Source organism: Anopheles cruzii, chromosome 3 (assembly GCF_943734635.1).
Source record: "Anopheles cruzii chromosome 3, idAnoCruzAS_RS32_06, whole genome shotgun sequence".
In the NCBI taxonomy this organism is placed as follows: domain Eukaryota; kingdom Metazoa; phylum Arthropoda; class Insecta; order Diptera; family Culicidae; genus Anopheles; species Anopheles cruzii.
Genome location: NC_069145.1, coordinates 34,452,358 through 34,522,467, shown reverse-complemented (window position 1 = coordinate 34,522,467; position 70,110 = coordinate 34,452,358). Strand labels below are relative to the sequence as shown.

Sequence of the window (70,110 nt, the reverse complement as noted above, 5' to 3'; positions counted from 1 at the left end):
CTCGGAACGCTCGGCAAGCGTATCGGGCCCGCGCAGCCCCTCAAACCTCCTCCTTTTCTGCTGCCCTCACCCGACTGGTCTCGTCCCCCGTTAGCTCACAACGTTCATTCGCCACGTTCGGCTAATTACTCTCGGTAGCAAAATTTAAATTCAATAAACAATTAATTGCACCGCTTCGGACTCGGCGCGCCTGGCGAGCCATGCGTTGGTTCCCTCCACTTTCCCATTTTTGGCGTGCCCCGACGGGACGGGCGGTGGACCCGGGCGGAGTGAAAGGACACGTCCGAGGACCTCGCGGCCGCACGAACCGCACGCAAACGGCGTAAGATAATGTCAATCGATAATAGAAACAGGACTTATTTGGGTATTAATGTTGACGATGATGATAATGATGGCGGAGGAGCAGCGACTACAATGGCAAAACGTGCCCCCCGACTCCCGCCGCCTCTCCCTCGCGTGCAATTATAGAAAACTGTTGTTCGCGGAACGGTCGGGCCGACGGTCGTCGACGACGACGACCAGAGGTTTAAAATGGTTATTGTGGAATAGTTTCACACTTTACACGCTCACGGTCGAAGGAGACTCCGGCTCCGACTGCGACCGTACCGCGGACGTAAGGCAGGAATGTTGTCGTATGCCGTGTTGCTGTCGTACTCCGGTGTGTGCCAAACGACTGCGCGGCAACTACGGAACCGGGAGTGCGGTGCGGTCCCAACGGTGCGATCGCTCGGTGCGTTCGGTGCGGAGCGCCCAAAAAAGGACACACCGAGATAATCTTCGGAGAGGCGCATTTATTTGCAACCGCCCCCAGTGTCTTCGCTGGCCCCCTTCCGTCACACACACACCCAAGTCGGTGCGGTGCGAGCCACCGAGGATCGGTTTATCGGCCACTTCCCAAATAAGGGGCCCCATCAATGATTTTACACATATTTGCGCCCATTTACAGCGCGTGTATTACAATGAGTCGTTTGCGTGGTTCGCAAAAATTATCCTCCGATCGCCGGCCGGCCGGTCGGCCGCACGCCGAGCATGGTAATATGAGGCGGACAAAATGAGTTTGAAAATTACTTACATTCCCTCGGGGGAGGGGGACCGGGACCGTGCGTGTGTGTGTGTGTGCGGGCTCCAGCCCAAGAAAGGCTTATCGCGGTTGCATTTATCGTCGCAGGAGTTACTGTTGAATGATTTATTACGGACCCGGCCGCAACTTCGTGACGAAACGGTGCCCGGTTTTGTTGCTTTTTATGCTAATCACTACGCCGCCGGACGCTGTGTGACATTCCCAGGAGGCAGTCCAACGGGCCGGATGGGCTGCGAGTTGCATGAACGTGTTCGGCATCACGGAAGGTTTCGGAATTACTTTGTCAGTTGCATCATTTGGTGCAACCGAGGCACCGAGGCTTGAAAAGGAGGACGATCCCGATTCGTGAGGCACACCCGTTGGTCTTAACGCCTCATGCAATGGTGGGATTTTCCGTCTTGATGGCGTCAATCGACTCGCATGAGCTCGCAAGTCAAACGTACCCCTTTGAATTGCACACCGAAGAGCCAAGAGTCTTCGCCTTCATGAACAAAACTGTATGGCTATTATAATGAATATTCTGCATATTACCGGTTTGACTGAATATCTTTTTGAGGGAAGACAAAACAAAACTTTTGGGTTAACTGATGAAAAATGAAAGAGCAACAATGAATTACTAGCATCAGATCCTTTAAAACAGTTCATACGAACGTTCGTATGACTGAAGCATCGCTGAATGAAAGAGGATGGGATGAATAAAAACAATCAAACATACGACTTCGATCTATGGCAAAAGAGTGAATATGAGGTAATGTCTCGACATAAGATTAAACTTGCATTAAACAGTTCAATTCAATTTTCCCTTGTACTTTAATAATCAAGCATTGTTGACAACCGTTAGTGTCTGATAACTGACCCCACAATGATCCGCCGGTGACTGACGCCTGTTAAACACACCGAATGAGCTTGCATTTGTTGCTAACACATCTCGGTCGGAAGTTTTTGCCGTCGCTACTTTTTCGTCGCTAAACCTTTCATTCTCTTAGAGCGCATGAAACATTAAGAAACTTCAAAGCAAATATTTTAGGCATTTAAGCTTTTGGAACTTACGTTTAGGAAATCGGAATAGTTACTAATCACTTTCAAGCACCTATTTCTGCTAAGCCGTTCGAGAAGCGCTTGTAGTATTGAAGACGACTATACAGAGCGAGATGTAGCAACTATAGCGTAATAACGGTGGTGCAGGAACGACGAGTTCCGGACGTTGGTGAGCTAGTTGGCAACTATCGGGGAGGATTCAGAAGAGGTAAGTCTAGCACTGATCAGATTTTCACTATGCGGCAGATCCTGGAAAAATGGACTGAGTACAGTCAGAACACCTATCACCTCTTCGTCGATTTCAATATGAGAGAGAATAGCCAGAGTAAAATTGTATGAGACCATGACTAGTTTCGCAATACCGGCCAAACTTACTAGACTTTTTAGAATAACCATGACCAACGTCACAATCCAGGTTTAAGAGGATGGAAAGCTCTCTAACCTCTAACTCCTTTGCTACCACCAAGGAATTGCTCCAAGGGGATGGCCTAGTCTGCCTCCTCTTTAACAAGCGATCCATCGGGGACTCGGGAGTGGAGACCTCAACGACCATCTGCTTCAAGTCCAGCCATATCCTGGCCTATGCTTACTACATAGACATTATAGGTCGAAGGCTCTTCGATGTAGCTCAAGCGTACATAGGGATCGAGCTAGTTTCGGGCGATCTCGGTCTGCACAAGTTCATTGTGGTGCAAAATCAACAAAGCATCAACATCGGTGAATATACGTAGGGGTGACGTACTAATAGGTTATAGGAGCTTCGAGTAGGATCAAAGATTAGCACATAACATAATGACATAACTGAGAAAAAGATAGGGTACTAGCAGCCAACAGATCATTCTACAGTCTGAGGAAACTATTTCGCTCCCATTTCGTGTCCAGACAGTCGATGCCGGGGTTATACAGAACGTGTTCAAAACTGACGAAACCCTCTTTGCTGGCGTGCAGTGAATGCGTCTCGCCAGGCTCTGGTTAGCAGGGCATGTCATGAGCACGGCAGACGACGAGCCAATCCGCGAAGTCTTCGTAGACCGTCCAGAAGTAACGAGAGGACTTTTTGAGCATAACAACAAAAACAGTTTGACACCAGATAATCCATCGTAAACACACAACGTTCAACGCAAACTCTCTCCCCAACAGTGCCACAAGAAAGAGCCAAAACTTATCCGAAACTGTTTAAACACGTCATTTCAGGCCTACATAGCCCCGACTGCCAGGTAATCGCGCGGGTCCCTTCAACGCATGCTCCACGATGTTCGCGCATTAAGCGAACTTTCGCGATCGCATTAAGCGAAACAAATCGCCATCGCCGGGGCTGGCGGGTAGTACCGAAAGGTGCTACTACAGGTCGCAGGTAAGGACCGTGTACTAAGGTCCCTCCCTGCTCCACCCTCGGCCCCGGGACGGCCGCATCCCGAAGAAGACAATTTATTATCCCAATTAGCAGCGATAAATCCGAATAACCTTTTTGCTGGTCCCCGTTCGACGTAGTGCCAATTCCACCTTGCCCGCGGCGGGGAGCAACATTTCTGGCGAGCTTCGGTGTTTCGCTGCCAGCGTGTCACCCACCGCCCGCCACCCACCGTCCACCAGCCGCACCTCTGCGCCCCGGGGAAATTGTCAACCGGCCCTGCTTCGTGAGGCCACCTCGCACACCTCGCAGGACCGAGCCGCGGTCTCCGCGGACTCCGCCGTATCACGATCGCGATCGTTAATCGATGCTTCACAACTTTCAACATATTTCAGTTTGCACTTCACTTTCAACTACCGCGGACGGCCGCGGTCAACACCAGCAGCGGCATTAATGGGAGCCGTCCGCACCAGGTCCAAGTCCATTCTTTCCCGAAAACCTTATCGACAGCCCAAGGAGTCGAAGCGGAGCGGGGCCGAGCCACCGGTAGGCAGGCGGCCTAATGATACCATCTTCATCTCGGCCGACCGATCCACCCTAACGAGCCCGGGGCCGAAGCCTGCAAGACGGCCGAAAGCCTAAAAATCAGTGAGTAAACGGGGCCCTACCTGCCGTAGGTGACGACCAGCCTCCGGTTGGTCCGGTGAGGTGCGTTTAAAATGGGCACCCTAGCTGCCGGACGGCGGAAGGGACCCCCAAAACAGAGATCTGTCTTTGCGGCGGCCCCTCTGGAGCCCCTCCATGGGACGTGAATGGTGGTAGCAATTGTTTTATTTTATTTTAATTGGATACCGCTACCAAGCGCTCGCGTACGACGCCTTCGATATCGCAAGATGCCCGCGGAATGGCGGGCCCCCCGAAGTCCGGCGGGCGCGGTGGCGCGATGGGTGTCGTGCGTGCCTCCGTTTTTAGGCGAAAGCCGGGCTTATCGAGCCAGCCAGTAGCCAAATAAAAGTCAAACGAGCGAGCAAAATTAATTGCCCCCATCTTGACTTCGCGCTCGATTCGGGCCCGTCTTCTCCGTCTCTCTGTCCTGCTTCATCCATCTCTCTCTTTCTCTTTTTCTTTTTCTATGTGGAGAGCGTAATCCTTTCGGATGATTTGTGCCGGTGGTGTTTGCGATCGTCTGAGGCTGTTAAGCTACTCTACCGGAAGCCTGATTTCAGAGCCGCGAACGGAAGCATGGTTTAATGTTAATTGACGCTCGTCCACTGTCTTTGCCGATGGCCGTTTTCTTTACTGAAGACGAGATTTATGTTCTAAGTAAAGCTAATGTCAGTACAATAATGCAATACAGTAATTGACAGGATACGCAATCGTATCTTGTTTATTTTTCGTTCATTTTCATTTTTCCAAGAAGTCGTTAAGTTAAGACCTTCGTTATTCTTTTCTTTCTTTACAAAGAAACTGATGCAAGTTTTTGAACTTAAGGCAAAGACTTCATCTGATGAAATATTATACTATGTGAAAAGTATTCATAGATTTTTGAGGTTCCTGATATTTGTTTAAATTTAGAAAATAATAAATGTTTTAATTGAACTGTTCGTTGTACAAGTATTTTGTTGATAAAAAACGCTTCTATTATTGTCGCTTATATTAACACTTATGTTGTTTTATATTGATATTATTTATATTTTCCTCCAGATCAATGGGCTGCCGTCCGTTTGTATAAATCGACGTTTTTCATTTCGGTTGACAGTTATTGACAGACGTGGACACATAGGTTCCATCAAGTTTCCTATACAGCGTCTATGTTGGTGATAAAGTTTAAAACGTTTCACATTATATTCATTTAAATAATTTCCCCATTTTTAGGCCCATCTACATTAGGCCATTATTTTCTGAACATTGGCTAATACCACACAATTTCACCGGGAAGTCACTTGCGTAAAATTCAGTGTCAGTGTAGAATTTTAGTTCTGAGCCAAGTTACAATTCAATTGACTTGGAATGCCATCAATTGTCCAAACAAAGCCAACGACGGTGGGACCGTAAATCACCCGGTTCCCGAAGTAGTCCGTAGCCAGACAATCGCAGAGCGGTCGTAACGCGGACTATCACGGACTATCTCGAGGTCCGGGATTCCGGGGCGATAGGAGCTCGGGCACCACCATCCACCACTGTCGGCTTTCGCTGCGCATCGAAGAAATATGTCGCCGACCGGTACAATGGTACCAATGGTCAAACTAGATTGCTACACGAATCCGAGGGCTGCGACACTTCTAGGTGTCCTCTATCTACACGTTTCACGCTTCGCTGAACGGCCATCACCGGCCCGGATCGGACGGGAAATTAATTGCGAATGAAAGCCCGCGGCCAATGTCATACTCACCGATGGACCTCATACGGACCATGGGAATGGCGGTCTCGCGCAGGACTCGCCCCGGTGATCGATGGATCGCGTCGTGCGCCGGGCACCGACGAAGGAACCGACCGGAGCGGCCTTCAAACGTCTTGCGACCGACCGAGACCAGCGCCCAATCGTTTTGTGGCTCAGTTACGAGCTGGTCGTAAATTTTTATGGACCACTCTTTTGGGATTTCGGGCCTCCGCAGGGTACGCGCAGTCCGCAAACTATCGCCCAGAATGATCCGATGACGCACGACCGATGGCGCACAAAGGACCGGATCGATTTCGGGCCTCGGACTCGCAGGATCGCAGGATTCTTTTTTTGCCCTTTTCGGGTGCCTAGGACAAAAGTGCATCCGATGGGCACCGAGTTCGAGTGGAACTATGAATGAATGTGATTATGAACCCGTCGATGAATGGGACCGATTAAAGTCCTCCGCCGGCCGGCCTTGGGAATATTCGATCGAACGTGTCGATTGGCCGTACAAATTTCGGTTGACCATTACTGGTCCTTTATTTGCCCGAGAGCGAGTTCCCATCAATGACGGAGGGCCTCCAAAGGTGGACACCTTTGGTTCTCCAGCAAGCAGCTCAATGGGCCGAAGGCATGACGATAATCGTCGTTAATCTTGGACCCCTCGATTGACTAGGATGAAAAGCTGCGTTTTATTCCTTTTTTGTTCTTGTTTAAATTTTATAACGTTTACTCTTTTTATCGAACTGAGCCGTTCATTGATTTCAGAAGGCCCACTTCGCATTCTGTAACGAGCCACCGATAAATCATTGGCGACAATAATTCGATCGTTTTATTTGTTCACTTTAGCGAGGCACTGGCTTCATCTGAAGGTGAGATCCTTGCGGAACAAAACATGAGGTCGCTCTATTTCACCCTAATATGCAATCCCAATTCCAGGTTTCCCGAGCACACACTGCACACTGGGCAAAGGGCATCGCATTCCGGCGAACCCTTAAGACCGATTGTTCTGGTGTTAAACGGTCTTGTTTTGCCCGGGGCGAGTAAGTAAGTTGTTACCGCATACCGAGGGTTATCGCGTCCCGTTTGAATATGACATGACAAACGATCGATACACTGGCCCGGGGCTGTGGAATTCATTTCTCGTGTTGCCGTTCTCGACGACGCCCCGACGCTCTCTAGCACGGACGCAAAGGAAAAGCGTAGCTCCCGAATTTTTCCCAATTAACGCATACCTTTAATAACAATTTTGTTAATCGTCCCGGAGGCTTCGCGCTAATCTCGTTCGATCGGAATCTTCGCTCGTTCGTCGAAGACGACGACGACGACGGCTGAAAACACGGATCGCGACAAAGCGAGCGCCGAAGGACGGTGGGGACCGACTCGAAATCGAACGCCTGGTCCGGAACGCTGCTCTGCTACTAGTGCTGCTAACTAATCACAAACATTCGGCCAGTTCGGGCAGTTCGGGAGCACGCATCCCCGGCCAGGCCATGCGACCGCCGTGGGAGGAATGCTACCGTTGCGCTGCGCGGTGCGGTGCGACTTATCAGATCATAAATTATCATAACAAGAACAATTTTTCGAAAATAAAGACTACCTGTGTTCCGAGAAATTGGATCGAACGGGGCCAACAGTCGAACAGTCATTAGAAAGGGGCAGGACAGGGGCAGGGACATCATCGAGAGGTGGTGATGAGCGGGACGAACACCGGGCACCATGTTATCAGTTTCCAGCCCGTTTCGGACCGACGTCGACATCGTGACCGAACGAACGGCTATCGACTGGCGCATGATTAATTAATCCCGCTACTTCCTAGGACGGCCTACGGAGCTAGGATCGCGCGTACCGTTCCGAAATGCCCGGTTCTGGGCCGGTTCTGGCCCGGTTCTGTCGGTTTGGGTTTTGCTCGCGTTTTTACTCTCTGTCGCTCTCTCTCTTTATCTGTTGCGCTCTTTCTGTCCCCATCATTAAAACCATCGTAGCCGAAAGGTCTCAATTCCGGCGAAACACTGGTTAACCGTCCAATCCCGGGGTTCCCGGGGAGGAAAAGCGACACCTTCGTTGCGTGCGGCGCGAGAGAAAAATGATCTAACCACGACGAGCATCCAATATTCATGAGGTACAAATAGGAATATAAATTTTATGTTACTATGTGCGGCCCGCTTGCGTTTCGCGCACGGAAACCCGTCCCGGGGGCCGCTGGTGACGCCGCCAACGGTTCGATCGCCCAAGGCGGTAGCACACACACACACACCGCAGATCGCAACCCCTTTCCGGACCGAACCGGGCAACGAACGAGACCATAAATTACATCAATCAAATCGGTTCAATCTATGCTCGGAAGATATGCTAACCCCCCAAACACCACCAGCGGTGGGGCCAGCGGCCACGGGGAACCAGCACGACCTCGCACAAACTCCTCGGCTCCTCAACTCATTAGCCGCCCACGGGGGTGGAGAGCTCCGAGGAATCGTGGCGGAGCGGGCTTCTCGGGCGGAATGGGAAATAAATTTCGGTAGCACCGAAATTCGTTATCGAAACGGACCGATACGGACCTGATTCGGCCCGGGAGCACCAACGGGGTGGCTAATCGCGGTCGGCCGATCTGTAGATGGCACTCCCGATCCCGTCAGGACCGTCAGGCTACCGTTTTTTCGTGAGCCCGCGCGATCACCGGGAACCCGGAGCCAACGGGAGCCCCACCGGGAGCCCTCGTTAATATATTAATTTAAATGCTATTGCAAAGCCTCCCGACGACGGCGACGGGGACGGTGAGCGTTGACGGGCTTCCCGTGGCCGGTGGCTGCGGCCCGCAGATTACCGAATTTATGTGGAGCAATATAAATAAAGTAGAATGTTGTATCACGGTGGCTCATTAGTTTTCCGAGAAATTGTCTAATTGGCAGCCTTCACGCAGGCAGACGCGCGGTCGGACGGCGCGTCCGGCGAAGGGACGCGGGCGGCCGTTATGGATTGTTGTGTGCCTCTGATTTGATAATTGGATCCTTTTTCGGGGCTACATTAACGACTGTTTTCTCCGCCAGCTCCGGTCAGGCCTGTTTGCTCTTCTTGTTTAGAACGCGCATTGGAATGTGTTAAAATCTGTGCCATACTTTAACCGAACGGAGCTGTTTTAGTAACTAGCAGCGCAGGAAACATATTTTAGCATATTTTATCGTATACTAAGATGGGGGAAAAGAAATCCATTATTTTGGCGTGAAATCCCCAACTTTATTTGAGATATTTTGGCAAGGACGAGCCGCGTCAAACATGTACCGTTTTATTGTATAATCGGTTGCAATTTTAAAGGTAACTTAGTAATGTTTCGTAGAAGTTATGGTCCTTATTGGTGAACGACTCTAGAAATCAATTTTCACATTCTTCTCTTGATCCTAATTTCTTATTACTCAGGAAGTTTTGCAATACGAGAAAAAAGTGGTAATCCTGGCTTAGTGCCAGGTCTGGATGATGGATGTTGTTGACAGTAGAGATCTGAATTTAGTGTTTGATCATACGGAAGCAACTCATAATAAACGATTCCTTTCAAGTCTCACCACACAGTAGAACTTTTCTGGCCGTTAGTTCTGGTATGCTCTGCTCTGCTCGCGATCGTTTTAGCACAATATTGTCGAATGTGACCCATTTCTCATTGCTAGTCACCACCCGTTTGACCAAGGAATCCCAAGTAGAAATTCGATCATATATTTTAGTGTTAATTAGTTTGAGACCAAAGCATCGAGCTTCTTTTTGAATGTAGCTTTGCGGTTTAAAATTGTTCTATGGATCGAGCTTTAGCCCCTGGACGATGCTGGGCGACTACCAACATGCTGATCAACTTCGATTAATTTTGTGATTTTATCGACACTTTTGACGATGACGACGTAAAATGTGCCGAATTTTCTCTTTGTAGACTTCCATTCTTATCACCCTGTAACTTACAACTGAATAGAATGTCTCCTTAACAACGAGCACAAACTTGAAGTTGTTTGATTGATACTTAATGACATATCGATCACTATAACCATCTTGCGACAAATTAATGGAATTGTTTTTCCCCAACCTAATACAAAAATAAACAAAATGAAAACACAAAAAAGAGAAGAGAAATTTGTTTCCGCCCGGGTTCGAACCGGGGACCTTCTGCGTGTGAAGCAGACGTGATAACCGCTACACTACGGAAACGTTGAGATCTACAGATGGCTTATAAGAAACCAGACTCAGCTATGGCATGTAAGCAATGTTAAGAAACAATAGATTCAGATATCGTAACCATTTCGATTAGTTTTCTCTCTATTCGAGGTGAGCCATCGCATTCCACAATTGTGCCAACGACACTTTGGCACTGTGGATTGCACACAATGTTGACAAAACTTTACCACAGACGCAGCACAAATTTATTACACATAATGCAACAACTTTACGTTGGGTCGTAAAAGAATCGGTAACAAAACATATCGCCATAAACTGGTACTGTGACACACACCGGCGCGGATCGCGGATTGGGCGGGGGGCAATAAAAACGAACGGATCAGGGCCCAGGGACCGCACAGATCCCCAGCAGCAACCCGATAAAGCCGTAAATTACCGGCCGGTCGTCAAAGCGCTTTCCGCTCACGCGGCATTAAAGGAGACTCTCGGAGGTCGGACACTGCGCCTAACCTGTAAGCTTGTTAAATCGTTATCGAATCTTTATGATTATTGGCATTTACACATTGTGCACCTTCCGCGCGCACGCACGCACCCGCACCCGCACCCGCAGCTATCTAATCGCCGGGAGACCACATTAACAATAAGGCCCCCAACGACACAAAATTAACTCCTTCTCATCAAGATATGGATCTACCGTGGCCCAGGGACTGGCTGCGGACCCAGACAGCACTGACCCGGGGAGCGGTGCTCTCCCTGCGTCTCTGTGCTGAGGTGCCAACACCAGAAGCGAAGCGCTGCAAATTAACTGAAATCACTTCAACCCACTCAATCCCATAAACATCCGATCGAACCGTGGCCGTGCACGCAACCTGTGCGCCTCGCCGATGTTGGAACTGTCCCCCGAGAGCCATTTCGACCCAGACCGCTTTCTCTTCCTTCCTCTCTCGCTCTTGGGCGCGTCTGTCGCGCGAGAAGTCGCGAGTTTCTCCAGCTCATTACTATCGGTCTATCGAATCCAATTAATTAATGAAACAGTGCCGTATAGGCTTCTAAACTGTTTACAATCCACCGTAAATTAAGCGCGAGTGGGACGCTCTGGACAGCGGCAGCCCAGGACGAGCGACGGGAACGGGGAATCAGGTCCTTTGCACACGGTTGCGTGCTTTCGGACGGACATCGAAATACTGTCTGGACTGGACCGGACCGGCTGCGCTGAGTTTCTCGATTGTTTCCCACCGCGCAATCAGTGAGTGCCAATGCGCGCGATCCAACGTCCAATCGGTGATCGGTGATAATTTCTTCATGTTTTGTCGTTTCTCTCGTCTGTCAAATGATCCATCGAGCCATTCCGGGCCGGAACCGTTGGATTGGACCGGCCGGCTCCGACGACGCTCCACCGACGAAGGAAAATCGCCGTTCAATCGCTGTCAGTCCAGGGCAGGAAAGCGGGCCGCCCGCCCAGATTTGTCCCGGATCCTGGCGGGCGGCGATCGATTACGATCGGTGACGCGCGCGCGGAAGGCACTCGCTCGCGAGCAAAAACTATTAGGAATAACAAATCTCTAGCCATTTGTAGCTCTAGCCCGACGGCCCTCAATAGTCCCGGGGCCAGGAGCCTCCGAACGCCGTTTCGCGCCATTACCGCGCGAACCGCGCCAAAACGTGCGCCAGATCCGGTGAAGATAAGCCCAAGGGCTGGCAGCGCAGCCCGAGGATCGGGCCTCCGGACCAACTCCGGAGTTGAGGTGAGATTTTTATCGCCAATATTGTGTGCTTGATTGCTCGTTTTGACGGGAATTTATTGTGAGCGATCGGGACCGGTCGGCTGCCGCCGCTTCTGGCGCGGATCGCGATCCGGCCTACGGTGGAGGTTCCAAAATGGCCATCGAAGCCACCGACCGACCGTGATGCAACGCACCGAATCTCTGAAACTTCATCAGAGGATGGCCACTGGTGCCTTGCCAATATGGTCGCCTTGTACCGTGTGGGTCGGTAGCATTCCTAGTCGAAGACGCCATATTTTCAAGACTGAAGTTTCTGAAGGTGCCATTCCATCTCGCTTCTTTTTGAGGATGTTGTTGTGAAGTAGCGAATTTTAAGGGAACATTGCCAGAAGCTACCAAAACAAGCGTAGTCTTTGGTGTAGCTCCCTCCTGAAAGGTACTCCGGCTCGATCGGAGCATGTCGCATAAAAATGGCCACCTTGCGCCGGCAATAATACGCCATGTTTTATGCATCATTTATCCTCGGCGGGTCCCCAGCCACCGAGCAAGCCACCAAGTGCACCACTTTGTAGGATCGCTACCTCGCGGAACGTGAGACTTTAGGAGGGCACCGCGATCGTATACCAACTGCCAATAAGCGACGGTCCGATTTTGATCTCTTTATAAGCCAGTGCCAGGGAACACGGAATATAGCATAAAAGGCCACCGGTTGGCGAGAGGCCATTGAGAGCAAACGCCACCACCGTAAGGCCAACCGATCCGGAACCCATGGGAACGGGAAAAATCAATTAAATTAATTTATATGCTCAATCTTAAGCGCGAATCCCGATGATTTCGCCCGCAGTCGCATGCAGCGCCTGCCCGACCGCGCCACATTTTGACAGATCGATCCAGCGAGATAGCTCCTGTTGCAGGCGACCAGAGTTGCAGGCGTGTTGCGCTCGCTGGTCGGCGCTGCCAATTTCTTCGACTCCGACCCGGACGACTTCCAGCCGGGGGCCCCGGGAATCGGGCACAAATAAATCAATTGCCAACGTGGCTCTTCTCTGGCGTTCGTGCGGCCAGATAATAATCGCGGCCCACAGTACTTAGCCTCACCGTTTGCCCGTATTTAGTGCGCAGGCACTCGGCGGCCATTGCCGTAAGTCCGCCGCCGGCGTCCCTGGGAGTCGTCGGACAAGAAGTGCGGAATCTTGAAGCGAACCATTGTTCGCACGGATCGCGACCGTGTTGGGCACGCGATATGACGACCGATCGATCGATGCTTTGACGTCTTTCGGCGGGGGCTCTCGAATTAGCCCGGCCCGGCTTGTCGCATGCTTTCATAACATGCGCTCTACCAATTGCGTCCCCCGGAACCCTTCCTGCTGCAGGTGCCATACCCCGTCAGGGACCTTATAAACTACTCTCTCTCACCCTCTCTTCGTGTGTCAAACGAGTGCAGACGATGCGTCAGATCGAAGCGGTCCGATTGCTTCCAAGACAACCTGCCAACCTGGGCTGTTGTTGGACCAGAATCGGGGTTTCTCGTACAGCGAAAAGTAAAATGAAAGGCATGTAGCGCATCCTAGCGATATTTGTAAAAGAAAAGTAGCCATTTCCTCCATTTCATTGAATTGTACCTCAAAAGTACATTACCTTATTGCTATTCGTTTTATACTATTTCAAGAAGTCGTGTTTCCTATAATTTATAACATACTGTTCCGATCGTTGCGAATGCTGAGCACATAACTGTGAGCCCAGGTTACTCTCCGTTCGCCTCCGGTCCGTCGGTTGACCTGATGTATGAGGATCGGTGCCGCTTATTTTTACTGTCATTGATATTGTTATCATTAACGATCGTGCGAAGGAAAAAACGTGACTTCTTGCGATCCGCACCTGCACCCGCGTGCGTCCCGACTTTACCCCGTTCACCAGCCAGCCTCCCGGGTCCGCCCGTCTCCAAGACACAGGCCGCTGGACAGACCGCGGTTTTGCAGTGGCTGCGCTCATTTTGATTTTCGCTTTCCTTCTCCAGTGACACACACGTGAATCGAATCGACCGACAACCGGCTCTCGGCGACGTACGATGTCGACCGATCCTGCGGGGCGAGCGAACCTGTCAGGCCATTCGGTTGAGAAATAATCAATTAATAAATCATGCTTGTCAACAATTTATTCAAACATTTATTAGCTCATTAGTATATTTTAATTACCAGCGAGCGGCCGGCGAAGCGGGGCCAATTGTGACTGCGCCCGGTGCCGACGGTCGTGTTCGGGAAGGAGTACCGGGTACGAAGGGCAAAAACAGCTCCCCCGGGGCCTCTGCTGTCCCTGGGAGGGTGTTCCAGCAGGGCCGGCAATGGAACGGTGGTCGCCTCCTGGTTTACGGGCTCCGTAACCGTTTTATAGCACCGCTTATGAGTTGGCCCAACGGTAGTAGCTGCGGCACCTGCGGCATGGGCCTCCATCGTTGGAATTGTTTCATAAGGGTGCCACATATGTGTTTGCATAGTCCGTATCAATGGTACGTAAAACATGTAAACCGGTCCATTCGAGCCAAAAGGGGGGCTTACGATGTGTTGATGCCAATAAATGGTAGGTCACTCTGAATTAAGTTGTTTAATCATTCAAATCAAACAGCTACCTTTAACACGAGAGGTGCAAGCATTTTGTGAGCATTAGGAATTAGGTTTGACATTTATTTCCATTCAATTAAAGTAATCTGACGTCGATGAAGGTTCGGTTTTCACCTTCAAAGAAAGCCCGGTTCGAGGTCTTAGCCACTATTTTCGAATTGTTTTTATTTAAAATCAACCCGAAACGTGTTCCTCAAAGTTGCAGCTTTAATTAACATAGTAAAACGGAACCATAGGAGACTTTACTTTACTTTTACTTTTAACTAAATCAGTTAGAAAATGGCTAGAAGTTCAGCCTAATTGGTAACTTTTTACAACTGTGTAAGAACCAACGTAGCTGCTGAGCGTTTCATAGCCAAACCGTCAGAACCAAACATAAAATTATTATCTCCTTTATTCCTTTATTTTTTCTAATCCAGTTTTCTAATTCAGAGTTTTCAGAGCATTTCCACGAGGCAAGTAAAAAGCGGTTTGATGACCATGTGTACTTATTCCATTTTATATTGAAATTTATTGTAACCTCTCTTCTCAACAATTACACAAATCTAAATACCTGCTAGAGGTGACACTACAAACTGAACCTTTTTGCATCAACTTAGACCCTTCATACTTGGCTTGATTACGTCCGTGAAAAGTAATTGAATCACAAAACCACGTCCGACCTTGGTATTCTTTAACTTAATAATTGTAGAAATTTTACCGTGCCCTCAATGATATTCAATATTAAACGAAACGTAGCACAGCGCCATTCTACGTTCTTCATAGGTAATGAATAAAACACCCATCTCTCAAACTGCACCAACCAGATGGGGTCCGGGAAAGCTTAACTTGCCCGTTGCAAGCCCGGCCCGGCGAAGGAACAGCAACGCAATGGCCAACCGGCATGAAGCCGTGGGCCGAAGTTTACACTCCGAAAATTAGATTATTATATTAACATAAAAGTGTAAATGTAAATTAAACTTATCGTGTATTTTAATTTATTGTTGCCCTCCGTTTTTTCCCACCCCGGCCGACCACATTTGTCGGCACTTCGGTAGGCCCCGGACTCCCCGCGCCGTCTTCGCACGATCCGTTACCTCCGTGCGCCTTTCGCGGGGGCCACGGTCCCGGGGCCATTTTCACCCGCCGGCTCAGCGAGTGGCCAACTTAATATACTTGTAAAACGAACGATTGCAATGCATTCGGAACGGTTTGCCCCAGCAGCAGCCACCTTCCAGGGACCACAGTCGCCGGCCGAAAGGATAGGACGGAGCGAAATCTGTCGCACGTACCCATGCTAGTAGTTAGTGTGCCTCTTGGTAAACCCACACGTCACACCTTGTACGAACGCGACGAGATCGATCGCTGCGAGGCCGATCGCGGACCCGAATGTGGGCATAATTTATTTACTCTATCGCTTAGACGACAACTCATTGGTCTCAATAACGTTAATGAATTCCAATTCTTTCACTGCTTCTCTGCGGTGTGTGCAGCAGGCAAATAATGAAGGAAACACCAGCACGCGATTACGGTGCGACCGCGCCATCGGAAACCGTTGGCCGAGTTGAGCTGGGGCCAATCGCAAGATCGCGGTTCGGCCGAAAGTTTTTATTGGTCCGTTAGGACCCTTGCCGTGAGTCGGTTGACAATATTGATCGGCGGCGATGCCGCGATATTATATGCTCAGCGGGTTGCTAAGATCGCGCGGCCCGTCACTCCATTTGTCGAGCGGCCGGATTTGGCCGGAAAACCGGCCGGACCACGGTCCCGTGACCGTGGAGCCGAAGAAAAGGGTTCGGGTCCGTAATACGGAAAATCGGCCAACCGACCCAGCTACCGAATTCCACGATCGTCTCGATCGACACACTCGATACGCGGGCCGGGCACACATTTCGAATTGATTTAACGTTTCAACACCGAGATTCGGTTGGCCAGATAATAAACGGTATCCCGTGGCCGGCGTGGTTCGGCGTTTTCAACAAAGAGTCCACAGGAGCGAGCAGAATGAGGCTGCCCTTTGCACGACGGACGGACAGGAAGGACTACTGGAGACCGCCGCCGGTTGTCTGGTGGAGACAGGCCGGCAACGCAAGGAACACACGCAGCCGCAGACGAAATGCGAACCACAGGGCGTAGTGCGAATGATTAAACTCAACTTGATTCGAAATTTATTTGATTTTGATTTGCCAAAACAGCCAATAAAGCGGAAAAGCGAAGTACAATTTAAAAAACAACCGAAAAAAAACCTGCCATCACCAGATGATGTCGAACAGGAAACGAACGGTTCGTCCGAGTGGCTGTCACCAACGCGATGAGCGCGGTGTGTTTGTAGGTCACAGAGGTGCACAGAAGACGTGGCCAAAAGCAAACCTGTTCCTGGCAGCTTCGCGGCCGCTGCTTCCCGCAGCTTTGCGGATCGAATTCTGCAAACGGAAGCGCAGCGCCCAACACGAGGGCCAATTGCGTCTGCTGTTGATCGCAGCAACGAGCAAAGCCGGCCAAGGAACCAATTTACGGCGCGTACCATACTCGAGCCGGCTCGGCTAATGAGATGTAATTGTTGACTGTTAATTAAGAATTAATAACAGAGCTCCGCAGCAGCCTAACAGCGTCGCCATCCGTCCGGATGTTCGTCAGAATGGACGGATCTTGCGTATCGCATAACTGATCACATTTCACCTACCGCGTCGCATTTTAATCTTGCTCAATCTCGAACCCGTCGGAGCTGTGTGGAAGATGTCACAGGAAGCTTAATGAGGATTTGCAGCTTTGCAGGCCGTGTTCCAACAACCTCGGCTCACAGGTTTGCACAATTAGGTTCCAGCCACAATCGTTTCTTCCCATACAGGGATCGGGATCGATGCATATCTTTCACACCTAGCTATCGGCCGTTTCGATGCAATCGACAGCTACCGCTATTCTCTTCAAATCGTGACAGAATGTCATCGTGCCTCCGTTGGACGCAATTAACGCTACCATTTCATTTTCAGCGAGGCGCACGTAGCGCTTTGCTTCGGTGAAGTGTTTTAGTTTTTAGTTACCTTTTTTAGATGTTTTAGATCATTGTAGTTTACTTTTCTATCAGCGCCACGCCGTATGTAGTGGTTCAATAGCACAGGATATGGAGACAACATAAATCCGCGTGAGTAATGATACTTGATTAGAACGTTCGCTATCCGAAGCATCGATACACGTTGCACAACACGGACCATGCTCCGAAATGTGGAACGTTCCCACGAATCGCCAAAGCGGTTCCAACGTTGCAGAGTTGGCAGCCACCCCGAAGTTGGCCCAATCAGCGGGGTCCATCACGTTAGTACACGCGTTTGCACGCACCTTGCAGCGATTAATGGAGATTTTCAGCCACCCGTCCAAATAGAGCTGTAACTAAGCGATCGTTTATTGATTGACTGACACGTACTGCCACAGGCGTTCGGACGGACGGGACAGACGGACGCCTTCCAAGGAATGGGGTCCCAGTGTTCTCGGTAATGTCCTCAGTCGGCCGGCATCTATCGATCGGCGTATCGACGAGCCCTGCGATAATTTAATATCACCTTACGGGACGGAATTATCGTTACCATTAATTGCCATTTCGGAATTCTGCCGAGCGCGCCATTTCGGGACGCACGTAAACGTACATGTGTTTCATTAAATGAGCGTGCAAAAATCTCAAGTAAGATATCATGCATCCTATTTCAGCTGAAAGTCTGACCATCTGCTGTCTCAAGGTAAGCCACCCGAGCGTAAAAGTAACGTTCTCCAAACGCTATACATTGTAACGGTGAGCCAGGCAGGATCGCTTATAATGCTAACAGATTGATAGGATCGATATCATTAAACGCAAGACACAAGAGCCTATAATAGCCGACGAAGGTGGTCTGAACAGTTTTCGACCCAACAAACATTTTCCAGATGAGGTAGATCTTCTGGGTAAGGCGGATGCCTGAATGTTGATTTTAACTCTGATAAATTTTGGTGATTTTAAATGTGAACTTTGGAGTTGTTTTCGTCGGTAGTTGCATTTTTTGGACGTACCAAACGATTGTTCTTCTTCCAAGCTCTTAAGACCACGTTTAAAATTAGCTGTCCAAAATTTCACAGTGATAAATGATGGTACAGAGTCTCCATACATACTCGTACATGGAACCCAATTCATCCCAACTCTACTCGACTTTGTCTATTTTTCACTAAACTCTACGCGTCCAAACTGCCTAATATTTTGGTGAATAAGTGTCAAAAAATTGAAATTTTATTTAATGATGCCACCATCTTTATGTTGATTTGAGAAACTTTTCATCCCACTCTCGTAATATCACTTATAATGCTAAAGGACCGATTGTTAGCTGCGACATCATTAAACACAAGACAGAAGAGTAAATAACAACTTAACATTCTACACTGAAATATACGCAAAATTTTAATGAACTGGAACTGAAATGGATCTAAACAACGAAAGGGATGCTAAACATGTTCAACTGTATCCAAGTTGTACATATTTTTTATAGGTTTTGGAGTGTTTCAAGCTGCTTTTCAATTTTCTCTTGCCTTTTCGTCAAAACTATTTCAATAGAACTCATTATTTTATGTAACAAAGCCTTTCTTTACATCGATTTGGTTACCACGTGTGTTATGTTCACTTCTATCGTATTGCGAATTATTATCTGTAAGTGAATTTACTGTGTCATACTTTTACTCACGGCCCAAACGCCACAATAAAATATCGACCTAAAGCTGGGACCACTGAGGAAAAAGGCTCGTAACATCAGCCGCGGCCAGCATCGCGCGAAGAGCGCGAAGACAAACTGTGCCAACTGAGCGTCGTTGTCAAGTGGATACATTTTCTTATTGTTCGAAATAAAAATAAACATCTTGTTAAAATTCCTCCCTTTTTTGGTGCTGGAACCCCATCGGGCTTGGAGCTGCAACAATCGCTTCCGACGGTCCCGTTCGTCCGGCGACCGGGACGATCGTCGTCGTCGTGCTGAGAGCTGCATAGAACCGTGCAGCAAATCAGGATGGTGAAATTGTGAAATAAAATAATATCACCCCGGGTCCGGTCCGTTTGGCTGGCCGGCCGGCAGCTTGCACAGCCTTATGCTGCAACGGGGCCGTGCAAAAACTGGCTTCCGATGATTGCGACCGCTGCGACCTGTGCGATGATGCACGTGGCCGCCATTTTGGCCGCTGAGACGCCCCGATTATGAACAACAACAATGTGTCAAGCGTGGACGAACCGCGAAGACCAAGGCAACCAAGAGTGATATGAAGCAATCGCGAAACAAAAACCGTTCGACTCATCGATAAGGTATGTGAACGGAACGGAACGGAGGCCGTTGCGCCAAACCGGCACCGCCTAGCGAACGGCAACGGAAGCTCACCGGCACGGCGAGGTGATCTTAAGCGGGTTGACAAATTACGACAAAAATGCAACAATCACTTTGACGAAGGAAACGCGCCTCGGATCGTGCTGGGCTTGGTTTGCTGCATTGCTTCATTTTCGAAACAAGTCATTAGTGATGTAAGGCGTCGCTTTTCCGCGTCCGCAGCTTGGGCCGGTCCTGGCCCCTTTTTTAGGGCGTCCTACGGTCGTTCGCCATTTCGGCCGGCCAGCGCGATATTTGCGATAAATTGTTTCGGTGTTTCAGCCACGCCGAGGCTCAAACGTGCCGTGCCTCTGGAGGGCCGCAAAAAGGCTGTTGGAATTAAAATATTTTGATTGGTTTCCTGGTTGATTTAATTTGTTTGCTGCGTGGCGAGCAAATGTTTGGGGAATGTTTTGCCTTACCCTCAGCGCAGTGTTCTGGTTCGCTTAGAAAGGGGCTTGTAGTCTGTTTGATAAGTGACTTCTCAACCAGAACACCAAGGACTTGGATTCGACAAATTTACCTTCAACCACCATTCCGGTGCATAAATAAACTGGATTTTTAAATGGCAAGAGATTGGTCTATTGGTCTGATCGCCGCTTTTTCCGTTTTATTTTTGTCGTTCTGATCATGTTTCTGATGCACATTTGTAATAACTGCTCAATGTGATTCAGCGTTCTGCGAATTTATGGCCAACTAGCCATCATTTCTGTGTATGCTACCCCCACGTTTGTGATCCCTTTTATTTTGTGTTATTGTGTGTTAGAAATCCTTCGTAGGAAGCGTTCAAAAAGTAACAATCGTTATGATAAAGAGCTGTACAGTTGGTCAACATTAAATCCCCCGCGATCATTGAAGATCTTGCCATCGTCGAACAACTCACATGATCGCAGACAGTTTCTTGGAAACCCTATCGCATTCATCAGAGTGAAATGAGCTGTTGCCGCGCGTGAGCCAAAACCTCATCATTCACGGAATGTTTTCAATTAAATCACATAAATTTACAACTCAATTGCGGACAGCCGCTTGTTATCCAGCGCATGTTCTGGCGAATATTCGCCCTTCGCAAAGCCGCGGCACCCGCAAGCCGAGACCAACGAAGGAGCGAGGGAGAGACGCATCGTACGCAACGATCACATTTGCGCGTTTAGCTAATTGCGCGCAATTGAAGGTTTATTACATTATCATAAATAAGTCACTTTAATTAATTGTGCGTTTTCTGCGCCGAACAACGGATGCGCTGTTTCGTACTCGTTGCACTCTATTTGCGTCGTTGCTCGCGTATTGCTGCTTGCTAGCATGTGGCAGTTAATCATAGCTTGCGGAAAGTAATATGACAGTTGAGAAGGTTAATTGGCGATCATTGTTTAACGTCTTCCAGCCACAATGCACCCGTTGAAGGCTGCTGGTGTGTTGATGATGATGAAACTGATGGTTTTATTATTCTCCGAAAGGCGATTTGCTTTCTCAACGTTCATCGTAGATTTAAGCTTTTTTTATTTATTATTTATACTAACATTATACCATTATTTTAGATCCTTTTAGATACCATTATTTAGCCAACCTTTTAGAAGGCATATGCACCTTCTATTTGACATTATACGCTCCCTCATTGGACTATTGCATTTCTTATCGCCTATAGAACCGTTTTGACGGATGCATTTTGTATTTTTTTTTTCAATGTAATCCGGAGCAATGTTTTGATTAAAATGGTTTTTTGTGTTACTCTCAAAGAGACAAAAAATATGCAAGGATGTTAATAAAATAAAGTCCTCTGAAAATTGTAACTGAGGTACGAGCATCCTATTTTGCCACGTTGGATCTATACATTGCGAGAATAAGGCGGCAAAAGATATCTTGGTGAACTAAACATCTATTCAAATCGTGGTCTCTCTAATAAATAGGTTCTACCGCATTTGCTCAAAGATGTTCCACAAACTCTAAGTTGTGAAACATCGTATAGGAACATCTTCATTACGTCGCTTTCCACAGAAGCTAAGATATACTCCAGCTAGCCAAGGTAGGAAATAAAAAATATAACATTTGGGAAATTGTGCTAACAACGGTGGTAAATAGCACAACCACCACGGGAGAATTTGATAGCAGACAGGGATTGTAGCAGACAATTATTGTACGCTACCAGTTCTCGGCTCTAAATGCCTTTTTCAATTCTTGTGTGCTCAAAGATCGATGCTATCTACTGATGCAGTTCGCTCGACTACCGAGAAGCGAAAGAAAGAACAAAACTGTATTTTTACAGGAGGTTTTTTCACAGAATTTTCGATCTCGATAAGCCCCAGCTCAGCTCTACATACACCGTGAAAGTCATCATTGTTTCCTTTGCAAACAGAACGGCAACATGTATAGTATTGTATTCCTGAAAACCATATACTTGATTGCGTATGGCACATTAGTTGCAATAAAGATAAATCAGAATAGAATTCTGAATAACGTATTTAAAAAGAGTCACTGTAAGCGAAAATTTGTAGTGTAATTGAATCAATGTGTGCTTCGTTTCACACACATGCACCGAAACGTCGATGAATGGCTCTGGCAGGACCAGAGCACACTTTCACCACTTTTCTTCCGCCGCCGGAATGTTTAAACTTCATGCCTTTGATGAAGCCTCTGCTAATGGCATTAAGAACTTCAATTGAAAATTAACCACCAGCACTTGCTCCTTTCGCACCGCGTCACCATTTATCACGCAGGATTAAAATTCCATAAGGTAACTCTTTCATTCACAAACGAAAAACCCTGTTTCATTCAGGGCCGTGTCCTGAAACGTTTTAAACGCTTAAGTTGTCCGGGGTTTCTTCATTCATAAAAATTATTTTTGAAGCCGAACGCCGAACAACGCACCGCTGTAAAAGTTTCGATTTTCCATCCCCTAATCCTATTCAGTGTCCTGGTCCTGGTCCGCTTTTCGGGAGTGCCGAAGCCGCTGCAGCGGCCACCACCACCGGTCAGTCCATTCTCCAAGTCATGTTTGGTCATAAATCTTCGCGCGTTCCGTCAGTGTTCGTTCGTCCATCATCAATCGGACATTATGATACGATTTCGGTCTGTTTTGGAGCTCATGAAACCATTCTTATAAATTATGGGCCCTTGTCGGGACACCGAGAGTTGCGGGCGCTGCGACCCCGCTACGGTTCCTGCTACGGTTCGGTGTCTCTTGTTGGCTTAATTGCCCGTGCTCTTCCGCTCGAGTGGCCACTACCAGTCTGAAGTGGCTAATCATTAACAAATAAACACCCAGGCCGAGACCCCAGGCCAGGAACTGGTGTCATGCTTGACCAAAATGCGCGCTGTGTCGGGCAGTAAGAAGTTATTTTCCTCGCTTCGGGCTTTCCATTTTTTCGGGTGCTCCTTGTGCTGAAAGCCCAAGTGCTGGCTGGTTGGCTGGCTGGCTGGCTGGCGGCCCAAGGTGGTCCCTTGTTCCGTGGCACACAAAAGGAAGTGATGATTTTCTCACCTTTCTGCCGCTTTCCGGCTTTCGGGCATAAGAAGGAGGAAGTGGCAAAGGTGGCAGAATTCATAATCCCATTTTCCAGATCAGAGATCGGAGTGTGGCGGACACCGCCGTCACCACCGCAAACGGGATGAATTCGATTTGCTTGAAGAGTTATCGTCCCGTGAAGAATGTCGTAAAACCCACAGGGAGTTGGTGGTCGCTCGGCACGTAGCCATGCGACGTAAATAGGACACGCGCTTCAAAAGCCATCCCAAGAGGCATGTTGAATGAGTTCTTGAGGGTTTCATTATGGGTGGTTTTGTCAATGATTTTCTTCATTTAAGTGAACAATGCGACCTTCATTTCATTGGCATTTGAAACCGGTTAGAGTGAGTTGCTTTGTAATTGATAGTTCGAAAACCTAATATTGGTTTACTGTAAGCAAGTATGTGTTGTTTGTTTTTCAACCTCGTATCAATAAAATATGTGATCCGATTGCCGTACTTGACTTAAAACTACGATTCTATTACACGTAAAACCAGGCTGTTCACTGGGAAACTGGAATTCTTTATGTTGCTGGCTGGTAGCATATACTTTGATACCCTAGTGCAGCTTTATCCAACACTGATCTATCCAATCAAAATTGACAAGATTGGCTACGGAATGATCTCGACTGGACTACGGCGGCGTTGACGACAGGAGCTTTTAAGTTGTAAATTGTTGACAAACTGTGTTGGACTTAGTTTATGCTCCAACTCGACACTTTTCAACATCACACTCAGAGCATGTGGGTTATCTGACCCTTCATAGGAAAGGAAACGCCGTTACTGCTTCGGGTAAGTTTGATTAGCTTTATGACCCTAGAAATTGTATTAAGTGTTAAATAAATGTAAGACATCTGCTGTAATACTTTACGTTTGTAAGATGGGTCCTAATCGATACTCAGAATAGGAATTTAACCTTTTCGGTCCAGTACATTGCCTAGAATGCTACAGTTCTTAAATTTAATGTTATGTAAATGTAATATAAAAATATGAAACACTGAGCACAAGTGTCCCAAGGCGTGTCACTAAATTTGTTGCCGATCAACACATCCAAGATGGGCCTCGACAACGATTCCCATGGTAGATGAATAGAGAGCACACACACACTCTCGCGATGGCATGGACTTCGTCATTGTCGCACAAGAGATTCGACGACTATTTTCCCACAAATTCGGTACCTTTCATCGTGGAAATGACGCTCCGATAAATAGCCATCCCTCCCCGAGATAGCACAAATCGCATCCTCAAATATCAATAAATCAACCGCTCGCGATGAACAAGCGAGGTCCTCCGGCTCCCTGATAAAGCCGATTATTCTGGCGAGCAGCGCCGAACGAACGGCCCGCAAATCGGGAAAACCCCTAAATCGACGTCCCGCGCGTGGGCCCCCCCCCCCCCCCTCCCGTGCCCGGGGCACTCCGCTTACAGCGCTACAAACGATGTGAGATACGGACGTACGAACGCTGTTGAACGATTGCCGAAATTGGTTGGAAATTGAATTAAACTGCCATTAGGAGCACATTTACGTCCTCATCGCACAGCGTCGTCGTCGCCCGGCGACCCTCTGTTGGCCATATTTTACGGTGGCAAGTTCTTACCCTCCGTTCCGAACCGCCAGAAGCATTGCCCAATCGGTTCGGGAGATGCCTCTGCGCCGAAACGGCTCAGCCCAAAACGCGTGCGGAGAAGAAGCCGGGAACCAGTAACACGGCGGCGGCGGCGGTGGTAATCGCACCAATAAGCATCGAGAGATTCGAATTTCCGCGTTTGCGGGTTGGGCTCACTTCCTGGCTTGGCGTGTTTCCTGCCGCGCTGGTCCATTTGCGCCATGGGCAGGCGTAGGGCCAGAGTGTCCGTTCGAAAAGTTGGAAGCTATTACAGGACATTTTCGTTGAGTTGGTGTTGATCGATGCAAATGGCACTCAGGAACGGTTTCCGGAACCGCGGTTCTGTAACGTGAGTGCACACGAACAATTGCATACATGAGTTTTGAATAAATATGGAAAAGTATTTCAAAGAGATTATTTAATGTTAAACTGTTCTGCCAAACTGTGGCACCTAATTTTTCGAGATGTTCATGTCCAAAACTAAAGCTCTTTTATCCGTCAAAGAGCTCAGCTAGCTTTGACTTTTGTTTATGAGACTATCAGCTTCTTCATTTCGTTATTAATTCTTCAATTTATTTATCTTGAGAACTTACTCTTTATCGAATTCATACATTTGATTAACTAGTCTAGTTGACTTTTATAGGAATATTAGTAGAAGATACAAGAAGGAAATAACTGTTGGATGAGCTAAACTTAAAAACAGAACGAAACGATAAAATGCTGTTATGCATCCACTTTCTGTGTCTAACCTCTGTCTTCCGTTTATCGAACGTAGGCTGCACTTTGACCATCAATCGCATTTCGATCAGACACGATCGAAGCTAACGGCCAACGACACCATCGCATCGCATTGGAATTGCTTCCGATTTGCATTAATACACACAGGGTGACACAGGGTGCACTAATCAAAAATGCAAAATTCGAATAACTTTCATATGTATAAGCACGAAATTCGAACCGCTCGAACTGGAGTGGTCTGAACGGCTGAACCCGGCGACCCCAGACCACTGCAGCTTTCCGGACACCGTGCGTCCACGCCACATATGCGAGTTGTCAATAAAAACATTTTAATGATCATCATAAAAATGTGTCTTCGTGGAACGCGCCCAGGCCGACGGCATTGCTTGACCTGCGGTGGCCGACAGGAACTCGCGAACCCGACCAAAAACACACATCCGCGCACTTTGGAACCGCCCGTGGGGGGTAGGGAGTTCAGGTGTCCCTCGGGGACGCGCGGTTACGCGCAGCACTTCCCATAACAGGACATCGGAGTCGGAGGACCGATGGACGCTGCTGTCCCCGTGGCCATCTTGCCAGCCGATGGAATCATAATTGCTGCCACTCGCACCACCCGGTACATGCTGTCAAAAAAGGGGACCAAGACCGAGAGCAGCGCAAAGCGGAAAGAGATAAATGCCCACCAAACAATGCGTCCCCGGCGGCTCCCCGGGGCGGCGATGGGCGGTTCGGCACGATCGGTGGAAAATGTTTTATAAAAGGAATTAATTTATATCAATTATTGGAGCCATTACTGCTGTTGGGACATTCCCGTCGCGCGGACGGTGCGCGATCGCCTTCGGGACGTGAACAGACATTCCGGCCACGTGCTGCCCCGGTTGCCGGTCGATCCGCGCGACCGGGGATGGCTATTAAGGTCAGGATTCCACAGCTACGCCGTCCGCCATTCCGGGAGGCGCTGATCTTCCGGCCGCAGTTCCGTTGGATCGCCGGCCATTCTCTTTGCCACCTCTAGCCCAGTCTTCCTAGAGCTCGCCGGGGGCTGCAGTTCATTTCTTGGCCGATAAACCGTGTCAAAACCACACGCAGCTAATCGATCAGCACGCTGCAGTGGGGCCCTTCGTTGTGTCACAAATTGTTTCACATGTCCTCCGCCACAGCTCTTGTCCGTCTGGCTCATCTGGCGAATGGTGTCACTTTCGAATTCGGCAACAGGACGAATGAGTGCCGAAATCGAAACGAATCACCGAGGACAACGGCAGGGACTCGGGGACTTATTGGACCGCACCGCCGCCGGCGATTTTCCCCCGTGGGGTACATTCTCTCAATCTCCGCTCAACGCGGGGCCCAAACAAGGACATCAGCCAAACGAGAAAAGTTCTCTCGTCGCCCCGTACGCTCTGCAATGTCAGCAATGTGGAGTCATTAAAAATTAAAGATTTTCATTTTATGGCTTATTAAGCGGGGTGGCCGCGGTTTTGCTTTTTGCCTACCACGCCGGTCACCGAAACTCGGAGGAGCTGCGTGCTCGGGCTCGGGGCGGGCAGAAGAATGGAATGGGCCGAGGGATCCCGGGCCGTCCGCTGGAATGTGGAAAAAAATTAATAGGCAAAACAGGCGCTACCGGTCCAACCATTCCAACAATCGACAACCGGCTTTTTTTTCCCGACCGTACTGCATCTTCCATATATGTGACCTCAGGAAACTCGAGAAACACTAGAACAGGGACCTGGGGCTGATTTGCTTTGCTGGGGGAGAAAGCAAAGAAAGTGTGCTCGGAGGCCGAGTTTGGACTACAATAGAAACCGAAAATGCCATTCTCCGGCATAGCTCCCAATCGTTCGGATGCCTTCGAGCATCTGAAAGAGGGTCACGGTACAACTTCAAGTATTGGTCCTCTTACAGCCCAAGGCGTAAAGATTTTTCCGACCTTAAATCACACGGCCGCATCACTAAGATGCTACAATAGAGGCAATACTAAATAGGAAACCATCATCCTTCTGATTAAGAAATCAAACGGAAACATTAAACGCAAACATACATTTTACGGCCACGATTTCGGACGCTTTCATGATCGCAAAGGACCGATTTAACGACATTAAACAAATATCGATTCGTTGGCGATCGTTCGACTTTGCTTATAAGGCAAGCGTTTCGACAAACGGATCCTCTTCGGTCCGCGAAGGCGCAAACCACACACGATCCAGTTTTCTCCCTCGGGCGATGCCTTTCTACTCCCCAGCAGCCCTCGGTGGCTGCAGCAAAACATTATGTTGCCGCAAACAGTAAAAACTGCGATCTAATCGTGGATGAATAGCTATCGACTGGCCATTAGCGAGGCTTGTTAGTTTTTACAGCGCGTCGGGCGCATATATGTAAAGCGCTGGCCGTGTTGTTGTTGATGTTTTTCTCACCTTACTGTTTTTTTTTTTGTTGCGGCAACGGACACCAGACGTCGATGCAAAGCATCCCGTCTACGGAGGACATAGTCCATCCCGAGGTGCAATGAATTCTTCCCACTTAACGTCTTCCTACGGAACCGCGCGGAGACTCTCGTTAAGGGGCTCAGCCACCTCAGCGTAAACAAATAATTGAACATAACAGATACAACCAGGTGTGCGCTAGGTGCGGCTGATACGCCATATCACCTTTTTCCGCCATTCCGCCTTTGCTCGTTTTTATTTGCTAATAACTTCCATTTCCGGGCCACGCTCCGCTCCACGGGTTCATTCTGCCAATTTCTTCGCCCCACCACGACTGACCTGAGTGGCCACACCGCACCGGATCCGGTGGCGGCATCCGCTTTGGAACCCCGAAAAAGGAGCCCAACCAGCTCGCGTCCCTAATGCGCGCCACTAATGTCTTCCCGACGTTGTGTTGAGCGAAGTAGCGCGAAGCTGCGAGCCGATGGCCATCTCAAGTCCAAGAAACGTTCGTCAGGCGACAGGCGCGCGTTACCATAAACGGGCGGCTGGTGTGTGGTCTTTTCCGGCTGGTCCTGGCCCCAGGCCGGCCGATGATCAGTGGCTGATGATCGGCCACGGGCAACGCAACGACCCGGCGGGCGCGTGATTGAATCGCCACACTCGGCCGGGGTTGGAAAATGGTAGGATTCGCGTCCTCCGTTCAGTTGTCACTCATCGGGGACTGAGCCGGCGCGTGCACACGCGCCTGCTCATCCTCGCCGGGCGAAAGCGATCCTCGGCAAGGCGCGGCCTATCGAAGCACTATCAAGAAAACCTCCGAAGGTGTTGAAGCTACCGACAGAACAGTGGCATCCCGGCGAAAGACCCTGCGCAGGCGACTGATTAATTAATTCGAAGATTGACAACTCATAGTCGTGGCCCGCGCGCGTCGTGACGCTTTTCATCAACGCGTGTCGCTCGGAAGGAAGCATTCGGCACGATTGGGCAGAGCGCGGGCCCCTTCGGAGCATCAATTGGTTTCGAATTAGCCGGTTCACGACAACCAGGTGCAGAACGAGGTGTCCAGGTTCTCGCGGAACCCACCTTCTACGGTCAGCCAACGGCCGACGACTGGCCTCTCCGGCCTCGTCACCGCTTGCTCCCGGAAGTTAGCTTCGCCCGATCGGGCGGGCGGTGAACGCGCCGAAGGGATTCGTTCCATAATTACCACCGACAACAATGGAAAGGACTCCGCCACTGTGACTTTTAATTACCAGCGCGCTGCAACTCCTTACCTGAAAGGAATAAGTTAAACGAATCTGAACATAATTGGCAAACGTGCCCCGTGGAAGCGGTGGAAGGAAGACTTTTTATCGATTTCACAGTGACGGCGCGCCGTAGCAGAGTGCACAAGAAAGGGACCGAAGGAAGCAAGACTTATCAAGTTGCATACTAAGTAGGGATGCTTTTTAAACAGTCCCAAAGGCAGTGACCCTTTGTTTTTATGATCGCATCGCGTTTAATCGGTTGCGCCGTACTTCGAACGCTTGGTGAAGGTTTCTAGGTCAAGCAGGAGTCTTATCGACTTCCGGCGGGGATGGAAAGCCTACACGTAGTCTGAATTTTTCAATGCATGCATCTACGAAACAGAAATACAGCTGGAGTTCGATATCGAAAGTTCAAAAGTTGAGAAAATCCCTTGGCACCTATTTGGAAACAAATTTCTGTACGTCAAATTGCTGTACGTCGGACGTACAGCAACAACCTACGGGGCGAAGATAGCGGAGTGGTATACGGAAGGCAACACAAAATCAATCCGTTTCACGAAAAGGCATACAACTTTGAAGGATTGCGAGTTCCAATTTACCCTAGAACCAATAGGAAAAATCCAACCAGCGAAAGCATTTGGGGCTCTGTTGACCCCATGTAAAAACGTCTCGATTTAAGGGCAAAGAACAAAGGTTAAAAGTAAACATTGATCTCATTTTTGATGTTGGAACACTCTTAGGGCATCATAGATATATAATCATCATAATAACGACGAAAAACCCGCGCCATAGTGAAAACAATTGGTACTACATAAACAAATCGTTTTCGCATCGAAAAGAAACGAAAAAGTTAAATCAATTTACAAAAAGAAATTCGTTGAAAATCGATGTTGAAATATTCGTTGTTGTGAAACACGCGTGAAACATTTCGCGACGTGGAATATTTCACAGAACGGTACAACAGCCGTCGTTTTGTCGCCCTGTCAACAATTACTCCGTTTGACAACTTAACTTCGAAGAAGACGAAGACGACGAAGACGACGTCTTCTTTTTTGGATGAAAGAAGTAGCACGTCGAGAAAAGAAGCAATATTTGGTGAATCGGGTTGGAAAAACATCGTCGCTGTTATCGAGATGCGGGCAGATCAACGTTTTTAACCGGAGTGGTGCGTGACGCGATTGCCGAGCGAAACAACAACACGCGAAAGTGCAAATCTGTGACACCCAATGAAGTGTTGTTCTCTTAACTCGGCCGGACGACCTTTTCTCTAACGCTCGCCGCAGCCTTCGCCAATAACTGAACATGATGACATTGAAACGGTCTCAGTAGCTCCAGGGATGTTGTGTCGCCGTTGGCTCGCCCACAATATCGCCAGTGAAGTGAAGCTTTTTCGAAGCCCCATCGTGGAGCCCCCACCACAGTACGCGGTACTGGGAACAAGCTGAATCGGGCTCGCGCGGGATCAGAGGGGAAGTGTCAGCTGTTTTGAAGAAAATTCGTCCCGATGCTTCTCGGTCCGTGAGTGTTTGTGTTTGTGCCAGCAGTAACACGATAGCTCGACACAAAATGTCCGTGGTGCGAACGAAGGTCCTCGGGCTGGTGGACGTAATAATGCGTGTGCCGAGCCTGTTCATCATAGACGAAATCCTCAAGATGGGCATGGGAGTGCCGGTGTCCCGGAGCGGAGCCCCATTGGCGAACAGTACCACCAGCCCGCTGCAGTCCTCGCTGCCACCGATGCTGCCAGAGGACGACGATCATGGGATACAGGACAATATCGAGATGTACAAATTTATCTCCCTGTCTGTGCTGAAATTTCTCTTCTGTTTGTTCGGTAAGCAACGTGGGGGCTTCGCGATGCTTACAAGAAATCGCATCTCGCTGCTCGCAAATTAACTGTATTTTCGCCCGCTTCCGTCTCAGCAGGCTCCGCAGGGGCAACCTGTTTGCCAAGAATACGCGAGAGCCATCCAACGGGGCTTGACAGCCGCAGCCTTGGCTCGGAGATGTAGGTTATTTTGCGCATGCATCTCTTTCGCCCTCTGACGCCAATCCCATCTCTTTCTGACCTACATTCGGATGGTCCGCGGAGGGTCGTCAGGTACGCGCCAGTGGCCCCGCCGTGATACGATTTATAGCAATTTGGTTTATCATCCTCACGTTGCTCGCGCGGTCCCCAGCGTAACGGGCTATCAGTAGTCCCTGCAGAGAGTCCTTCAGAAATTGGTCTGTTGCGTACATGAATATGTCCATCACTACCGGCACAGATCCTGGCGGCCGAACAAAGTGAATAAGACGTAAGCCGAATTGAAATGTCGTTGGACCACTTTCCTGGCGGATTTTGATCATTTTTGTCGTCTGAATATTACACCATGGACATAGTTCAACGCCGGCCTCGGTCTATTGACTTTAGGCAACAGGTGTAAATATTTTACCTCAGATATGCTCTCTGAAGAGGATCTTAATTTATGCCCCAGATCTCAGGCTGAGTTTGGGAAAGTTCTTGTTTCTTATGGTTTATAGAAAAAAGAAAACGATAAATTTCTTTGAATTGATCTGCTTGATTTCGTTTCGTTCAGCTTTACCGGGGTATATTCTTCCGATTGAAGCTGTAGGTATTAAAGCAAATAAAATCCCATATCTTTCCTCCCAGAAAAGGTAATTGTGACATGCGAACCAGTGAATTGGAAATGGGCCAACATCCACCCGTAAAGCTAGAACCGGTTGGCCAACCGTTCTGATTGCGTATCTAATCGAATTCGAAATTTGACGTTCTGTCGAGTGTAAAACTACAATGTAATCCAAAATTTCCTCCTTTTTTAATTTTTGAAGGATCAATCTAAATTAAGTAAGGTTGCGTGTGAAAATGGAAACAAAATATTGTGCTTCAATGACGAACATCTTGTTCTGCCCCAACGAGCTGTGGTAGAAATCGATATGATACCAATTCCTGTTCCGCCACCCTCTTCGCCACCTGTATTTGAGACACAACCGACTGCATATTTCTAATAGACAAAATAACGACTTGGCCGCTAGTCTCTGCGTCTTTTCTACGGCCAACGAGACGGCTCGTTGTTCAATGATTCAGCAACTTGCCTGATAACGACGTCACGGCACGGCTTCAGTCCAGTACAGGGTTCACTTAAGAATCAGCGATAGGGCCGTGGATTAATGTATTTGTCCATGGACTCAAACGTTTGTATGCGTACAGGTGGTGTGTATACACGTTCGTGCCGTGGGGCAACTGTTTTGTTTGTGTTTTCGTCGCACAACAAATGGTGCATTTGTAAACGGAACAGACTCTTCCAACAAGACACTTCACTTTGAATGGACCTGGCAAGATGAAACACAAGTTTCAATTCTTTTTTTTTCCTCAACATGCAAAATACCGTCGAAAGATGAGCAGCAATATTGGTGGAGATATGGAAATTTTAGTACCGAAAGAATGAGCGAAACTAATGTAATAAATGAGCGTATTTTATGATAAAAGTATCCTCCATTCATTATCCGTAACGTCGGGGTCGTTTCTAATGGGTTCGTTTCACTATTTACCAGGTGCCATCAGTGCAGCGTGCGTGTTTATGCTTTGGACTAGACACTTGGTCATCGTCTACATGTACATCGTCTCCGTAGGGTTAATATTTCTGTCGTACTGGAGCAACGTCTCGGCCCTGTCGGTGATATCCGACAGTCCCAGCCTGCTGGAGGACATCCTGTCGCTCAACATGGAACGGCTGCTCGATCCGGGAGGTGTGCTCATCTCGATACTGCCGCATCTTCTTGCTCAATGGCTGATGGGTGTCATCTTTGCCTACATTCATTTGGGTCCAAGGTAAACGCGAATCGAAGCGATCGGAGATGGTTTCCTCATGGATTGTAACATGGATTCTTTCGTGTTGCAGGTATAAAATCACACAGAAGGCCCTACCGTTTAGCTTCCTGATGCCGCTGCTGCTCGCGATGCTCCCGCTTCCGTCGGTAGTGCTGAAACATTCCCCGGCATTCGCCGCCATTCTGCCACTCGTCCTGTCCAAGATTGCACTGTGGAGCTCGTCGTTCGACGTGGTCAAAACGATCCTGAGCGGATATCAGCATGCCCGTGCGTACGCCGGCAACTTTGGCATTGCGACGCTGATCGAAAACGAATGGCAACGCCTGAATGTGCCGTGCGTGTTGCGCGTTTTCTGGAGCATCCGGCTGGCGGAGCACCTCATCAGTCTGCTGATGTCATCGGAGGCTCCCCTGCGCTTTGCGGCCACCATGAAGACGCTGCTCGTGAGCGGCTGTGAAACGCTGACCGCCGTGCTCGGGATGACCAGCATCATCTCGCTCATATGCCACTACATCGGCAAGATGGTCCAGCTGTTCCTGCTGTCCGAGGACTACGACGAGGACAAATCGATCGGTACGGTTTCGGCGATCCTGTTCTACATTCTGGCCCTGCAGACGGGGCTCACGTCGCTGTCGCCGGACAAGCGCTTCATTCGATTGTGTCGCAATATGTGTTTGCTGGTGACAGCTTTGTTGCACTTTCTGCACAACATTGTTGCACCCATACTAATGTCACTGAGTGCTGCCCGTAACCCCTCGCGGTAAGTACGCGATGGCCTGGTGGCCGGCGCGTCCCTCCTCTGCGCTCTAGCTAACCTTTCCGTTCGGTTCCGTCTCGTCCTCTTCGGTTGCATCTGCTCTTCCGCGCGGGACACATGCACGTTTTGCAGAAAACGACACGCACGAGCGCTAATGGTGTGTGCTTTTCTTCTTATCGCGCCGAGCTCACTGCTAGCAGTGCTCTGGTCACGCCACTCACTCTCCACCTGGCTGCTGGCCGTGACGGCCTTCTCGGTGGAGGTGATCGTAAAGGTAAGTCCCGCGTCCCCATATCACCACGTACACGTCCGTGTATTCTTTGAGTGGCACGAAACAGTTTAACTGCTCTCGATGCGTTTGTTTTGTTGTCACTTTTAATGGCCTATTTAACGGATCGCTCGCAGGTTCTGGTGAGTTTGGCAACCTACACACTCTTTCTGCTCGACGCTCGGCGGCAAACGTTCTGGGAGAAGCTGGACGACTACGTTTACTACATCCGTGCGTTCGGCAATTCCGTCGAGTTTTGTTTCGGTATTTTCCTCTTTTTTAACGGCGCTTGGATACTGATTTTTGAATCCGGTAAGCAACGGGCACGGGTGCCACCGTCTGTCTGTATGTTTGTTCGACTGCATGTGGGTATGTGGCGGGAGAGCGGCGTCGCGTTGGCCCGTGAGTCCCTCGTTACCCTCGTCCCTAACACTCCCTTCCTTTCCTTCTGTTGTTTGGTAGTTGTGCCTAGTCCTGCTGGTTTGTTCCCACTTCACACTCTTACTTTTTCGCTACATGTTTCTGTACCGTTTTCGACACACGTGTAGTTTGTACATTTCGATACAATTTTTTTTTAATATTACCATAATTATTCCTTTCTTTATTTTACCCTTTCCGTTCCCTTTTCATCACGTGTGTGCGAATTGACGAACACTGTCCGTATCCCCGCCAATCGAACCACCAAACAACACCACCTGCACATTGGCCATCCATCGCATTGGATGGGCGCTTGTCCCGGCCTGTCCTTTTCCCATACCTACCCGAGAACCGTTTCCCCATGCCCTGCCGCATGATTTCGGCGTTCTATTGCTATCTTCGATGCATCGCTTACACTTAGAAACGATTCCCATAGGCGGTGCCATACGCGCACTCATGATGGGCATCCACGCGTACTTCAACATTTGGTGCGAGGCCCGGGCCGGTTGGGGTGTGTTTATGAAGCGCCGAACAGCAGTGCACAAAATTTCTTCACTTCCCGAGGCTTCAGTGGCACAGCTACGGCACTTCGATGATGTGTGCGCCATCTGCTATCAGGTAACAGGCGGTTGCTTGCACGATTCCTTCGGTTGTTTTCTCATCACATACTAAAATTGCCCCCCCATTAACCAGGAAATGACTTCCGCCAAGATTACTCGCTGTAATCACTACTTCCACGGGGTTTGCCTGCGGAAATGGCTGTACGTGCAGGACCGCTGTCCGTTGTGTCACGAGATCATCATGAACCAGGATGGAAGCCCAGACGAAAACAGTACCGATGATCGTGCCAACGAAAACGAACAGGTAAGCTTTAAAAGGCCCGCGACCGGGGAAAGGGCAAACAACTTAACCCTTTTAATCATAATCGCACCTCATCGGACCTAGGTTAACGGTGGCGACGCTCACGCTCAGATGCTTCAACAAGTCCACCAAACGGCGAATACCGCTGCTGGCGCGAGCACTGCTACCGGAGGACAATCGGGCACGGTGCTGCATGCTGCCTTGCGCGACAGTTTTAGCGGTACCGGAATGACCAACGTTGGTTCCGTGGAAGATGAGCTACTTGGTGCGAGCCACGGTAGCAGCGCCAGTAGCAGCGTTAGTAGCAGTAGCATAAGCAACCACACAAATGCGGGAGATAACGGAAGCAGCGGAAGCAGTGGCTCGCTGTCCAGCATGTCGAATGCCTCCCTCGTCTCGGCGGCGGCCATTTCCTTCACGCTTCGCCCCCATCATGTGCTGCTTCAACAACATCAAACACAATCAATGGCCGGCCTGAGTACGTCGACCCTGCTCAGCGAGCCGGCTTCTAGAGCGCAGCTAGAGCTACTATCGGCACGAATCACGTCGGAGCCAGCGGCAGGCACTTCGGAGGAAGCGGCTGAGCAACGCTCAGCATCGGAGCATAGAACGTCCGTTAAACGTGACTTCTTGGACGAGCTGCAATAGAACGCCATTGTTGGTGTACACAGGTGACCGGTGCCCGATACTTCAAGCACTGAACGCAACCAGTAGGGTATGCTAGGGTGGGCTCGTGTATGTTAGTGAATGTGACGGTGTGCGTGTCGAGTGTATAGATTTATGCTGTAGATAGGACGGAAGTCGGCACCACTCTGTCAAAGCGGCGGGAGAACATGCTAGCTTGCGGAGTTCCACGCCGGATGCTGGTCTGGCGAATGGCGCTAATAATACTGTGACTGTGGTTATATGGTTTAAGAAACAAATATGTTTGGTGTATTGACAATTATCTCTTATCTGAGCACGAAAAACGCTTTCATCAGAGAGGTGACTATGAATGGTGTCTGTCGACAAATGATCCTTAAGCCGTGCAAGGGGCTTTGAGGCGTCATACTGGCAAGCGATTCGAGGCTAATGGCACACTAGCGCCTGGAATGGACTACAATGGTTCCACCTACCACTTGCAGCGCAGCTAAGACAAACAGAACATAAACAATTCCTCTCTCGACTTATTGCGCAATATTGTGAGATGATTTCCGACAAGGTACTGATGCGCGGATGCGACTGCGAGTTCGACGGAGACAGTGGTGCCCGGACTGTGGGCGGATTGTCCACTTTAACACGAAGAGGAAACGAAAGCCCAAATATGCTCCGATGAACCAACACGAACCACAAAGTGAAAACGATTACACAAAGGGCGACGAATAATTAGCGACGAAGTAAACCAAAGGGGGAAAAGTGTGTATTTAACTTGTCCGTTAGGTCGGGCCGCTGACTGTTGGCCCGTTTCCTCCGAAGGTCTGCTGTAATAGGTTGTTCTTTGTTTTATAGAAATATTTAATGCGTATTGAGGCGTGCAACGGATAGTCAATGGAATTGATGATTTAACTCTACCGTTCGCTACAAATAGCAACAAGACAAACACGGCAAGGGTAATTAGCATCAAAGCTCTTGGTTTAGGATATGTTTCCAAATTTTAAAGTTTTTTACCACTGATCCTCTGGCACAAACCCTCTTTCGGTCACGTTTTTTTTACACCGGTTCCATTGTGTTTGATTACTCCAGCCCTCTCTAAGTACTTTTCGGACACGTGTACATAGTGTGGGCTTTGAACAACCAAAAATAGGCCCAAGCGCAGAAAACTCAGATTCGAGGTGATAACTAATAAAAGAAAAGATAAATTCTTAACAATGGAGTTCTTACATTCGGTGTTATTGCCACAAATAAGTTGCAGCAATTTATCCGAAATTAAAGCCAATGAAAACTACGGATAACGATTACTTTCGCAGCAGTCTTTACGCCCTGTTTTGTTTAATCATAACCATTGCAGTTGAAAAGTCAAGATTTTAGCCAACGCACTTCACACATTTCTTTTTCACCGGTAACAGCTAATGTATTTAGATGATACTTAGAAACTGTTCCACTTTGTGACCACGTGGACCTCGTACACACGATTTGAATACTGATGCAGACTTTCTTTGCACTGCATTAATTATGTAAGTATAACACAGGCTTTACAGCATCTTCGGGCGGTATCTTGCTTGCATTTTTTCTCTTAGACCGCTCGGTGTGACACAATTATTTTGGGAAGTAATTTAAAAACGGGCCACATTTTATGTTCGTCTCCTGTTGGTCTTCCACCCTACTCTCCGTACAGAAGATAACGTTTCTGTCTACCGTTTGGAACCCCTCTTGGGGAGTTCTTCGGAAGATCGAGTTTTCTCATTCATTTCGCAATCTTCTTTTTTTCAGAGTCCGGCGAATTCATACTGAGCTGGGGAGGATTTTGTAACCCAAACAAGCGTCAATAAGACGAACTCCGTAAAAATGTCTTACAGTTTTCGGGTGAGAGCAGACACACTTTCCACGTCACACCTGCACCTGAATGGTGTGATTCAAGATAGGAAAATATTGTTTACTTACCGCGTGCCCGTGTCTGCCAGCTCCGCCCATCGCGCGCCATTAAATTCGCCAGCATAAGGCGTCGGGCACCCAACGCTGCTACATTATTCACAGCGCATTAAACGCATAACTGAATGCCGTCACTGCGAGAGTCACCCGAAAACAAAAGTGGAACGAAGCGCCACAAAAAACAAACTTGGCGCCCCTTGCTGGAAAAGAATACTACGGTGCGCCATTTGGAGGCCCCGTTTTGAAGGCATATTAAGAACAGCGGTGCGTTTCTGGCGGGTGGAGCGTGCATCGGAGCCCTGTGATGACCCTCTTTCCGTTTTCTGCAACCAAAAAACGCACCATACTTCACGTTCCGCTCCGGTCACGTTGTGGTTCTGGAAAGCGTTCGTGTCTGGCGTGTGGAGCTGGAGAGGTGCTTTATCGTGGAGATCGCGGAGGCTCAAACGCGGCAAGCTCGCAACGCCAATTCACTGGTTCGCTTTGATGCATCTTTTGGCCTAATCTCCAGGACTGACCTAAAAGCTGGCTGGCACGAGTGTAACAAGTGGTTCACGACGGGCCAGCACCCCACGCGATCACGCCAGACGGTAGGCGGCGGCCGGCGAAGAACACACCGATCTGCAGACCCGGGATACCGTTAAGGGAATATCTGCCGCTGACCCGAAGCAAGTGCAAGAAAAGGTAACGAGAGAGAGAGAGGCACTTGGTAAGGCGGTTTCACGTTGTCATGACTCATAATTAACGTACAATTGCCTCACCATGGTTTTGCATATTATTGTGATTTGCACATCTTTAATCGTAATATAAATATGCATGCTCGATTGAACCATCTGCGGCCAGGTCTTAAGGTGTGCCAGATAAATATAGGGCAGTTGGTTTATATAGCATCGCTCTATAATATATTCGTGCAATAGGTTGACGCAAATGTCGAATCGGCCTTACCGATGCGACTAGGAACATTGCCACAACCAGGCTAAACTTAACCCCGTGCGACGATTGCCTAATCGTCTTTCTAGTCGTCAGTCCGTGGCGGATTACAGGATTTGCAAGAAACCACTCCAGCGAACACCGGCGCCTGTCATCGTTCCGACTCGACTATTGTCACCAGAAAGTAAATCTGCACAATCGTTCGGTAACTTTTTGCACCAAAAATTGCACGATAATCGGATGTGTCTGATTGCGATGACAATTTATGCCTCATGTGAGCGTGGCAGTCACGCAACATGCCACTGCAATTGGTTCTGCCAGACACGGGCAGCCAGGGCCATTGGGACATGTGCATGTTCGTATGGAAAAAGGGAGAAATGGCCGCGAAGGTCCCCAGACAATCAGATTCACTTTCTGCCAATTTTTCTTCGAGAAATGAATGCCCATTGTCTTACAGCATGCCAGGTTAGGTTCGCTACGCTTCCCTCCGCAGGGACGGGTGAGCGGGTCATCCTCCGTCCCGGGAGGGATTTTACTAAGCTCGTTTTCCACAATTTTCCTCGTTCCATGCGCCTGTCGGTTGGATGAAGTAGTTTTTTTTCTCACATACCACGCCGACACATCGCACCACGGCCAGACGTTCCGAGTCGCTGCCTTCCACTCCGCGATGCTTCCGTACCCGGCCACAAGGCACACGTGCCGTAGGAAAAGTGCCGACAATCAATTGGTCTCCCGTCGTATCCACGGCCGGAGACTTCTTTCGTATAGCTTCTCTTCCGACACGCTGACACTTGTCGGTTACCCAAATTGGACACACTAATGCGTGCTAATAGACCACTGCGACAAGGCAGGTGCACCGGCCGGCCATGGTGGCCGCCACTGGCTTTGCAACAAAAGTGAGTTAATTTTATTGTTGCTCTCCCCGGGGCGGCGCCCTTTCTATTGCTTCCTTGGAACTGACCTTCTCTCTGTGTGGTGGAGCGATAAGGTTCAATGTATGGCGGGAAAAGTGTTGTGAGCCCGATGGCACCACTAACATTGTTTCAGTACATTTTGTAAACTGTATCGAGGAAAAAAAAAATATTAGTTAAGTAACCGCACATGCGAAAACTTGGTACTATGATACATTAATTTGGAACTTTACTCCGCCGATTTTCTATTTCGTAACATGAATACCTTCTCGGCGTTGTGAATCCATCGTAAAATTTGGCTACAATCAGATGAGGACGCTCGTTAATACTTTTTCTTTCAGTTTTACAGGGTAGGGAAATATTAATCACTGCCATGCTATATCCTTATTTGAGACTGCACTTAAGCAGATTACAAAGACGGCTGCTTCTTTCTAATATCCACTGAATACCGTATAGAATACTTAGCATAGAAATACTAATTCTGGTGTATTCCTAATCATGAGACATTTTCTCACAAGGTGGAAATAACGTTGCCAAGGCTACCACTTTGTGGGCATTTAGTGGCATCAAAGTAGTTTAGTGGCATCAAATTTAAAATTATTTGCGTCACAAACATTTGAAGGTTTAACTACTATTCTCAAAAGACTAACTTTTAAGCACGCATACGTCCTGTAAAATGGCCGTTGGCGTTTGTTTTATCATGTTGGCCTTGAGGTCTTTATCACCACAACGGAAACAACAACCCGAATCGGTCTTCACCTTTCCAATTTCTCGTCAAATGACCAATAGCAAAACACGCTGTTTGGTACTGTGACCAAGAGAAAAACCTGTAAAGACTTTCTGACCTCGTATGCGGGTGTTCCGTTCAACCAAAACGACATTACAAATGGGCGCCAACGCGATCGCACAAGGCCAATGAAATAATCATGAAGGTTAAATACCACGCAATGTTAAGATCGTTATTTTATAAACGTTGAAAATAAAGAGTCAACGGAAACTAGTTCGATCAATGAAACGATTTATCGGAATGAGTAATCGAAACTTTATTAACGGAATGATTGTAAGATTTATAAAATTCTATCAAAATACTATTTTTGTAAACTTTCGTTTCTTCGTTGAAATCTCATTTAATTAGTTATATGGGTCAATAAGTAATCCAGCTACAGTATGAATTTTCGGAACATGCGTTATATTTTCCTTCTAAAAATTGCTTGTATTTTATGTTGGGTTTTTGTTTCTATTATAAAACATGGGACGAGTACTCTCAACAGGTAAATTATGCATTTTTGATCGTCTTGGACATGGTTTTTGGATGCCGTCCATTCGATCGAGCACTTCTTAAATTCCAAAAGGTCTACGTTTAGGGTTCTCAGTGCCAAAATAAGATCCCAGGATGCGAAAACATAGTGAAAACATTGTACTAACACTGCAGCGCTATTTATTGACCAAAAGGATAACTTAGTCAGAAATCGTTGCATTCTATGCATTTGAAAAACCATAAGAAGGCTTTCACCTTGTCTGTGCAACTCTCATCAAATTTATAAGCCGAACGGTGCCAGCGCCGGTCGACTGTGAACGAGGTGCAACATACCGAACCATCTAACGAGCTCGACGACGATACCGGAGTTCAAGTGCGCCTACTGCCGATTTCTGCACATACTACCCAACCTGGCCCCCGAAGGGCACACCAGAACCAACGCTAGCGACATTTACTGGTCCGGAACAGAAGAACCGGCCCTGCAAACGAGTCCGTCGCAGTTTTTTTGCTTCTTTTTCACTCTCTTCGAGTGTGCGGGAGGAAAAACGCTTGCTTTCCACGGAACATGAATCCGAAGGCCTTTTCCCACATCGACCACCACCCCCGAAGGCCTTCATGCCGTTCCACACGTTTTCCAGGGACAGCCACCGTACCGGTCCCCGGGAGCGACCTGTTGCTGCTGCTGTGCCGATCAACTTGCAGCGATGATGGCGCGTTGCACTGGCGCGCTGCCAAACCAACCAAAACCCCAAGCAGCTGCTCCTCTCCGCCCCCGGCCGGGCCCTGGAGATGACAGAAGATGTGCCACAAAATGGAACTGGAAATAAAAAATAGGCTCCCAACCAGCGGCAGCACGGGGAGGTTTCGTTTGCTACAATTTCCCTCCCGTGCCGGCGCTGGCACCGTCGATTCCCGGCACGGAGGTGGTTTCCACTTTTGGGACCGCGACCGCTCAGTCCGACGACGACTTTCGACGACGCAAGAAGCTCCGACGGAAGAGTTACGCGATCGCGATCCGTGCCCCACCGATCGTCCCACTGACCGTCGTGGTTTGCGCTTTGTGTACCGCGATATGCGCACGGTGCTACACCGTAGCTTGGTATTGCCATTTTTGTAATATCACCCAGTTTAGTATTACCTAGCGAAAAAGCGTTACGGTAGCAACATGTGTGCGCGTTTCTGGATCAGTTTCCTTCTGTGCCTTTGTGCGTCGTCCGACTACGTTTTAGGTGAGCAACAAATGGTTCGGAAAGGAAAGTGAAAAGCGTGAAAGGGCACTGACGCATCTTCGTTCCACTGAAAACGGAACCCTTCGAGATTTTTCCACGGACCGAGGGTTACCAAGTTCGGAGCGGGAAAAACAGTGTCTCGATCTGTGTTGCGCAGTTCGCGGGCTGGCTGTGAAGGTGGTGCTGTAAAATTTGAAACTGAGCTCATCGGCCCGGGCGGTTTGTTCGAAAGAGTTTGGGAACAGTGTGATGTAATGGAAACCCGAAGGAAACACAGCATTGTTTCCGTTTTCTGTTGACGTACCAACAGTGGATCGACGTGCAGTGAGAAAATGGTTGTTTATGATACGAATTACAACAGACCTCCCAAAATGCTAACAATGGCCAAATGTGCGTGCCGAAGACAGTGAAGTAGGTTCGTTTAAAACGGACCTTTATCGTAGTACCTTCTGTGCTGAAACTACATCATTGTAGAATAACGAAAGCAAGATTCGTGCATGTGTTCCGCCCAAAATAAAAGCGAATTTCTTGAGAAGTCGTATGATGTGAGCAAAAGCGTACGAATAATGAATCACAATATGATAAGCGTGCCAAAAGTGCAAACACTTTATTTGATTTTACGTGTAACCAAATTAAATAGTGTTAAATTCAAATTTAAACTGTGATTACAGGACGGCTTGGTTGTGCGACTATGAACATTGTGTATCGAAAACAACAAAACTATGACTCATACATTCCTACCTCTTCCAACAAACGGTGCTGCGAACTTAATGGATGCTAGAAATTTGGCTCGTGCTGGACACAACAAAGCATAACGATTAATTTGAATGTCATGTGCGCCAAATGATTGCGCCATTTCCCACCTCGTTTCTCTTATTCCAGGGCAGGTTCTGATGTTAAAAAAGTGAAACACTTTCAGAAGGAATTATCTAACTGACTACCTGTTTTACCTTTGCCTGGTGGGCTGCTAATTATTTGGGTGTGTTAAAATTTCACTCGTTTGTGCAGGACCTTTTAAAGCGAATATATTTTCAACGTTTTCTCACGGGAGAATCCTAATTCAACAATTGTGCTCCGTCCATTCCGACACTTCTCAAGAATCTAGCGTAAGCCGTGGCTTTATTCGTTTTCCTCTGTTTTCCATAGGGCGTACTCGGGCAATCAGAAACCTGTACGGACAGCGTTGTGCAAATCGATTGGAATCGGCTCTGGACACAACCCTTCGTCGCAGCCAGCAACGATCAGGTTCCAGTGTAAGTGGCCCACTCGCGATCTCGGCAAATGCTGATGGTTAACCCTTTTTTTTCATTCCAAATGCGTTTCAAGTCTATCATAGATTTCTCCGACAGTGGACCCCAAAGACAATCGTTATTTAGTGCCGCAGCACAGCGATCTCCGTTTAGCGGGAACAGCAATGGTGACTTTAATGAAGAAATCCAACAGATTGTTACCGATTACAAGCAAAAGTTCAACGGACCAGTAAATGGTCCGGGATTACCCTTCTACCCAACGGCTGGTTCGCCAAACCTACTGTCCGCCGCCCAGGTCGAAGTGGCTAACTTAAGGGTGAGAATCCCTCAAAATCACCAGTGGGTCGTGGTGGACCGATGCCAATTTATCGAACATAATCGTACGCTAGACACTAAGCTAGAATTTCCGGACCTACAAATCAGTGGGAGAGTGATAATGCACCCATCGGGAGGACGGTGCGATATGATACTTCGACTGCGGCGCGCGGGCATCGAGTTTCGGACGATTCCGTTGGTGCCATCCGGTCTCGGCGAGCGCAGCCGGCAGGCCAACGTGCGTACGGACTCACACTTTTCGGAACCCGGATTCATATCGGTGTTTGCCCACAGCTGCGAAGGGCCGTCCGGTATCAAGTATCGTATCAACTCAAAGAGACGCCATTTTCTCAATCGCCAGCCAACTGCACCGTCCCACTACGGTCGCGATCGGCGAAGGTCTCTAGATTACGTCGATGACGACCTAACGAGCAACGATGGCAAGAACGACATGCTGAAGCTCAACGATGGAGACACTCTGTTTTTATCGCCTGCAACGTTCGTCGATGTGGATGAAGATCAGCGAGACCTCGAGCCATCCGCGGAGCAGGATCCAAACAGCAGAACATTCTTTGCGGAACGCAATCCCTTCTCCTACTCGTCCTACGCAGGCCCTAACGCATACGGGTACGGACCAACCCCGGCCACACCGGACAAGGGTTGGCAAAACGTAGAAACAAACGAGGCTTTGGACGATGCTTACTCGAACGAAATCGACAACCTTTTCTCCAAGGGCGTTCGGGGGCTACTAACGACGTACATGCAAAAAGCTCTCCAACCGGCCATCAAGGAAACGTTAATGGAAAGTATGGGTTACACATTATCATACGGTTAACGAGATGCGAGATAACTCTCGTGATGCTTCTTTTAATTTAATAAATTATTTTAAAAATTAGCAACATTCATTGCGTTTTTTTTATGTTTGACGATGTACGAATATGCTGAGAAGAGCAGAAGAACTTTACTTGTGGTGCTATTTTCTTATCACTTCGCATTGTGTCGCATCTACTCCAAAAGGAGTTTTCTCCAAAGATCTGTTGTGAATCTTGCAATGAGGCTGATGCGTTGACCGGAATCTGAGCCTAGTAGTGTTTTGAAACCGAAATTTTGAGGGCGCGTACTGAACCAGTGTCCAAAAATGTCCTTTTTGAGAAACCTTTTCCACATCGGATCAATTGCATGCACTTTCAGACACATTCCGCATATTGTTTAGCTCAACTAAATTTAGCTCAACTAAATTTAGCCTTCTTACACTGCTTCCTCATTGTAGCATTATGATGTCTCTTTGAATAAACGAGAAATAGGCGTAAATCAATTTGTTTATTTGCATTGATTTCAAACCGTAGTCAACTGTTATACTGTGGTTTGAAATATTTCACGTGTATGTCAGAAATGTCTAATCTTAAGAGTCCGAAACGAAGAAGCAAACTCGAGTTCGTTCTGTCAACAAACATCGCCTTCATTTTCAATACAATTCCGCAAGTGATCGAAGGTGGAAAATCTATCACGCAGTGCAACGAGGAAAACTTTGAATACGAAACTCGAATCGCAGCTAAAAAAACAGAATATCCGGAACAGATTGCTATGATGGAGGTCGAGAAACCGAGAGAAAACATTTATATGTTCGTTCCGAACATTATCGGTATGTAAATCGTTATCATTACATTAGCCCATTGTTCACGCACACCGTTTGTTTATCTTCCGACGTAGGTTACGCACGAATTGTGCTGGCGATTATTTCCTTTTACTACATGCCGACGAACTACGTGATTGCAAGTTGGTGTTACATTATTAGCGTCCTGCTGGACGCTCTCGATGGACATGCGGCGCGGCATTTTAATCAATGTAAGTAGCAAATCTTTTGGAGCGCAAACTGTACCACGAAATTCCGGAAAAATCGATCCGGAATCCTGCTGATTGGATTACCCGGTTGCGTGGCACACGGTTGCATAATGGTCATCGAAATTGAGATTAGCTTTATTACACCGATATCAGTGGGGAACCCGTAGCCGACGAGTGTTAGTGAGAGGGATCGCCACTAGACGACTGATAATGATTGATAATGATAAACGTTTTTTTTTTTCATTTCAAGCGACCAAATTCGGAGCAATGCTCGATCAGCTCACCGACCGCTGTGGTACTTGTGGGTTGCTCGTTACGCTGAGTTACTTCTATCCGAAGTACATGTTCTGGTTCCAACTGTCGATGGCAATCGATGTTGCATGCCATTGGTTTTATCTGCACACGTAAGAATACGGGCTTCGTCCTGATTGATCTTTCCAAATAACAACTGCCCTTATGCGTAACTGTTTCTGCATGTTTCAGGACCGTTTTGCAGGGCAAGACCTCCCATAAGTTCATTGACATGTCCGGTAATCCCATTATGCGTGTTTACTACACCAACCGGGCCGTGCTGGGCTTAATGTGTCTGTTCAACGAACTGTTCTATTCGTCGCTGTATTTACTACATTTTACGCCTGGTCCACTGATTTTCGGCATCTCGTCGTTCAAGCTTTTGGCAATCGTTTCGTTTCCGGTCGCAGTAGTTAAAACCGGTATCTCCGTCATACACGGCTTCGTAGCGAGTTGCAATATCGGAGTAATCGACGTGGCCGAAAGGGCTGCTCAACGGGAGCGTGAGGCAAATAAGAAGCCACAGTAAAGCAATGAGTTTTCAACGCGTATCCAGATGTTAAGCGAAGTTCTCTGACAAGCTGAAAGAACTTCCTGGCAGCTAAGAGCATTAAAAATGCTTGCCTCGTTTGACGACTTAAGGACGGTCGGAAGGCTGATTTCTCCGATCTTGCGATCTCCGCTTGGTTTGTCGTAGAATTCTAACAATTATGTGTCCAGCCTCGTGTGTCTCTGTTCGAATTCCAAACTATGCCAAAGTGAATCGTTTTAAGTGTTTCGTCGTATGTTACCACAAACATGTCGTAATCAAACCTGTTAGCACAGTCGTAGCCCTTTTGCGACGATAGGGAACTGCACCTGAACTGCAATGTAATGCGCAAGTAAAAGACGCACGGTAACAAAAGTATGGAGAGGTTTGCGAATAGAAGGCAGCTAGCTTAACGGCACATTCCGGTTAAATTTGTATCAACGACTACAAATAACTGCACGAGTCTAACGAACTATTCTTGACAGGCAAGCTTAAAAGTCCTGCATAATCAGAAAAACTACCTATAACTTTGTTTAACGGTAAATTACCTCGATCCCAAACGACTAAAAAGTACAATCGCCCTATGGCTTCATGGAAACAAAGGATAAAACTCACAGCAACAGTAGACTCAGACCACATTAACACACATTGATTGTATTGTCACATTTTTAGTTCGTTTCAGCAAAGGCTCACTTGATGTGATTCGAGCACTGAACAATGAATGTATGAATAGTACTAGAAAAAGAATCTAATGTCTAGTGTAGAAACCTTTAGAAACAACGTGGTTGAACTCCAGTGTCTAATAAATAAATCCTACAACATAGCTGTTGAAAATGAAGACCAAATTCCGACCTTCTTTCATACACAGTGTTCATAAAATAAGCTTCCAAAGCATTTTGATGATATATTTAAGCGTGTGCATTTATTGTGAAGTTAATTGGGGTTACAAAGCATCGTTAGGCGATAAACTCGACATGAAAGGCGACAGAAACGAATTCGCTCTTCAGTGGTGCTTTTCGACGGGATGTGAGTGGTAAATGAACGACAAGACAGTGCTTAAAGAAATATTAGTCCACGCAAGTAAGCAATACAGAAAGAGTGCTGACCACTCGGGAGAAGGCGCTTTAGCCTTTCAGGCTACTCATGCCCGCGCGCAAAATTTCATCGACAAGCAGGATGTTGACAGCGATGATGGTGGAAGAATTGAGAATTTGTTTCTTTACGATGTAGTTATCAAAAATTCCCATATCCACCGGTTTCATAGGCTCGCCGGTCGAAAGATCCAATCCGATTGGCTCTTCGTTCAACAATCCTTCCTCCTGCAGCCGCACAATGGTATCCTGGGCATCGTAGCCACTGTTCACTGCGAGAACCTTCGGGATTACAAGCATAGCGTCGGCATACGCTTGAATGGCGAGGCGTGTTTTGCCCTTCACGGTCTTTGCGTACTCGCGCAGCTTGTTGTGCACCCGTACTTCGAAAGCACCGGCACCTGGGACAAGCTTTTTGTCCTCGACTGCATTATTAATCGAACGCAGCCCATCGCGAATGGCGTCCTTGATTTGAATGAGCGAATGCTTGTTGGGACCCTTCAGCAGAATCGTCACCGAGAGCGGATGTTTGCACCCTTCAACGAACGTAAACTTTTCCTCGCCCAGCACGTGCTCGTACACGAGACCAGCGTATCCAAGGCACGACTCATCCATGTTGTCGAAAGAGTTCATTGCAATACCACCACAGGCGAGAGATAAACGCTCCATATTGCGGCGCTTCGCACGGCGCAGTGCGACGATACCTTCCTTGGCCAGCATATCGAGCGACATCGGATCGATACCTTTCTGGTTGATCACCACAAACGTTTTATCGGTTCCGTCGCAAACTTTCTTCTTCAGCTCAATCACCTTCTGCACGCGCTGCTCGATGAAGTCACGCTCGGCACGGACGAACTTTTCACGCTCTTCGGCCGTCTTGTAGAAGAAACTTGAGTTTACCTCCGACTTTTCGTATTCCATCGAAACGTTGCATGTTAAGATGTACGCATTTTCAACACGCTTCGGCATGTCCGGATGGCGTGCGCCATGATCCATGACGATTCCTTTTACCAACTGCGTGTCAGAAGACGATTTGTGCTGCATCTCCATAATCTCGACCATGTGCAAATCAACAGGCTTGTCCTCGCTACGAATGGCCAGCACCGCATCGACACAAACATCGGTCAGCAGGTCAGCCAGCGCCGGGTGAACCTTGGTACGCAGCGACGTGCGAGCGACATTTAGCAGATTCTCGCGATTCACTTCAATCGGACACGCAATTTTGTCCAGAATTTCCAGCGCCTGCAAACGTGCCTGGTCGTAGCCGTCAGCGATGATTCGCGGGTGCAACCCGTCAGCGAAGTAAAGATCCGCTTGCTTCAACAGTTCGCCGATGATCAGCACAATCGAGGTAGTTCCGTCTCCGGTCACATCGTCTTGCGCCGTACTAGCACGCGCAATCAACGAAGCCGTCGGATGCTTGATCTGCATCTCGTGCAGCAGCACATTTCCATCCTTAGTGATCTTGATGTCGCCGGCACCAGAAACCAGCCTGATCAAAAGTGAGGTTAGAAACGGGTCAGGTGAGTCATTTACAAATCGAATGTTTTTCATCATAACCCTCTGAGAGGGTTTTAAACTGATAGTTTATGCTGTTTGAAGGCATTAGCAAACCATGGGATAAGGAAGTTAATTTATAAATGCTACAAAATGAGGTTTCTTGTGAGCAGTTGTTTCGCCGGAGAGATACTCACATTTTCATTGTACCCTTCGGCCCGAGGCTGGTTTTCATCACATCCTGAATACCCTTTGCGGCGGTGATGTTAACCGCTAATGCCTGCGCAGCGCGAGCGAACTCAGCATCTGGATTTAACAAACTAATTGAAGCCATTGTTCCTGTAGTTTTTCCTGTTAATTCTCTTCACAACGAGTTCAGGTTTCAGCAGCTACTGTGCCGTTAGCGGTGCTGTTATTTCTTCTGATTCCTCTGCTTCTTCAATGCTTTCGGCAGAAGTGACATTTCAAATGACAATGGGGGTATGAATATGCAGCTTTTTAGACGCGATTTTTCGATTGCACAAACTTTGAACCTTTTTTAGAAACAGTTTGCAGAAAAATGTAACATAAATTGTTGATACTATGATAACCGAACATGTTTTTATGCAGGCTCACGATACTGCAACAAATAAGTTGTTTTAGAATGTTACCGCTGTCAAAACAATCAGGTCAGTGTGGAGAACTCAACCTGGCAGTGTGAATGGCAGGCATTTTTCTCCGGCAATCAAACCGTGCACGCGCGTGCTTTCATTGCAATCGTAAACCAGTATTTCCCGCATATGTTGGGAAATTATTCGCACAATGACCAGTAAAAGGGTTAAAGTTGAAGCTGAGGAGGAGGATGAGCAGCCGGTGGACACGAAAAGTGAAAGCGATAACTCCAGTGAAGAGGAAAATGAAGAAGCCGTCGATGGAGACGAGGTGAGTGTTTGGTTGCAGTCAAGGGAAGCGAATCTGGATTCCATTTGGTACCGTATACTCGTTGTAGGGAATTGTGGTGGATTTTGAAGGCAGAATCCCAATCGACTCGGATTTGGACGGCATAAAACAGATGCTGGGACAGCTTTTTGTGAAAGCCCACGTTGACCTGACCGAGCTCGCCAGAGTCATTATTGGTAAGCTGGGAAGCCTCCGGATGTGTTTGCGCACAGAACTGTTTATATTGTTCGTGTGTTTTCGCGCAGGGCAAAACTACGTCGGCAGCGTCCTCCAACAATCGTTCAATGAAGACGAAGACGAGGACGATGATGAAGACGACACGGTGTCGGTGTTCGGAGTAACGACGGTGATCAATTTGTCCAACAAGCAGGATCTGGCTTCGGTTCGGCAACTGCAAAAGCTAATCTTCGAGAAGGCCGAAAAGTATGCAACCGAGCTTGTGCTCCAACAGTTCCGGGAAGCACTCGAAAGCGGCACCAAGACGACGGGATTGCTAGTGAACGAACGATTTATCAACATCCCCGCGGCCGTGTTTGTGCCATTGAGCGAGAACTTGCTCAAAGAAATGGAACGGGCACGCACCAAAGGCATGCCGTACAGCTTCGACTACTATCTGATGTTTGTGAAGTACTATCAGCAGGCAGGTTCAGGCGAAACACCGGCCGAAGTTATTTATACGAACGACGAAGAAGAGTACTTCATCAAGGAATCGTACGCGAGCTTCGATTACTCGGTGCAGAAGGAAACGACCACCGCGTTGGCTGGTCAATGGCAGAAGAAGGACGAAGAACTGCAACCATTCCGGAAGGTGCTGCTAGTAGAAGCCAGCAAGCTGCCGGACATTGTAGCCACCATCAAGAATTTGGTCGCATCCGTGACCAACAAATAAACAAAAGGGTAATCGTCTAATTGTCATTTCATAAATGTGAGTGCGATTTATAAAGTGTGTCAATTTTCTGTGTAACTGGTGGTGCTGTATTTGAACAGAATAAACAACAGTTCCTACTTGATTCTTCCTAAATCGTAATTTGTTTAAATAATCAAATTGTTTGCCCCGAAAACGGTGTGGGACACGGCTAATCGAGCAGAATTCGAGCACTCGTTCCTTGATGAATGAAAAACGCTACGGTTTGTTGTGGTTATTTGACACTTTGACCGGTCAGCGAGTCAGCAGAATTCGCGCACGACTCGCGGTTGTTTTTACGGTTTACGTTTAGCGTGCAGGTGGTTTGTTTTATTAACTGTTAAGTGTAACAACGATAAACAGCGGGTTAATCAACGGGTGGTTATCGCACAAGATACCGTAGGTAAGCATAAAAAACCTGGTATCATATGTTACGGCCAATTGGAGCCACAAAGTAGGCAAGCAATGACTCCATGTTTACCGGGATCGTCGGATGACGCAGCGAATACAACGCGGAAATTTTCTAACCCTTGAATGTGCAGCACGATAATGCACTTAAAAGTGGGAGCAGCTCCGGAGCACAAACGGTCATTTACGCTTGTAACGGCCTAATTCGTAACAAAATTCGGTCATGCTCGGTCTCTCGGTTGCCGTGTCCAATGAGCGCATGAAGCGCAATTGATTGCATATGACTAATTGGAGGAAGAAAGAAGTCAAGTCCGTAGGCACGTCTCGTAGAATTTTTTATCAAAAGGTGAAATTGACTCATAATTGGATCATTGGCCGCGCATCGCGTCGTTTGTTCGTGACATTTACAGTAAATGGGGATATGACTGCGCGATACCGATTACCGAAGAATTATGTGAAACGTAAACTCATTCCGAACAACAAAGAGCTTATCAGAGAAATTATTCATATTTCATTATTTGTGCCTGCATATGCTCCACCATTCGGGGGCCACTCGATCATAAGTGAACTGTGCTTATAAAGCAGCATCTACAGAGGCGAACAATTGTTTGCTTACTGATACCGGCGAGATCTGGGCACTCGGAGCTGCGCCCTATCAATCATCCGACATTCCCTATTATTGCAGCTGCTTCACTCATTCTGCCGGTGACCATTTACAGATTATCACTACGAGCGGACCAGTGGTGTACGGTGCGTCCGGCGAAGCGGATAGACCGAACTTTGTCGCAGTTTGTAGGCGGAATTCTGCAGCCAAGTTCTCTTGCCTACCCGGGGATCAGCGATGGGCATCGAAAGGTGAGTTTGTCCCCCAAAACTATTGTAGTTATTATTCGAGGATCGCGCGCGTTTCCCATTCGAAATTAGTTTTTGTAATTTTTTGGCTATTACTGAAGCGAAAGACTTATCTTCTGCCCGTGCGTTTGTGTGCGTGCGCAAATATTCCATTTGCTGGCCACGTGATCGCGCGATAATGTGTAAGTACAGCAATGTTCTTTTTGATAATTTTCCGGGGGAATTTTCCGTTAGGGGGAACGAAACTATTAACGGGATTCGGTATAACTGTCAGACGCATTTTTCTTTCTTTGCTTTCCTCAAAGTGCCAGACAGCATCGTAAAGCCGGATCGGAGAGCCAACAATTACCCGAGGGGCTAGACTGCTGGTCTGTGTTCCGTCCAGCTGGTGAACGGTCAACGACCCGTAGCATTTTGCGATCGGGCGTTTTGGTTTTTTCGTGTGTTCTGGCCAATCAGCTGATCATTTGGGCAATGCAATCCTTTTAATCGAATCCTTTCCTGTTTGATCGAACTGTTTTGTAGTACAATTTATGATCTAAAGATTAGCTTACACCAGAAGTCTCTAGAACTCTGATCTTCCTGTGAAGTGTGACTCTTCTGACAAAATGTGCTCTAGTTACCATCTAGCTTCGGCGTACTGTTACCGTAACAGAGCTCGGCTTTGGGCTGAACAGCTGTTTCTTATCAATTTTATGATCATTTCGCTACACCTGCGTATATTAAAATGCCATCTCGCTCTCTCCCTCTATCGCACAACATCGGACGAACGCGTTAAGTGGTGTTGCGGTCAGCATCGGGGGTACTCTTTTAGATTGTCCAGTATTCCACAACGCGCCCCACGCCTAGTGGCGGAATGTAAGGACAAGAAGGAAACGAAGAAACCGGCTTGTGCCATTTATGTCCATTTGCCTCAGGTCAAGCTCGTGATTCCCACGCCGGCCGGCCCCTCCGAATGCGTGTTTGTTTAGTTTGTCACACTTTCGGGACTTGCTTTGCGCCATCCGACCTCGCACACATCGTCTCCGTGGGTCCGCCTTGGTCCAACCGGCGGGCAAGCGGGTCATCCATTTTGCGGCAAAGGGACATCAGTCGTCGGGGTGTGGTGTCCACCCGGTGGTAACCCGTATCGCGTCGCGAAGAAGGGGCCCCGCGAACTACGACGCAAAACGAAGGCGCGCTTAAAATCATCAAATTTACCGTTAAGCGCACATCCAACCAACCGTTCTCTGTCCGCGGTTGCCCGGGTGTGTGTGTGTGTGTGTTTTATTATTGTGGAGAAACGCAATCAAAGAACAACGCACCACAGACAACGGTCGCGAGCGCGGGCAAGACCACAGCGGTGGAGTGGCGTGCGCGGAGGAGGCGCGAACATGGTGGCTTGGCAGAAGATATTCCTAACCTAGTTTTTCTGTTTCTCTCCCGTTCGCCGCCGCCGCGGTCGTTCGTTGGCCCGAACGACGGTCAACCGGCGGCGGTGGGGCGCCGACGGGACGTGCGCGCATTTGCTTCGGCTTTGCGCGGGCAAAGGCGAACTTGAAAGGGACGCTTCTGGGGGCCGTTTTTATTATTTTTATGCTTTTCGTCTTATTATTCGTGCACTGCGGCCGCGAATGGGTCTGGCTGGCGAGAGGAATCGTTCATTTCGGACCGTTCTGCTCCTCACGGGGCTCACCTTAATCCCCACGCTGCTGTGCGGGTGGGGCGCGGTTGGGTCGCTGGTGCGAGAGGGACGGCGATCGGATCACGCTGCCTCCTTTTCGTTCGTTCCGGTTCGTTCCGCGCGGCGCGCGTCATCCTGAAAGGCGTTTACCGTTGCGAGGTACACTGCGCGGTTCTGGCCGCTCTCGGGGCGCTCCTTGAACTTCGGCGCGTTGTTGACCTAGATTCGCCCTCCCCATTCATTCGTGCGTGGTTTTCTTTCTCCCCACAGCTATCTGCCCTGTCTGCTGCAGCCGGTGACTTCGCTGGAGCGAGCGGCGTTGGAACGGGACCAGTACGACACGATCTGTGTGATCGATGGCGGTGCGGCCGAGTTGGCCGCGTCGCCCCCGCTGGCCGGCCTGTTCGCTCGCCAACGGTCCTTCGACGCCGCGTTCGAGTCGGAACTGAGCTGCTTCCGGTGCGAGGAGCTTGGCTGCCGTGTCGTCTTCAGTCCGGTCGGCGAGCTGGGCGATTTCGACGATGTACGGCGCTTCGCGGAAGCCGCCCAAGCCGCGGTGGGGCGGGCGATTAAGGCGGGTGCCATGAAGCCGGTTCTGCTGCTGCCGAACGCGGTCGAGCGGTTCGGCGATGCGGCCCTGGTCGCGCTGCTAGGAGCGCTCCACCAGCTGTACGTGCCGCTGCAGCTCCGGGAGGACGTGCCGGAGAAGAGCCACCGGTTCCGCAGCGTCGGCGTGTACCATCCGGATGCGGGCCAGGTGAAGGGGTTGCTGCGCACCGTGCAGACGCTAGAGGTGGGTCGGTTCGTGGCCCGGGACATCGGTGGTGGCGATCCGGAGCGTATGGCACCGCCGCGGGTGGTCGAGTACGTGCTGGGTGCGTTTGGTTCCGGCGGTCCGGTACGGGTCAGCGTCATCGAGGATCCGGCCGTGTTCGAGCGGGATTATCCACTCTTCCAGGCGGTCAACCGTGCGGCCGGCACCGTTAAGCGCCACTCGGGGCGCATCATCTTCCTGGAGTACAAACCACCGAATGCAGCCCGCAAAACGGTCGGGTTGATCGGCAAGGGCGTCACGTACGATACCGGCGGTGCCGACATCAAGGCGGGCGGTATAATGGCCGGCATGAGCCGCGACAAGTGCGGGGCGGCTGCCGTGGCCGGGTTCATGAAGGTGGTCGAACAGCTGCAACCGAAGGACATCCACGTGGTCGGCGTGATGTGCATGGTGCGCAACTCGGTCGGCGAAGAATGCTACGTTTCGGACGAGATTATCACGTCACGGGCCGGGCTGCGCATCCGGGTCGGGAACACGGACGCCGAGGGCCGCATGGCCATGGCGGACGCACTCTGCCAGATGAAGGAACGGTTCGTGAGTGAGCGGGCTGCCGATCCGCACCTATTCACGATCGCCACACTCACCGGGCACGCCGTGCTCGCCGTTGGCAACAGTGCCATCGTCATGGATAATGGGCCGGCCCGGGCCGCGGACCATGGGCTGCGGCTGCAACGGGAGGGAGAAAAGGTCGGCGACCCGTTCGAGGTGTCGGTCCTGCGCAAGGAGGACTTCGATTTCCACAAGGGCAAAGCCTACGGCGAAGACGTTCTGCAGGCCAACAATCTCCCGTCCAGCCGTACTCCGCGTGGACATCAGGTAGGATTGTGCGGTTCCCTCTTCGCCGTTTTCACGACGTATAATTCTCGTGCCCCGTTTCCCACAGGGACCGGCCGCTTTTCTCATGATGGCGACCGGGCTGGACAAGTGCGGTCTGAAGTCTTCCTATCCGATCAAGTATTCGCATCTGGATATTGCTGGCAGTGCCGGCGACGTGCCCGACACTCCGACGGGCTCTCCGGTGCTGGCACTGGCTCGCACCCATCTGCTGTGAGCTTGAGACATGGTCAATCCACAAAAAACCTTCAACACCGACACATCACGGTTTAATAAATCAATAAAATGCTTGCATGCTACTACGCCCATCTGGTGACGGTTTCCATAAGTGGATCCGTATTTGCTAGATCCGGTTTTCTGTCATCCGTTTGCGCTGCAGCATCCTCCGGTCCGGAGACGACGTGCATTGGGATGACAATTTCCGCGTTCAGCCCGACATTCTCGACCTCAGTATCATTTCAATCTTTAAGCTCCTGGCTCCCGGTTGGCCCCGGGTTCGCACTGTAACGGTTCTCTCTCTCTCTGCACGACCGAAGCCCACCGACGCCACACGATGCATGACGAATCCTTAGTCAGCGCGGCCGTGGGGAGGAGAATTTGGTGAACAAAAGACGGCTAGCGGACACACGGAACCGGTGGAACCCTATTCCCACCCACCGTTCGTGGGAGTTACGACGCCACCGACGTCGTGTGGGTCGCGCGGAAACGATGTGAACAGATCGCACTCCAAAGGGCCCCCGGCAGACTGTGTGGACGGCCGGGTCGCGGACCGACGCCAGAGACACAGGCGGGCGAACGAGCTCGGGAGAGCGAACGGCCGACAGCGAACGTGTCCGGATTCCGTTAGCGGAGACCCCGGCAAAAGGCCAAAATCGCGGAGCGGAAATAATCTCTCGGCTCGCTCGTGCTGCCTTTCGCCGCCGCCGCCGCCGTTGCCGCCTGGTGGTGAAAGTGGTGCAACACCGCTGCAAGGTTCATTGAACGCGGAAATTGAGCCCCGCGAATGGAAAGCAGGAATAAACCCCCCGCTGGCCAGCGAGCGCCGCATGCCAGCGAACGCGCGACCGGGTGGGTTTAATGGCGTCTTAAGTGGTTGAGAAGTGTTTTGGGTTATGTTTTTCAGAGCGGTTACTTCAAACCGGAACCGTCCATCAACGTTCGATCCCCCTTCCCGCTGTGTGGGTCGGTTTCCCGGTAGGCCGTGCCAAAGAAAGTTCGGGAACGCGTTCGGGAGAGAGACAGGGGAATGGACCCGTGGTGGTTTATGTAGAGGCTGCATTTATTGCATCGAAAGTGCGCGGCATATTTGGCCAACGGTTCCCGAGAGGACAATGACATTTCCAGTTCCGTGTGGGTTCCCCTTTCTAATGCAACTCGGCTGCGAGATGTTAGAGCCACGGTGCGGCTGGGCATGACCTCTCGCCGCACACACGATAGACATCGACGCTGGGCAGCCGACGAACCTGCGGCCCACGTTTGCTGGACGTTGACCGTACCACGGGTTCCGCCACTTCCTCGTTATGGGTTCCGTGCAATTTCGCATGCATTTCCGCGTTCGGTGCCGGCGTCCCCAGTGCGGCAGGCAGGCGATCTATCTCGCTGTCTGTTGCTGTTCTCTTCCGCCACGGAAGCTTGTCGGTGGACATAACGTTACTTTCCGGGGTACGGATGGCTGGCATCCCGATGGCAGCTCAGCCGGCTCAGAACTGGTTCCGAGCCCTTTGGGAGAGGACGGACGATCGGAGATCGTTTCGGTGCAGGCTCAAAGTAGGCCAGGCAATGCCCTTCCAGAGCCATGCCACTTCACGCGCCGTAGGGAGTGTAATGGAACGAACGATGCATTAAGCGATTCCGCGCGATCCTTTAGATGCGATCGCACCGGGGTCCACCCCGATCGTCGATGGGTCGGGCGTGCGGACCCATTACCGGGCGGATCCTCTTCGCCGGGACCGTGAACTAGCAGCGACCGCAGCCAGCGGCCCCCTTTGCCTTGCTAATGATTTATCCCGCTGGCCAACAGAAAGTGCAGAAATGTCGAACGGCCCACAGGGCGACGAACCTCGCCAGGCCAAAACAAAGAACGACTTCGGCTGCTGCTGCTGCTGGTGATGGCATTAGATGGCGCGCGCGCGGACGATGGCAGAGGCGGCTGGCGGCGGAGAGCTTAGAATTATGTAACGTCGAACGCGGGCTCGCCACCCCGCTAGCTCCATAAAAGGCCCGGTGTGGATTCCCGGGACCTAACGGGTCCCCCCAGCCCTCACCGGCAAATGCAAACATCTTTTCGTTTCGCTAAGGTCGTCGCGGCCGAATGGAGGAGCTCTGCACCGCCCGGCCGACGACGACGACGACGGCGGCCATCATCGGCGGCGGCGACGGCGGCGTGATCCACGATCTCAGATCTCAGCCCCGAAGGAAGGAACCGAGAGGCTGGGAACCGAGCGCGATCATACGTGTGTGTGCCGTAGATGGGTATAATTTTAATTAAAGAGGCGAACGGAGAAGGAAAAAAAATGGCTCCGATGGGGGCCGCCCTTCCGAAGAAGAGGGACGAAAAGCAACCAGGCAAGGCATCAGCATCGTCGGGTCCGGGGAAGCTCGAGTTCATCGCGTCCGCGAGGCGGGGAGGGGCCCGCGTCGTACCGGGCACCACACCCAACGAACCCGCCAGTGGCCGGGGCGCGGAACGCGGGTTGAAATATTGTATGCGGAAGCTGCCACTCCGCTCCGTGGAGCGTTGCTGGCGTGGAGCTGAGGTTCAGCCTATCTCACTGTCCGAGCCGGCCGCTCGGACTGCGGCCGGTCGGGCGCGGTCACAGAACTCTCACCACGGGCGCGGGCCCCAGCTACGGGGGTTGTTTTAATATCAATAAATTTATGGCAAAACGAGATGATTATAGACATTGTTGCTTTATGCTGTGGCTCGTGGACGGACGCATTGCACTCCCGGGTCGCCCGGCTTGACGACGGCGAAGATGGCCGATGCCGGGACCGGGTCCGGGTCCAGGTCCGAGCGCGTTGGGGTTTCTTTCTTCGGAGGCATCTTCTTCTTTCCCGAGCTGTGACTTTAACATTAGAATTCCTGCTACGAGAGATTGCATTTCAACTGTGACTGCCAATAGACATGCGGACAATCGATAGCGAGAAGTTAGTCTCATTACGGATGGGTTTTGTGATAAAACTCTCAAACTCACTAGATTAGCTGTCATTATTATGCAGCCTTCCAGTGGTTTCAACGTGTAGCTTGGTGGAAATCTGATCAACTCATCGATTTTAGTATAGGCAACCAGGGGTTTGTAATAGATAACTACCAGCTGATCTCACCATACACGATCATCACAAACACGAAAGCATTTAAAACAGATTTTAATAAGCAGAATCTTGAAGACACTATTATGAGATTCAGCTGTCGATTTCCCCTTTAAAAATCACTAGTATACGCAATCATATTTATTTATTAGCGATAAGCGAAGTACAACTATCACCATTTGACTGTGAATGCCCAAATCTTAAGCCTTCACCTATCCCAAATATCAATAAGCTCAATGATGATCGCTCTACGTCCCTCCCAGGATTTGCCTCGGTATGGCTTCCGAGCGAATCTGCGGTACCGTCCAGCATCTGATGGCGAGTTTCTTGGACGTAGGACGTATTCCGGCGGCCCCGGGATCGGGTCATTTCCTTCGCCGTTTTTTTTGCGTTCTACGATTTTATGCTCAATTTGCGAGCTCACCACATGCCACGCTCGCTGGTATCGTTGGCATACGGGGTGATGACAAGGTGTAGGCCTGTGTAAGGTAAACAATTGCCTATCACCACCGATCAGCAGAAAGCAACAGCTGCGCCGTTGGGAAATTGAGAAGAACACCGCCGAACCGGGGGCCGAAACTTAAAAGACATCTTTTTCTGGCGGCGGAAATGATTTCGAGCGAACAGAGCAAAAACAAAGCATGCAAAGGATAGGGCCGAACGAGAAAAAACAAAGAGCTGTCAAAAGCCATGCGGTTCGCTTCTACTACGGTGTCTACTTAGATCGCCATCAGCGAAGCATCTTGCAAGGCTATTGGACCGTAAACTGGAATCGACGGGCAAAGGCGGGTGGGGAGACCCACAGGAAGCCTCCACAGGGAGAGATCGGGGTAATTTGACTCCCAACCGGACGTTAGACACCGGTGGGAGCTGCTAGAAACAAAGCGCTAGAACCATCCACACACACGCGAACACACAGCCGGGTCCCGGAGCGAATGACACAAAGACGAATGTTGCAGGATGCACGGGGTTAGACCCCGGCTGCGGCCGATTGCGATCGCAGAATCGAACTCGTGGTCGTGGCCACGCGAACTAGACCTTCGACGGGCCCCCGTCGGGCCCGCAACGGCCCCGGGGTAGAACTTGCCGGAGCGCCAGCCCGCGAGCCGAACCGAGAAGAAGGAGCGCGAACGCGAAGAAAGCGAAAGAAGTCGGCGGCGGCGCGGAAAACTGCGCGCGCGAATGTCGAGCGAGAAGACGCGCGCGCGGCCGGCAACTAGAAGGGCAACGACCCGCGCCTAGCAGTGACCTACTAACATCGGCTCGACGCCGAACGGGAGTGCATTAACCTCTCTCCGTCTCGCTCGCGGTCGGGGTGGCCGCGCCGTCCAGAATCCCGTCCGGGAACTGGGGCCACGCCGAGAACGCCGACGCGCGAAGAACGCGAGGAAAATGCGTGCCATCCCTTTCACCCGTGCCGGGGCGCGATCTCTGGTGGTCTCCTTCGTGGAAAAGTCGATGGCCGAAGGGAGCGAGCGAGAGAATGGCCCCACGGGGGCCAATGGATTGGCCGGTGGTGGGAAGAAGGTGGGAAAAAGTTGCCCCCCCGAACGGTGAGTGTGTGAGTGAACCGCTCATCGGAGAGTTGAGCACCAAACCCAGCTGAGATTGAACCCCCCGGAAAGGCGCTGGAAAGGTACTCACGTGCCGCGCCCCCACTGCTACACTGGCCCCGGATGCAGCACGATGCAACCGACACTGCGCTTCTCCCACCCACCAACCCATCTTCAGACTCCGCGGGACTCTCCACACACACACACACCAGCAAGACGTTCAACGATCGATTATGTAACACGATGCATCTTGCGGTGCTGGACACGGTGGATGCGCCGCGGAGTAGATGAGGTCCAACCTTGCGGCAGGTTCACGGCCTGACCGGGGATGGACGTCGCGAAAGTTATGGTTTGTTTTTATTTCATGTTTTTCTCCGCGAGTTGCCATTCACGTACCACGCGCGTGGCCGGTTCGCTTCGCGCAAGGATAACGCTGCGCGCTTTGGAAGGAAGACCAAGATGGACCGAAACGAAAAAATGGTCTTCATTTGGTCTGCTCCATCATCGTCCGGACACAGATAGACTCTCTCTGCGCCTTTTTTGGGTTATCCTCATGATTGTTTGAGGATGGCGATTGTTTGAGAGTTTGCAAGAACATTGACGTATAAATACCTTTCGGGGACCCTTTGAAGCTTCAATGTCCATCGCACGAGTTGTTTCGCACGAAAATTAGAAGCTATTCGATGAGGTTTTCCCTTAGAAATGTTTCTAAAAAAATTAGAAGTTTGAAAAAAATGGCTTAACATTCTCCTATAGTTGTAACAGTTGTGTATCGGTTGGTTAGTTTAAGCTATTCGATGAGGTTTCCCCAATAAAACTACGAATGATATACTTAGAGGCACGAGCATCATGCAATGTTTGCTGTTCATGGCTTTGTAGATCTGCACTCCATATGACCAGTGCCGACCTGGTTATATGGAGACATTATTCGAGTTCCGAACAATTGTTCCATCAACCAACAAGGATCGAACCGCCTTCTGCCTAAACCCCGCCAACAAAATAGACGATCTTGCAAAAGAAAATTTGATTCTACACTCAGACCTAAACTGCTTAACATGTAACTTATATCACGGAAAGCCATAGGATAGGATAACCACTACCTCAGCCTTACTCTAAAATGATCCTCGTGAATATTTCGTTGTTCAGAACGTCATCGTCATTTGGCAGAAGGCTTAACGCAAAGTCTGGGACTCTGGGCGTTTTTGATGTGCTTGTTGAACAATATAAAAGGCCGTCAGAACTCGAAAATTTTGTGGTATTCGTGACAAAAGACTTGAGTAGTTGTTTCAGCGTAGATCATTTTTCAAGCATCCAGCAGCTTAAATTGATCACACTTCAAGAGACAATCATCGCGTCGAGCTTGGTGGACAAAAGCCGTGTTTGCACCAGACGAATGCTTCGCTTTCATCACTTTGAGGTACCTCGTTGTTGTTGTTGTTGTCTTATTATAGAGACTTTGAGCGCGGGGCTTCATTCGTCTCTTAGTTGGCTGTTGCGGTCGTTACTGGAAGTTGTTGCTTGTTGAAGTTTATCTGAAAGTATTCAGATTTGGGTGTATAATCCGGTTCTTCTGAGAAAATTTAATAAGTTACGTTCTTGGTTGGGATGGTTGGAGAGGATTTGGGATATGTCTTGGTCTATTTTACAAATTGATCTTTCTAAGGAGTAGCCATAGCAGTCCACTAGTAGGTGGGCTACTGTAATGTCAACTCCACAGAACTGACATAAAGGCTTATGAGGTACCTCGTTCTATGCGCACTGGCAAACTATAACTATTACACGCAAAGCTGACAGTTGAAGAACAAAAACTGCTTCTCTTTCTAGTACGCAACTTGTAGCGTGTAGCGGTGCAATATCTGGGCGGATTCATTCTTCGACCTCGGCCACCAGCTACGGCTGGTATGCAAAGGATTGCATGTGACACCGCCACCCAGCAGCACCCAGTGGCTCCGCGCATCACTGTTATGCTGGCGTCTGCGACGAGCATAGTCGTTCCAGCGGGCAGCCGGGGTGGGCTGGGTGGCGGCACGGCTAATGTGTATCGAAACGTTGTCTACTTTTTCGACGCGTGAGGGCATTGACCGGACTTGCGAGAGCCGCGTTAGCGGTACATGCGCGTGTGGAGCGGCAGACCGGCGGGCCAGGGCCGGGCCCGGCTGGTCCATCACGAGTGCGAGGATGAGCGCAGGGCTAATCCCGCAGACGGAAGTAGGTGGAGTCACTAGCGGCGGTGGCCGGGTGGCTGGGCGAGCGAAAGGAAGTGAGAGTGTATGTGCGTGTGTCAAACAAAGGTAGAAAGAAACATAGATGAGAGAGAGAGAGAGGCGAAGCTACCCGAATGCTGGGGCCTGGTGTGCCGAAAAATGTTCGTCCAAGATTTGAGGAACCGCCAAGGGGCTCGAGCCCGGCCGGCCGCTTTCGAGAGGCTCCCCACTTGCTAACTAGCTCCCCACGGGGCCCTGAGTCGCAGTTGGGGGGCCGCCTGCGTAGCGTGTGCGTAGCCCTGTGCGGCAGAACCTGTCCGAAGCCGTCGCGGTGGTGGTCCCCCCATCGAACGGAATGAGAAGGAGACGCGCCAGGCGTGAGCGAAACGGAACGACGCAAAGTTGGGGCCGTGGAGATGCGTGTAAGCGTCACGTTAATGTCTTTTTCCCGACGTGGATCGGCCGCCCGAAGGAAATGGCACACGGAGTCACTTGGCACGTGAGACTAGGACTCCACCGGGGAGATAAATTTGGTTTTCAAATTTACGGCCCCCGGACAAAGCCCCTTGCGGTTGGCGGGGGGGAGCGATGTAGATTCCATTTGTTCGGTGTCGGGAGTCCCACCAGACACGTGTTTCGGGATAAGTTATGCGCACTACTCAATTTCCCATGTCTCGTGCGCGCTCTCTGTCTCGCGCTCTCCGAGCTACCCATCATGTCAGACGTCACATGATCATTGCGCCCTGACAGTGATCGATTGATGAACTGTGTGTGAGCTGGTCTTTTTATGAGCAATCGCCCCCCAAACTAGGGAATAGACTAGTGACATCTTTATGAAAGTGAAGTTCTGGGCAATTTGATGAAAACTTTCAATTGGATCACAATTGGGAAAATGGTATCTCTCTTTCACTCCTGGCGTTTTACTCGTTAACATATGAAGATCAGGTCCACGACATGACATATCATACCATGACCCGAATGTAACAAGGTCGTAGTGTATTCAAAACTTATTGGCCATCCATCAAGACGAGATAGTCAATGGCGATCGATCGAAGCCTAAATGATATCCAATTTGCAATTGCTCACAATTAATCAATCAATAATCAATTTGCTCACAAGTCTTAAACGTCCTGTCGAAGGTTGCGAACCAGTCCGCTAGAGGGACCCGCGTAGTACATTATCACTGATTCCGTTCAGCCTGGACTTATGGCGCACTATGGCCTGTGATGGTGTGCTTAAATCCTAGCTACCCTAGAAGACCCGTCCGCAAGGAGTCGCCGGTTCAATGAATTATGACGCGTACGCACCGGTTACGCCATTCTGCAGCACCTGGGAGTGAGCCCCAACGGATGATGGGGCTTCCAAGCGTGTGTACCGGATAAACCCATTTAAAATCGATGGACGCCCGGCCCTGGAGCCTCGGGAGGCCTGTCGCCGTGGTCCGTGTCGTTGAACGGCCTATCATAAACCCATTTCCGGGATGCTGTCCGCGATCGCGTGTGGGGTGGGGCCCTCAGGTTCGCCATCCGACTCAGCTGTTTCGAGCGGGGCGAGCGCCACACCATCGTCCAAACATCGGCCGTCTCTCGCTCCAGAGGCTCTCCGCGAATCCGCGGCACACGCGGGAGATTTGGCACAGATTCGCGGCCCGGAGCCCCGGTCCCGAGAGTGCGTGAGTGCCGCTCTCTTTCTCCGAAGTGCGTCGCGATCGGCCGCCACACGATCGCGGCTCAACTGAGTGATCGGATCTTTCCGAGTGAGTGCCCGAAAGGCGAACTCGCGCGAGAGAGGGAGCGAAAGAAAGAAAGATGGTGAGCGAGACGGAACGGGGTGGCCCCCAGATGTGGGTCAGAATTTGCCATTGAACCGATGACGTCACGCAGTGCAATGACCGGGCAGTCGTTCATTCTTTTTCACCTTCTGTTCGGCGTCGCTCGCCACGCCGCTTCCGCCGCCGGCCGCTGACCACCGACCGCGAGAGCGCGCGCGCGCGGCGAGCATAAATTTTATAACACTTTGCCCCCCGCCACGCCCGCCCTCGGTCCGGTCCTCCGGTCCGTCATTTTCCCCACCTTTTCCCTTTTGGTGGGGTCGCTTCGCCATTTCTTTTCGCCGCATAAAACCCGCCAGCCCGCCCGCCAGCCGCCAGCGGGACGAGTGACGAGAATGTTTCGTTGCCGTTCTGTTCCCTTCACCCCTTTTGGCCTCCCGCCACACACACACACACACATACACGCATGCACGCACGGCCCGATCAGCCGAAGGAGCCTTCCGCGCAAAACTCCCATTGATATTGGTAGGCCGCTAAGGGGCCGCGGGGGGTGCAGCCAGTTCTTCCACCATGGCGTACACTTTTGGGCGAAAGGCACTCTCTCTCTCCTTCTCTCTCTCACTCGCCCGGTGGGCGATCGTTCCGCTCTCGCTTCGCGCGTCACAAGCGTTCCGCGCGCCGGGGAAAGTATGTAAATGGCAGCGATACATTTCTTTATGATGATCGTTTTGGTTTGTGTTTTTGTTTTCTTTTGCGCCGTTTTTCGGTCGGTCCTGGGTCGCGAAAAAGAAATGCCCGCGTGTGCCCTTTCCATTTGGGGCCCGCGCTTCCTTGCGCGTTCCCTTTTCTGTTTCGGTTTCGTTTGCGTTCTTCTGCGCCGTGGCCGTGCGCTGGCCAGAGGAAAAGCGTTGGCATTGGACGACGTTTGGGTCTTTATTGGAGTAGCATCGATGGTTACTAGAGCTCTAAACTCCAACGTTTCTTATTTTGTAACAGTCGACGGTAGCGGAAAGAATGATCCCAGTAGAATACCAGCAGAATGCGACATGTAAGTACGCAAGTAACGAAGAAGCATTACGAATTCACTATAATCTACCGTCCGACCATTTCCACTCGTCCAGCCGATGATCGTTCGATGTTCTTATCCTACTGGGTTGTTAATAAGTTTTGTGGTTTAATAATAGAGGACGCTGCTTCTAGCCCAAATCTGTTTTGTTATGTTGGTATACTCTTCATATGAACGTATGTTGAGTTGAATTTCAATAGATCACTTCATTGTTTGATGATCAAGCCATGTAGTAGACCAAGCCGACGTGTTACAGTATTTTTTGGAATGGAAAAAATCAAGAATCGTGCAGTGATTGAATTTTTAGTTTTGGAAGGTTTAAAAGCAAAGGAAATGTATGAACGATTATTGAAAGTGTATAAGGACTCTTCGCCTTCAATTAATACAGTAGGAAAATGGGTTGATGAAGTTAGACGTGGTCGTAAAAGCCTTGAAAACGATCCACGACAAGAACGTCCAAAAACAGCAGCAACACCTAAAATCGTAGAAAAAAATCAGGACATCGTATTGGAAAATCGTCGAGTGATGTCGATGAAACAATTTCCATTGTATTTTCGATACACCTCAAAACATTTCGACTTTTGACAGCAAATGAAACGTCGCGTTCGTGTCTTAGTTTTTTGAAAGATTTTTTCTGTGGCTTTAGATAATCGTTGGTTAACATTTCATCAGCTTTGGATCAAATCATTTTGTTGATTTCCAATCGGCAGTCGGTGAGAAAGGCTTCCGTCACGGCACTAGGCCTTTGCGCGTTTTTAACCTATCTTTCGAGTATTTGTTTCTTGCCTCGTTCTTCGTGTCCCGGATGGTCGAAAGTCTTTTACTTTGCAACATTAACCTCCCGTCCCCGTTCTTGCCCCCGATGCTCTGGGGCTTGTGTATGAGTCAAATTGAAATATAATGAGAATAAGTAGACCTTCTTGCGCAGCAACAGCGCAACGGACAAGGGAAGCGCACCCACTGGCCCCCCACCCCGCCGGAGAAAGGACCAGAACCGGAGAGCCCGTAAGCCCCCGAGCGGCGCGCATACAGAAACATAGTTTCCAATGCGGCCCCAGGTCGCGGAAAACTCCCCGAAACAAGTTCGGGGAAAGGGCAGGGTCTTTGTATACGCACACCGATGCGCCACCCCGACGACCGTCACGCACACCGATGCGCCGCCCCGATTGTTTACCTTTTCGGTGCACCGCAGCGGAAATATTCAATCTCCAGCCCGGTCCGGTCCGATTCCCCCGGGTGTCATCGTGGGACGCGCGTAATTATAAATTACTCTTTCATCGATAATTGTGCTGCCGGAAGAGGGCGACCGGACACAGGGACGGGAGCCGGTCACGCAGTATGTGTTGGTGATGTGCAGAAAGAGTGTGCAAAATTGTAACTACTACCACCGCGTGTCCAGCATGGCCGAAAGGGAGAGAAATTTCGCGCAGCATGTTGATGAGCCCAGAGCCCAGCCTGTGACTTGCTTCCTGGTTCATGTCGTTTGGGGCTGGTTTTTGCCACTCGACCTGCCTGCCCGAGTTCAATGCACCGTGGCGAAAGTCCTTTGAACTTTCAGGGGCCACCTGAAAATTACGGCCCTCAAAGTGGAACACTTATTTAACCTTGCCGCAAAGTGGCACTTTCGGTGCGGCCAGGGATTGTCACACATATTTTCCGGCCGGCCGAAGAAGACATTGCGTTCCCATTGCACCCATCGGCCCGATGCAATTTGGGGGGAACCACTCGGGAACACCATTTACCCGAGCTCGTCAGATGGTGGCCGCGAACGTGCAGCAGAGCGCCTGGGGCGGCCCCATTATTACGCAGTGATTTTGTTTATTTTGGGACGCCGGGCGCATCTGCAGCTTGAACGAAGAGTCGAAAGAGTCTCACGGAAGCGAACGAAACGCTAAAAGAAGATTGAATTGCCTGTAGTAACTGGCGGTTTCAGAGGATGCTGTCCTTAGCGCGGATAACGCACAACCGTAGGTAGTCCATTCGAAGGTGATCCTCGCTCATCATCATCTGAGAGAGAGTAGAGCCATCAGTGAGACAATGACACGTCGGGCTAGAAATAGGTTCACGTAGAAGCTTCGTTTCGACGCTTAAGGATCGACGGATCCCCGGATTTCCTATGCAGCAAATCTCTTCGAATGACCATTATTTACTCGTTTAACCCGAAACGAGTTGGAGCGATCCACCAGAAAGACGGGATGTGGAATGTCAGCAGCGATCGTGGGACCTTCCCACTCGGAGCGCGTTTTGTGCACATTAACATGTTGCACACGTATTAACATCAACGAGTGCAGTGTCATTTCAGAGGAATTCAGAAATTCCTCAGCTTCCCGATTTTTGCCAGAAAGTTCTTTATTGTTCCCTAGTCCGGTCTATATATTGAAATATGGCAAAGCTTTTCTGGTCCCGTAGTTAACTCATTTTTATTTATTAAACGTTAAATTAATATAGACCGTGAATGTTTATGCTCCGTCGCAATTTCATTGACTTGGGCAACCGTTCGTCCTGACAGCAGCCTAGGAACCGAGGGTGAAGCTTGAGTGATGCACTAGTTCGCTCTGACTCATCGCCAGGTTAGTTCTATCAGATGATGTCTATTAGACGTTCTTTGTTCTTGTCCTTCTATATACTGGACCGTTCAATAAGTTCGTCCCGGATGATTGAATTGGTTTTGGGAGGTTTTTTGGAGGTCAAAGGAAATTTATGAACAAATATTGAAAGTGTATAAGGACTCTTTGCTTTCAATTAGTCCATTAAAAGGGCTGTTTGAGAATTTGGTGGTCGTGGTCATACAAGCCTTAATGACGATTCACTTGAATGACGCCCAAAAACAGACGTAACACCTGAAATCGTAGCAAAAAACGGTTCGTATGGGAAAATCGTCGAATGACTATAAGAGATTTGGTACAAAGCCGAATAATAAAGTGTATTTTAAACCATAAAATTGTGTTTTTCTTATCGAGGCTACGAACTTATTGAACAGCCTAGTATATTAGATCCAAATTACGTCCAGCCGTTTCCGGTTAGCTAACAGTTACATGTGATTTTGGCAGATGCAACAGATTTGGCAGATGGCAGATTTGGTACAGTAACATATCCGAAAACTATAGTCGATACTGATAATGGACATCGATGATGCTCAAATCAACATACTGGCGGGCCTGGACATACTAGTAACATCTATTAGGCATAGTGAATCCCAGGCTTCAAGTTTCGGAATCTCTTTTTTAGGGGTCATTTGATACCTCATTTAAACAGCCAACCATTTTAAAAGGCCAAAAATAACACCTCTTCAATAAACAGCGTTGCCGATGACTACTTGAGTCATCTCGATCTTCCCTTTCCAGCATATTAGCCGATAATATTTATATCACTCCGTAGAACTACCATTATACTTCATGGGGAATGACACTCCAGAATACCTGTCCCAATACTCTACGCCGAAAACGTCATTCATAGAGCATCATTAGCCTCAGAAGATCGTAATCAAATGCTTTCTTGATGCATCTCACACAACCAGATCAATGATCGTATATCACATCCACATGATTGCCAAAATCACGGTCAAGGCTTCCAACCAGACGTTGGTCGAATAGTGTAGGTCCCGAAATCTTATTCGAAAGACACAGCATCCCGAGCAACCTACAGATATTGTGCCTCTATTGTACCCTCCTGCTTGTAGCCGTGGGACGTGAACGGAAACTGCATCTCCATCGGCTCCGGGGGGCTCCGTTCTGCAACATTCCTCTTCCCCTTTCGGGGAGTAGAAGCTGTAATAGAATCTTGATACCCCCCTGTGCCTCCCCACCACACCACATCGCATCGCATCTCTCGCGTGTGCGTTCCCGAATGGCTCGCTCCACGTCGGGAACTCCCATCTCGCTGGTGTGTCTCGTTCGATCGCTCCGTTCCCTCTCCTCGCTGGGAGCCGCAGCGGCCTAGCATAACCTATCATTTTTCTCTCTCCCTCTCTCTCTCCCTCGCTCACTGTCTTTCTCGTCTATCCCCGACGGGGGGGGCCACGCGAACCACCCAATCTTCGCCATACGAGACACAGCGTCGGTGCATTGCGTGCATCCGTCGTGTCCTATGATGTCGTAGTGCGTGCGTTTTTCCCGTGCATGAATTAATACCCGCAGTGTGTGTGTGTGTGTGTGTGGTGGAGCCAGCGAGAGCGCGCGCGTGTGTGTGCGTGAAAAAAGCACAACGACTTTTATCATTAATTAATAGATCTTGATTAAAGGTCAATAACACCCGCCGAAGGGGGGGACTGGGTTGCAAACGGACGACGCGACGAGACGGGCCGCGGGAGCTTCTGGCGGCCGTTCGGAAAAGCTGTGGGGAAGCTGTACACGTGCTGCCGTCGGATTTTGGAAGCTGCTGGGGGTCTGTGTCCACCGCGGTCTCGTGTGTGTGCGTGTCCACCGCCGATCTGGAGCTATAAATAAAGGCGAAGAAAATGAGTAACACGTTTGGGGCCGCCCGCCTTGTGTGTGTCGGTCGACGCTTTTCTTATGCATCCCGTGCGCTGGCTGGCTGGCTGATGAGCCGAGGCTGTCGACAAGATCGAGACGCTCAGTTATTACAATGCATGCACCACCGAAGCTCCATTGAGTCGTCTGACGAGTGGCGGCGGCCATCGGCGGCTCTTGGCGCAAACTCCTTGGCGTTCTGCACTCGGCGCGGCGCAGCATTATGCTGCGTAGCCCTACCGACAGGGG

General features: G+C 49.6%; 6 protein-coding genes and 1 non-coding gene across 7 annotated transcripts; 5 read left to right on the top strand and 2 right to left on the bottom strand.

The window, feature by feature from the left end:
• Nucleotides 1–9,965: 9,965 nt before the first annotated feature.
• On the bottom strand, nt 9,966–10,038 carry Trnav-cac (transfer RNA valine (anticodon CAC)). The gene has a single exon. It is a non-coding gene; the product is annotated as a tRNA-Val (tRNA).
• A 20,718-nt stretch (nt 10,039–30,756) lies between these two features.
• Nucleotides 30,757–37,132, top strand: LOC128275754 (protein TRC8 homolog). The gene is made up of 8 exons (XM_053014364.1): nt 30,757–31,042; nt 32,764–33,040; nt 33,111–33,800; nt 33,930–34,071; nt 34,203–34,377; nt 34,904–35,100; nt 35,176–35,346; nt 35,428–37,132. The coding sequence occupies exons 1-8, from the start codon at nt 30,775–30,777 to the stop codon at nt 35,989–35,991; spliced, it is 2,484 nt and encodes an 827-aa protein (XP_052870324.1). The 5' UTR covers nt 30,757–30,774; the 3' UTR covers nt 35,992–37,132.
• A 5,487-nt stretch (nt 37,133–42,619) lies between these two features.
• Nucleotides 42,620–44,639, top strand: LOC128270298 (uncharacterized). The gene is made up of 3 exons (XM_053007700.1): nt 42,620–42,629; nt 43,386–43,492; nt 43,566–44,639. The coding sequence occupies exons 1-3, from the start codon at nt 42,620–42,622 to the stop codon at nt 44,637–44,639; spliced, it is 1,191 nt and encodes a 396-aa protein (XP_052863660.1).
• Nucleotides 44,640–45,292: 653 nt separating this feature from the next.
• Nucleotides 45,293–47,298, top strand: LOC128274964 (CDP-diacylglycerol--inositol 3-phosphatidyltransferase). Its single transcript, XM_053013319.1, has 4 exons — nt 45,293–45,446; nt 45,515–45,649; nt 45,897–46,050; nt 46,130–47,298. Exons 1-4 carry the CDS (start codon nt 45,389–45,391, stop codon nt 46,464–46,466), a joined length of 684 nt encoding a protein of 227 aa, XP_052869279.1. The 5' UTR covers nt 45,293–45,388; the 3' UTR covers nt 46,467–47,298.
• LOC128274963 (T-complex protein 1 subunit zeta) lies at nt 47,225–49,429 on the bottom strand. Its single transcript, XM_053013318.1, has 2 exons — nt 49,252–49,429; nt 47,225–49,049 (listed from the first exon to the last, which is right to left on the bottom strand). Exons 1-2 carry the CDS (start codon nt 49,386–49,388, stop codon nt 47,591–47,593), a joined length of 1,596 nt encoding a protein of 531 aa, XP_052869278.1. The 5' UTR covers nt 49,389–49,429; the 3' UTR covers nt 47,225–47,590.
• Nucleotides 49,430–49,793: 364 nt separating this feature from the next.
• On the top strand, nt 49,794–50,979 carry LOC128273188 (protein BCCIP homolog). The gene is made up of 3 exons (XM_053011115.1): nt 49,794–49,975; nt 50,043–50,169; nt 50,239–50,979. The coding sequence occupies exons 1-3, from the start codon at nt 49,856–49,858 to the stop codon at nt 50,880–50,882; spliced, it is 891 nt and encodes a 296-aa protein (XP_052867075.1). The 5' UTR covers nt 49,794–49,855; the 3' UTR covers nt 50,883–50,979.
• A 1,071-nt stretch (nt 50,980–52,050) lies between these two features.
• LOC128271746 (putative aminopeptidase W07G4.4) lies at nt 52,051–55,799 on the top strand. The gene is made up of 3 exons (XM_053009374.1): nt 52,051–52,160; nt 54,091–55,471; nt 55,539–55,799. Exons 1-3 carry the CDS (start codon nt 52,147–52,149, stop codon nt 55,704–55,706), a joined length of 1,563 nt encoding a protein of 520 aa, XP_052865334.1. The 5' UTR covers nt 52,051–52,146; the 3' UTR covers nt 55,707–55,799.
• The last annotated feature ends 14,311 nt before the right edge of the window (nt 55,800–70,110 follow it).

Coding starts and splice junctions, on each gene's coding strand:
- LOC128275754 (XM_053014364.1), top strand. CDS start 30,775: ATGTCCGTGGTGCGAACGAAGGTCCTCGGGCTGGTGGACGTAATAATG. Junction 33,801..33,929: donor GCTGCCCGTAACCCCTCGCG/GTAAGTACGCGA, acceptor CACGTTTTGCAG/AAAACGACACGCACGAGCGC. Junction 35,347..35,427: donor GTGCCAACGAAAACGAACAG/GTAAGCTTTAAA, acceptor CATCGGACCTAG/GTTAACGGTGGCGACGCTCA.
- LOC128270298 (XM_053007700.1), top strand. Junction 43,493..43,565: donor AGCAACGATCAGGTTCCAGT/GTAAGTGGCCCA, acceptor ATGCGTTTCAAG/TCTATCATAGATTTCTCCGA.
- LOC128274964 (XM_053013319.1), top strand. CDS start 45,389: ATGATGGAGGTCGAGAAACCGAGAGAAAACATTTATATGTTCGTTCCG. Junction 45,650..45,896: donor GGCGCGGCATTTTAATCAAT/GTAAGTAGCAAA, acceptor TTTCATTTCAAG/CGACCAAATTCGGAGCAATG. Junction 46,051..46,129: donor CATTGGTTTTATCTGCACAC/GTAAGAATACGG, acceptor TGCATGTTTCAG/GACCGTTTTGCAGGGCAAGA.
- LOC128274963 (XM_053013318.1), bottom strand. CDS start 49,388: ATGGCTTCAATTAGTTTGTTAAATCCAGATGCTGAGTTCGCTCGCGCT. Junction 49,050..49,251: donor CCGAAGGGTACAATGAAAAT/GTGAGTATCTCT, acceptor ACTTTTGATCAG/GCTGGTTTCTGGTGCCGGCG.
- LOC128273188 (XM_053011115.1), top strand. CDS start 49,856: ATGACCAGTAAAAGGGTTAAAGTTGAAGCTGAGGAGGAGGATGAGCAG. Junction 49,976..50,042: donor AAGCCGTCGATGGAGACGAG/GTGAGTGTTTGG, acceptor TACTCGTTGTAG/GGAATTGTGGTGGATTTTGA. Junction 50,170..50,238: donor GCTCGCCAGAGTCATTATTG/GTAAGCTGGGAA, acceptor GTTTTCGCGCAG/GGCAAAACTACGTCGGCAGC.
- LOC128271746 (XM_053009374.1), top strand. Junction 55,472..55,538: donor GTACTCCGCGTGGACATCAG/GTAGGATTGTGC, acceptor CGTTTCCCACAG/GGACCGGCCGCTTTTCTCAT.